At 37.4% G+C, this 72089-nt stretch overlaps 1 protein-coding gene across 1 annotated transcript; it reads right to left on the reverse strand.

Annotated features, from left to right (window-relative positions):
- Positions 1-11553: 11553 nt before the first annotated feature.
- Positions 11554-44662, reverse strand: LOC149154185 (uncharacterized). The gene is made up of 4 exons (XM_089444071.1): positions 44311-44662; positions 43982-44210; positions 43091-43724; positions 11554-11688 (listed from the first exon to the last, which is right to left on the reverse strand). The coding sequence occupies exons 1-4, from the start codon at positions 44660-44662 to the stop codon at positions 11554-11556; spliced, it is 1350 nt and encodes a 449-aa protein (XP_089300197.1).
- Positions 44663-72089: the final 27427 nt, after the last annotated feature.

Raw genomic sequence — 72089 nt, forward strand, 5'->3', positions numbered from 1 at the left:
CGAGAACAGTTTTCATTGTTTTTAGGGTGTGAGAGAGGGTGGAAAAGGTGGATTAAGGTTGGAATACGGTGTTAGGGTGCCTAGGGTCCACAAAGAATCACCAGGAGAGAGGAAGAAGTTCTAATGAAAATGCAGGAAACTAAGGTAGAATTGAGGTGAGACTTGGGCGACCTGTGGGGCATGGATTAGATGGAGGATGTGATGGCTGATAAGCTGGCCTACTGCAAGAAGATATCTACTGCAAAGGAACTAACAATCAACCATTAAGATCAAGCAAGCAATGAAATGAGTGCATCTAAAAAAATAGAGTTTTGCATCAAACTAGTCTAAACTATGATCTATGAAAGGAAATGCTGAGAAATGTTGCAAGCAAGGAAAGCATGAAAGAAGACTATTGCAAATCAGGAAATGAGCATGATGAAGAATATCTGAAACAAAGCAGAACTGGACTATTATCCTACCAAAATTTGTAAACACTAGAAGTCCTATGAATGAGGGAAATCTGTGTTTTTAGGGCAGCAAGAGGGTCTTTGCCTCAAATCATGGTCCCAAAGGGAGGAAGAGAGGCCAAGGCACTATTTCTATCCTTTTGAATCTTCTCTTTATCACTTCTTAACCTGCTATAGAAAGCATAGATGGAAGAAAACTACTGAATCATCAAAAGCAACCTATTCTTAACCATAGAAGAAATACATCTAACAACAACCTAATCTACAAACTAAAATAAAACATACAAATACAAGTAAAGATGAGCTTGGCTACTTGGATTGGGCCCTAACCCAAGAGCTTCAGCCCTCTGAGGTAACTCAGTGCTAGCTCAAAAAGGATTCAATATTTATTATCAAAACAATAACAAGATTACATTAAACTGTCACAAACTAATAAGCTCGAAATTGAAGCAGAGTTTACATAAGCAAAAAAACAACAAAAATCTGACCCTAGTGAGGCCCTAAGCTTCTCTACTTATACAAATGAAGCTACGAACAGCTTCCTTAAAATCAGGGAGGCTTGGATCCCGAAACTCGAGATAATCATCAGTCATCCTCCACTTGCTCGACTGCCTTCTAGTGCATGATTCGACTGCTTGTACTCCGAGATGAATGAAGGGGAATCCGAAGTGAGGAGTAATAAATGAGGGGGATTCCCTCCTATAAGTCCTCTCCTTTGTCCACTTCGAGTTATTGCTACCATTTGTCCACCAGATACTTGACTTTGACCTCGAAATTCATCAATAATCTGCATTAAACACATATTAGACCACACGACATCATAACTAACTCAACTCACTCTATAAGCATGAATATAATCAGAAAATCATATAATAAGCTAAGAGAATGGTTGATTTGACTAGGTTAGGAGGTAAAATGAGCCCATATAATTACCCATTTATGAGGCTCATCATCATCACCCCCTACTGAAGGTGTTGCTCATCCTCTGAGCAACTTAGTCAATCTCCTCATCTTTTATGGCCCTGGTGGCCTCCCTAGCATCCCAAGCTTCTGATGTGGTCTGCTCTTCTTTGTCATAGAATCCTGCGTTCTTTTCTATCTCTTCCCACTGCTCCTCATCTTCTTCTTCTCTTCTGCCTTCCAGCATGCCTAACAACAGTGGGGGACTTAGTTTGAGGCCAATCCAGTTGACCTTCACGTTGGGTCTTGAAATTGCCATTCACTTCCATTGCACTTTCACTATCATGTCCATTATATCACCTCCATTTCACCTTCATTCTACCATGTCACTACATTCATCTCGCTTTCATCATTATTGGGTCACATTTATGTTTTTCCAAACTTTATTAACTCTTAGCATTTTTAAGTGAATTTGTGGTTAAAAATTAGAAAATAATGTGCATATGTTTATACCTAACAAGTGGGATGAGATTGTTGACATGTGTAGGTCAAAAGGAAGCTTCTAGAAGACCTTTATGTGGCATCTTAAGGCCAAATTCGAATTTGAGTGGAGAGGATCATGGGATCATGAGGATATGTGTCACATTTCCTATTTGTATTGAAACTCTAAGAAGACACGTGTTTTATCATTTCCTATTTTGATTATAACTCTAGAGGTATAGGGAGAGATTCATGGACTCTCATTAATGAGATGACTTCTCATATTTTTGTATAAATAGGAGATCTCTCTCCTTCATTTAAAAAGCTTTGTAAACTTTGTTAGCTCAACTTGTCATTACTTTGTACTTTGTAATTTTGAAGAATTTGAATAAAGCTTTGAAGTTCCCAACATGGAAGGAGATGTGAAGTAGGAGATGTCATGGAGCATATTAGAATGTAAGATAGAGTAGATTTTATTTTGTAGTTTTGCTTTGATTTCATTCAAGTATGTCATTTTATTTTTGTGATTGTTTTCAAGTTTAATAGTTTAGATTTCCCATTCATGCAAGTTTAATTCATGCAAGTGTGTTCAACTGGTTGATTGTAGATCTATCTAATGGTGTAATCTATTCTTAACAAAATAGTCCAAGGAAGTAGTCCTCCTATTTTCCAATTGGTGCTTGGAGCATTAGAGCACACAGTAGATTTGATGTTAGTTTAATAACTCATGTTGTAAGTGAATATTTCCGAAAGCACTTTCAGTTGATGGTTCATCTGAAAACTAAGTGGTGAAGTATTTCATTTATGAATGAGAATATCTCTGCATTTTTATGTTTACTTTTTCTTAGAACAATGAAGTATTGGATCCCTCCAAATGCTATCACAAGGAGGTAGTTCTCCCAAAATTGTATAGTAGAGTGATAAAACACTTCATTTAGATGTTATAGTATATTAGTTGCAATTTCACTTTCAGTCTTAGTCTTTCATTTAAGTTTGTTGCAATTTCATTTTCAGTTTTAGAACAATGAAGTATGGAGTCCCTCAAAATGCTATCACAAGGAGGTAGTTCCCCCAAAATTGTATAGTAGAGTGATAAAACACTTCATTTAGCTATTATCATTTTTGCTTTCATTTCATAGACATTTTGCTGGCTTAGATTAATCTAACTATTCAAAGTTTTGATTTTTTTTTATCTAATGTTCATTTCCTTTTCTCCCTTCTTTAGAAATTAGATTTTAACATTAAAAGTCATTATATTTAGTTGACCATTAACATTTAGATATTTTCATCTAGAAGCATAACTTTTCTTTCTTAGATTAATTTCCTTAAGCATAAGAAACAAAACCCCCAAAAACAACATAAACTATAAAACAACGAAGTAAGAAAAAGGTTAACTAAGCACATATAGTGCACCACACTTCATCAGTTTATGATACCCGGATTGATAATTTATGTAGAGCAATTTAGGACACTAAATTGACTAGACACTTCAGCCTCTGCATGGAGCGCTTGTACATTGGCATTCTTCTTAATGCCTCCTTCATCCTCATGGGGGAATGATATTCCCTAATTTGCAGACTGTGTGGTAAGGTGTTCCATCTCCTCATGCATGCATGCACACAGTCATCCCCAAATAGCCTTTGCATATCCTCAAAATGTGCAATGGCTTGTGCCTGATCATTTCTATATCTAGGGGAAATCTGAGGATTATTTGCAAGTAGGTTGTCTGTGCTGATGAGGGCCATGGGATCTGATGGCTTATCTCTTATCATTAATGGCTCATTCTGCTCTTTTATCATTAAACACATATTTCATTAAATATGGAAGTATTCAGTGGATCTAGAATTTAGAACTTTAACTAGATTAAGATTTTTCAAAATGAGGAATTAGAAAGTCACTTAGTTCACTAATTTTAATGTAGATATTCACCATTTTTGTGTAAAAATTATTATGATAAACTTTATAAAACAAATTTATATAAACTTGCTAAAGCAAATCTTTCACATTTTAATCTTGGATTCCTTACATTGTCTATTTTAATGTTTTTTTATGGTTTATAGTAAAAGATAAGTTTGTTAAGGTTATTTTATGAAAATAATGATGTGTATGTTACTATTATTAACCCATTTAATTATAATCTGATATAGTAAATATCACGTATGTGTTAAGTCACGATTATTACTTAGGCAGTGTTGGCACAATTTAAAAGTCTATCACCTTTGCAACACTAGTTATATTATGGTTGAAGATTAAAACACTCTCATAGATCATCCAGTTTATACTCATATTGGAATTAAATTTCAAAATATTTGTGACGCTACCAACCTTCTTGATTGTTTAACTAAACAAAATTATGATGATCTTGAAACACTTCTTTTAATGCTTTTTGAGCATAACAATAAAATTCGAAATAACTTTTAATAATATCTTTTTATCTTCTTATTTACCATAGTTGGTCTTAGTGGATGATAATCATCATTATCACCATCATAATTACATACTATTGTAGGAAGTTTGCACCATTTTAGAGTTGAAGAGAAAAATAAATTTAGGATCAAATTAAATGTTGGATGTGAGTAGTAGCATAATTTATTTTTATTTATTATTTGTACGTTTATGTTAATAAAGAAGTTGATTGAGGCTCACTTTATGAATAATAGATTAATATGCAAGATATATATTAAGTATAAAGTTATTTAATGACAAATGAAATTTTTAGTAATGTGTCCAATATATACCATTATTTAGAACTTTAACTAGATTAAATTTTTTCTAAATGAGGAATTAGAAATTCACTTAGTTCACTAATTTTTATGTAGATATTCACCATTTTTTGTGTAAAAATTATCATGATAAACTTTATAAAACAAATTTATATAAACTTAAAAAAATATATTTCACATATTAATCTTGGATTCCTTTCATTATCTATTTTAATATTTTTTATGGTTTATATTAAAAAGATAAGTTTGTTAAGGTTATTTTATGAAAATAATGATGTGTATTGAACTATTATTAACCCATTTAATTATAATCCAATATAGTAAATATCATGTATATGTTAAGTTACGATTTTTTTTTTTTTTGACAAGTTCGGTTGCTATGTATTAATCTGAAAAAAGAAGAGAGAGGCAGTTTGCCGTACATATTGTGCTTCTTGAGCATTGTGGATCCAAGGAATTACAAAAAAGTTCCTTTCCTTGATCCTGATTCTAGTGTTCCTACCTATGAGGCATCTTCTACTACTATAGATCCTTACAAACTGCAAACACCAAAATTTACAACTGCAACACATGGCTAATCTATCTCTATGTGACTAATCTTCCTTGCTGTAGAATCTTCCGGGTTTGGGTCTGGCTCGTTCGGTTTTGCACTGGAGGAGGATGACGCTTCTTTGAACTTTTTATCCATCATGTACCTGAGGACGGTGATCGATTCTTCGGCATGACTACATCTGTTGTTCAGGCTACTGAACTTCTCATGCAAAGAGTGAACTCTATGCAGGAAGAGATTCATCTCGGCTCGATACTTTTCATGTAAAATTCTGCATTGTTCATCGAGTTTTGCTTCCAGATTCCGAACTTGGTCTGCATGCCTTGTTTCCATACTGCGGACATGGTCTTCCAGGGTCCTCTGTTGCGCGCGCACCTCCTCAAATTCTGCCTGCAGGTCACGGCAGTGGAAGCACTGTTCTGGACGCTCCATTGGCACTGGGGTATGCCTATTTGTTCTGGTCGTATCTCTGATGCGGGGGCGCTGGACTTGCTGCTTGCCACTAATGGCTCCCACTGAATACTCGGAAATCTTATGATCGGCACCTCTGACAGAAAGGGAGTAGACAGAGGTGTCTCTGAAGCAATGATCACAGTCACAAAAAGCTTCTCCGGAATGAAGGATCCTGAAGCTCAAAATAGGTATATATAACGCATACATGCTGTTGAGGCGGGAACGAACCCGTCTGCGACTTCCAAAAATGGTCCACACAGCCCAAAGAAAATCCTGATAGGCACAGGGGATCTGTCTGGCGGGACGATTTCCCCCTGCTATTCGCCTGATTCCCACGCTCTGAGCAGATCTCCCAATCTGAATTCTAATCAAATTCCTATCAACCATACTTGTTCTGTCCCTTGCACTGATTGTTTGCCGGTAGTCATTGATGCTGTCAACTGTGGTACAATGAGCGTTGACTGGATGCGTGTAATTCATGGGAGCGGTTGGAAAGAGGAGGTGTTATTGCAGTACAGGTTGCCCTTGGAGCACTCACATGCCTTGTTGGCAAACATGTCAGCCTCCTTATTCAGTCCACGGAGGATATGGTAGTAACGGACTTCTTGCATGGAATCGTGGAGGATTTGGTTCCTGTAGTTGATCTGTTGCAGGAGGATGTTTGGCGTGCTCTGTCGTTGCACCATGAGCCTGATGATGATTGCTGAATCCCCGAAGACTACTGCTGTTCTTATCCCAATCTTGATTAGCTGAAGGAGCCCTTGATACAAAGCCAATCCTTCTGCCTTGTTATTGGATAATTCTCCCAATCCCCATTCGAATTGAAGAATTTTTTCGCCATTCGCATTGCAGATTAGACCCCCTGCCCCTGCTTGGCCCGGATTAGATTTAGATGCGCCATCAAAGAACAGTAAGAACCTGTTGCAGTTTCTCAGCCAAGTTGCAAACTCCTCCTCCTTTAATCTCAGCTTCCATGTCCTGTGTGTCTCTTTCGTTTGCACCCTTCTTTGGCTTATCTCCTGAGCACTGATTATGTTTTCTTGTACATGGCTAATCAGACTTCTCTCTTCGACGCTGCAGTTGGTGACCTCTATCTTGCCTTTGGTATGGGCTGTGATTGTCTCTACCGCTAAGATCCTAGCCTTGTGGCACATAACTCTGATATTGCAATTTTTTTCTTGAAAGATCTTGCCGTTACGGGCTAACCAGATTCGCCATAGGAGGGTTATTGACATGGTGTTCCAAATCCTTTGTGTCAATTTACTCTGTTTTCCTTTCCAGGGACAGTTTTTCTTCCAGCTATAAAGAGTGTCTGCAATAGATGCCTTAGGCTCCCATGGAGTATTCCCGAGAGATGCCATCGTCCTCCAGCATTCCTCAGCTACATGGCAGTCTATGAACAGATGTTGTAGTGTCTCTTCTGATCTGCAGCAGTTTGGACATCGAGAGGGTCCCATTATGCCTCTTTTTTTTAAGTTTTCTGCTGTTAGAACCTTCCCTTTTAAAAGAAGCCAAATAAAGAATTTGATTTTGGGGGGTGCTTCTGCTCTCCATACCAGCTTCCATTGACTCCAAACATCCTGTGGGAAGATGTTATCGCATAAGTATTGGTGCCCAGCCTTGGTCGTGTACTGTGTTCCAGTTGGATCCCAACGGTAGCCATCTTGCTTGCCTTTTTGCGTCGGGGCTTTGCTGTGTAGGAGGTTCTTGAGAGCAGCAAGGCTGGTCTCTAGCTCTCTAGGGTATTCCGGAAATTCCCAACCTATCCATGCTTGTGAAGAATTTTCCCATTGTGATATTTGGGACAGGTATACTATTTCTTTACTGCTGAGCCAGTTTATTGCAGGGATTGCCTCCGTTTGTGATCCAATTGGGTGTTGTCCGAGAATTCTATCTGTAGAGAAGTTGACACTGTTCCCTCCTCCAGGGACCTTTGAAATATTTTGAGTCATGAAGGGTATGGCTTTCTTGCAGAGTTGCCATATTTTTGTGCTATCTCTGTTGGGAATATTTGTATCCAAAAGTTGTTGCCTCGTACTGTTCAGATATTTAGCCTCTAAGACCTTCTTCCACCAAGCTGTGGGACCAGTGATCATTCTCCAAATTATTTTAGCTCCAAGAGCTAAATTCAGTATTTTTGGTGATCTTATTCCTAGCCCGCCTTTTTCCTGAGATTGGATGACATTCTTCCAACTGACAAGGTTGAACTTTCTTTTTTCCGTTTTGCCTCCTTGCCAGAGGAAATGCCTGAGATTCTTTTCCATTTTCTGATGAAAGGTTGCAGGTGCTTGGTATAAAGAGAAACGGTAAATGGGCAGAGAGGCCAAGCCTGATTTCAGAAGAACAAGCCTTCCTGCTGGGTTCAGCCACATGGTGCCCCATTGTTGGATTTTTCTCTTTATTTTGTCGAGGATTTCACTCCAGGTGTCAGATTTCAATGGTCCCAAACTTACTGGCATCCCAAGGTAAGTGAAGTGGTTCCAATTGAGCTTGTAGGAGACTCCTAGAGTGCTTGCAATGCTGTGGATGGTATGGCTGGGAGTGTTCCAACCATATATACAACTTTTTAGCTGATTAACTTTTCCTCCTGAGTATTCCATGAATTGGTCTAAGATCTTCTTGAAGTGCCTTGCAATGGTGATGGACGCTCCTCCTATCAGGAGAGTATCACCTGAAAATTGGGAGTGATTAATATTTTTTGTGCCATGCTCAAATTTGATACCAGTGATAAGGCCTATTCTTCGATTGAAATCCAGGGTTTGGCTAAGGGACTCAGTCATGAGGATAAACAAGTAGGGAGACAGGGGACAGCCTTGCCTAAGGCCTCGAGAGGATTGGAAAGCAGCACACGGTCTTCCATTAATCAGAGGGGATATCCAAGGGTCCGAAATACAAGCTTTGATCATTGTGATAAAGGAGGAGTCAAAACCCATTCTATGAAGGACAGCAAACAGAAAGGAATGTCGAACCCTGTCAAAGGCATTGGCAAGGTCCAGCTTGAGGACAAACCCTTTCTCCTTTCTACTTAGGCTGGAGTGAATGGCCTCTTGTACAAGCAGGATAGAGTCAGAGATGTGCCTATTGGGGAGGAATCCCCCTTGGTTTTCGGAGATCAGAGATGAGAGATGAGGTTTGAGCCTGGATGACAGGATTTTTGTGATAATTTTGTAAGATGAGTTGCATAAAGAAATTGGCCGAAATCTTGAAAAGGAGGAAGGTCTGTTCTCTTTTGGTATTAAAGCAAGATGGGTAGAGTTGGTGAATCCCCCCATTTTGCCTTTCTTTAGAACCCAGCGTATCATCTTTAAGAGGTCTTTCTTGATCATTTGCCAATACTCTTTATAAAAACTGATTGGAAACCCATCAGGCCCAGGGGCCTTGTCTGGGTGTAGACTCCAAACTGCATTTTGAACTTCTTCCTCTTTGAATTCTTTCTTGAGACTGTTATTCATTTCGTGAGTAACTTCCTTATTCATGTGCTGTAAAAAACTTGAGTAATCCTCTTCACTTTTGTCCTCAGTCAAAAGATTTTTGAAGTGACTTGTGGCTGCTTCTTTTATCGCTTCTTGAATATAATAGTTGTTCCCCTCATTATCTTTAATTGTATTCACAGTGTTTCTGACCTTCCGTACTGTAGCCTGCTTATGAAAATAGGAAGTATTTTTATCTCCCTCCTGCAGCCAGAGCTGTCTTGACTTCAGTCTCCCTTTTATTTCTTCATCCTTTGTAATTTGCCTCAGCTGTGAGTATAATTTTGTTTCTCTCTCTTTGGCTTGTTGGGACAGCCCAATGGCTTCTATGTGTTGCTGCACATCCTCTAATTCTTGTTTGATTTTCTTCTTGTTCAACTCGGGCTCTTGATAGTTGTTCTTTGCCCATTATTTTAGAGCCTGTCTTGCTCTCTTTAATTTTGTTTCCCATATGAAAGTTGGGGAGCCTTCCACATGTTGAGACCAAGCCTGCCAAACCACCTCTTTTGCTGCTGGGATATGATTCCAAATGGAGCAATATTTGAAGGGAAGAGGTCCTAGCTGGCATTGACTATGCAGAGTAAGCGTGATTGGGTAATGATCAGAGGCGGAGACATTGAGGATGTTCGACTGGCCAATGGTGAAGGTAGATAAATAAGCAATACTTATGAGGAATCTATCAAGGCATTCCATAATATTGCCAACTCCTATTCGTCTATTGCTCCAGGTGTACCTTCGGTTCTTGGGTCTGATATCGACCAGATCTTGCTCCTGCATTATGTTTTCAAGTCGATTCCTGAAAGGATCGGGGTTGAAATTTCCCCCTCTTTTTTCGTTGGAATGCAACACCAAGTTTAGATCCCCTGCAAGTATGAGGTTGTTATCCTGCTCTTCTTCTATACTTGTTTCCAAAGTGTTCCAACACTCTTCTTTCTCTCTATAATGATTCGGGGCGTATATATTGTAAATTTTTACTGTTGTTCCATCTGTCTTGTTCTCTAGATTAACACAGATCCAATGCTGATGTATTCTGGAGGAATGGCAGTTCCATTTGTTGCAGTCCCACATTGTTAAAATGCCACCTGAGGCTCCTCTTGCTTCACTTGCACATCCACTGTAACGCTTTTGCTGGCTGATGAATTTATTAATTTCAGATTGGTCTTGCTTTGTTTCTTGAATGAGTACTATTTCAGGGTTTTCACTTTTGATTAGGTCCTTGAGGGCTACTATCTTGGAGGGGTGCCCTAATCCCCTGCTGTTCCAGGATAGTATTTTCATCATGTTTTACTGCTTACATGGAGAGGTGCCCGCCTCTCTTTGCCTTTGTTATTATTTTCTTTGTCCGAGAGCCCAAGAATAAAGGATTCTATAGGAGTCTGGGAGCCCATGGCGATATCTTTCTGGGTGCTTTCTTCTCTATGCTGTTTGGCCGATTTCCTGCCCGGCCCATGCTTTTTGGGGATATCACTGGGAGCTCCATGCTCCTTTGAGGAGCTTCTAGTAACCCGAGCGGAAGGGGTATCAGGGGAAGGATGAGAGATTTGGGGGGGGGAGGAATGAAGGGGAGGTTCAGAGAAGGGGATTTCAGGCTCAGTTCCTTCCTCAGAGAGGGAGGCAAAGGGATTAGAAGATGGAGGAATGGAAGGGTCGGAGGTCCGGAGGGGAGATGAAGGGTGCTGAATAGGGGATTGTTGGGAGGAAGAGGAGGGGTGGGGGGGGGGGGATGATGAAGGGGAGGGGGCTGATGGGATGGGCCAGGGACATCAGAATCCATAGATTTGAGAGGAAGGGATGATTTTTTCCTTTTAACAGTTTCCCATTGTCCTTCTTGCTCTTCAGATTCTACATTAACTATTTTAGGGCATCTATTTGCAAAATGTCCATATTCGTGACATACCTTGCATTTGAAGGGAATCTGCTCGTAGTCCAGCTGCTGAATATGGCACCAGTCATCCACTTTCAGTTTGATTGCTTTCGGCAGTCCACGGCCCAAATCAACCTCAACACAGACCCGCGCACAAGCCTGCATGTTGTCTTTGGGTTCGCTGCGATCTATATATTTTCCCACCGCGTTTCCTATTGCTTTAACCGAATCGTCCCCCCAGCAGTGAAGAGGAAGATGGGGCAATCTGACCCAGACAGGAACTGCATTCGGAATATCTAGCTCTAGATCGAAATCTGGGGTCCATTTGTTAAGATAGAGGCCCCTAGAATCCATAAAATAGGGCCCGTTTCTGAAAATAAGGTCTTTATCCTCCTTGGTTTCAAAGTGAAAGGTAAAATATCCTCTGCCACAGAATCTTATTGATATTTTGCCCTGGATCTTGTCCGACCAGTTTCGCTCGACCCATCGTTGCACAGTTTTGGGAGAAGGCCATAGTCCTGTAAATTGCCTGATTAACCCTTTCTCAGCAAGGGAGAGGGCTGCCATGCGAGGGATGGTCGGAGGTAGAAGAACTTCCTGTAAAACATCCAGCTTCTTTACAAACTTAGATGCTGCAGGTCTAGGTCTTTGCGGAGGGAGAGATTTAACCAGAGATGAAAATGCTCGTTGCAGCTCCGGATCCCCACCAGGCGGATCCGGAGGGTCCATGGCACGGGATCTTCAGACAGCGGTCGGCAGCGATGGCAGTCTCCAGGCGCACGCGCGCAACAGCTCTTACCTTTTCCAAAAAAGATTTCGAGTTGTTAAGTTACGATTATTACTAAGACAATGTTGGCACAATTTAAAATATTGGAATTAAATTTCAAAATATTTGTGACGCTACCAACCTTCTTGATTGTTTACCTAAACAAAACTATGATGATCTTGAAACACTTCTTTTAATGCTTTTTTAGCATAACAATAAAATTCGAAATAACTTTTAGTAATATCTTTTTACCTTCTTATATACCATATTTGGTCTTAGTGGATGATAATCATCATTATCACCATCATCATTACATACTATTGTAGGAAGTTTGCACCATTTTAGAGTTAAAGAGAAAATATTTTTTTAGGATCAAATTAAATGTTGAATATAATTTATTTTTATTTATTATTTGTACTTTTATGTAAAAAAAGAAGTTAGTTGAGGCTTACTTAATGAATAATAGATTAATATGCAAGCTATATATTAAGTATAAAGTTATTTAATGACAAATGATCACAGTAATGTGTCCAATATATACCATCATAGATCCATTTTAAGTGCAGATGTAGGGATCAAATTTCTTCAAGTGCAAACATTTTTAGAGTGAAAGATCGTATTTTTAAATGCTAAATAGAGTATATATACGAACAAATAATAATTTTAACCATAAAAAACTTTTTTTATATATATAGATATATATGAAGTTGATATTGACATAAATTAGTTAACATAAATCTTCAAATAGTTACTTTTGAAAAGTATAAGATTTAAGCATCTAATTCACACAATTTTTTTTTACTTCTAATTACTTTACAAAATATTCTTTTTTATATTTTTCTATTTAGAACATAATTTTTATTTTAAAGGGGCACAAACGGACAGACAAACTTACACATCCCCCCATATTGGGCTGTAAAATGAGCCTCTCATCTCAATTACTAATCATTTTAATGATCAAAATCAATCATGAATTAGAATAGTAACAAAGTAGTACAATTTGATTATTTTCAAATACAAGAAGAAGGAGAGAAAAATGACTAAGATATTTATTACAAATGTTTAGTTTTTATCCCTGTCATGTTTAAGGATATTATATTGAAAAGAACATATTAACATTCATCTAAAACTTAGATTCCTTACATTATTTCTATTATCATTAACATTTATATTTATGTATTAAATTTGACTCGTGAATACTAGATTGTGTAAAAAAAATCTTACCTATAAAGTTATTTAACAATATATTAATATTGTTTTTCTTACTATTATTGACCATTTTAAATTGACACTAACTACTTTTCCTAAGTTGAGTACAAATTAATTATACTAGTATAATGTTTGCACCACTTCAAAATCTATAAGAGGAAATATTTTATAATTCTAGTTGTGTTGTTCAATGATCAAAATATTTTTTTATAAATTAGAGTGCAACAAAATAGCGAATTTGATTTATATCAATTCTAATAAGGAAAATTAAGGAAAACTCACCTCAAACATTATATCAAGTGTCTAGCATTTATTCATTAAGTGTTTAAATGGTTTATATTAAATAGAATACTAATTAGGTACTCCACTGTTGTTTTAATATACCAAGTTTAGAAGATGTTTTTAGGTGCATTATTGAATTTGATTATGCATATTTGATATGGTGAGAAGTCATGTTGGTCAAATAAAGCTTTGAAAACTTAAATATTTTATGGCATTGTCATGTAATTTGTATAACACATGATTACATTGAAATATTAAATAATATAAAACTCCTTCAAAAAAAATATGAAGAGAATATTTATACAACAAATATGGAAAAGTGTGTCTGAATGTATATTAATAGATCCTTCAAAAAAAAATTACATTCATGAGTCATATTATAAACCTACTCTTAAGATATTCGCTCAAGTAGACCAAGAATGGCTTCTACACCATATTTATTTATCTTGGTCTTCTTGCAATGTTCTTTCTTTGGCATCCATGCCCACACTATGGTATCAATTGGAATAGAGTCAAGTTCTTTGTCATCAAGATTTGGTACCCAATATTGCTCTAACAATTTTCCATTATATTTCCCTGACATAGGCTTCCACCAGTCAACTTTTACATGAAGATTCTCACTTTCATTCTCCCTAAAGATATCTGAGGTGGATTTTTCCATCCAAATCATCTCGCCTGCATCCTCATTTCCTGATCTAACTAGCAACCTCTTTCCTTTCTCAACATCAATCATTGTATTGAATGTTGGCTTTGGCTTGTTGCATTTGGGTCCAACATATATTGGTTCATCTATCACATTATCAAAATCTCCATCCATAATACTTGAGATTACTTGGAGTGCATTACGATCAACATCAACAATGTGCCTTGTCTTGGGCTAGAAATCCTCAGAAGATGAATCACTTCCATCTATTATTCTATGATCATTATAGATTCCATCTAATGTATCAAGAACTTTTTCCCAATACACTACTTTATTTTTCCATTCCTCTGTAACAATTGGTGAATCCTCATTCCCAATAGTGTCTTTCCACATTTTTATGTATGATGTTATCCCTTCCTTTAGTTCTTTTAAATAGACATCATTCTATTTGGAAGCTAAGAAAGATGGCTTCCCTATGGGAATTATAGGTCGACCTTCATCATCTATATTCCATAACTCAACTGGTTCTGACCACTCAATATCTCTAATTGATTCTTTGTACCTTAGTACTAGAACATCATTGAGTATAAGAAATTGGAAGTATTGGACATTAAGATGTCCAACTAGTGCATTTTTTCCCTCCTTAATGTATCCATTAAGGAAACTTTTGAAGTCATAGACCTTGTCAATAAGTGTAGGTGGAAACACTCGATTTTCTTCAATTATGCGATATGTATCCATCATTTCAGGTAAAGAATAAATATCTTTACTTTTTAGGTTGGAAGACATTCTTTCATAGGTTCCATCTATGTCTTCATGGGTGTGCCCCACAGGCAAGAACCCAACCTCAATAGTGATGAAGACACCAAGTGCAGTTAAAAGTGATAGAAACATGAAAAGATAGTGATTCTTATTATCACTTGCTGCATTGTCCAACTGTAACAACAAATGTGGAGGAAGAGGTTTAAATCAACATTTTGACTTTTTGAACTTCCATGAGATATAAAATCATCCTTGTACCCTTGACATTTTGAGTAAATAGAGGTGTCAAGTAATGCATTTGTAAGTGGGTTTCTTGAAAATCCACTTTCATAAAGTAGATCACCATACATATCCATTTGTGGGTCTTCAATCTCCCTTAAGCACTTTGCAAGGGATGTAAAAGTAAATTGTGATCCCATATGGACAAATGGTAAGGAGAAATGACCAAAACCTCCAGCCTTATGCCCATGTGTAAGCATACCTGTCAATGACAAACCTAAATTTATTCCTACAATAGTTTTTGATTTGACACGTAGCCTTGGGATTGAAGTCTTTGTTTTGTCCATTTTATCATGGATAATGCTCAAATACTCCTTTGGAAACCACTCTGACATAATTCTATGGGCATAGTAGCAATATCTTCCACACATAACAATCTTGTTATGTTTCGTCAACCTACCTCGTGCCTTTTCTTCCAACTCTTTTGTAGTTGTTGACTTCATTTGTGCTTTCAACACAATACATTCACTGCATTTACTAAAGTTGGTGTTCTTTGAAAATGCCACATCTCGAAACTTAGTATTCCAGATCTTGCTCATTGTTGGCTGTGATATTGATGGGTGATTGAGCTTTCGAAGAGCCTCATTGATCTCTTTTAACAAAGAATTTTGTGTGTAAGTCGAAGGAAGCAGTCTTAAAGGAGCAGATGTTCCATCTTCTTCAACTTGACGTGTTTGGTTTGGTGAAAAATCTGAATTATCCATTACAATTTTGTGCAATATTTCTATGGCTGCCACTGTGTGAGCTTGTGCTTTGCATGTGTTGGTGTTACCATGAATAGCTTTGATCTGTCCATGTTGGAAATAATGCTGGTAGTTATAGAATGTGCTTTGAGGAATTTTATGTATCTTATACCATGCTTTCTTACAAATAATATTCCCATTAAATCTCATGTCCTTTACATTTCTAGCAATAGGTGGTAGGCCATGGCCCTTTGACATGACTGTGTTTGACATGAGTGAATTCAAGACAAATTCTCTAATACCATTTGTATTTATTTGTCTCATACCCCTTCTAGCACCTGCAATGGCCTTCCTATCCACATGTTGAAGACAATATTTTCTACAACATACATCTGCTGCCAAAAGTCGAATTTCTTTCTCTTCATCTATTTTTGTTTGACATTTTGCAATTTTTTTTGTAGCCATAACTCATTTAATCCTTTTATATGGCCTTGTTACATGCATATCAATTGAGTTTCTATATTTTTCATTACAAAGGTACCCATCCCATTTGTTTAAGGGATTTGTGTCCTCTATAACATCCCATATCACCATTTCTTTGGGTGGCTCCTTGAACTTTTCCTTGACCCTTAATATCACACCTTTGTTGTCGACCAACTTATTGGCCATCTAACCAAACTGTGTATAGACTTATCCCCAATTCTACATATCTCACAATTTCCATCTATCTCTTCTAGAAAAACACCAAAATCCATTTCACCTAGTGTTTCACCCTCAACAATGTCATCCTCACGGACATTAACTAGCATTCCTTTGGCAATGCACATGCTTGTTCCCATGCATTCATGTGTAAGAGAAACATTTGCACATATGAATTTAACCCTATATTGGGGAATATTTATGGCATGATCATGACAGTGAGGCTCCAAATCTGATTCTGGCCAAATTTCATAAGATTCTAATGCACCCCCAAGTGTATGCTCAAATCCTGTTGGATGTGGTAGAGGAGCATTATGTTTTAACGCCTTTTCAATTTTAACCACTATGCATCCTTTCTTTACCATCTTTCCATGCACTTTATGCCCAAGCTCTGTATTGAATATGGATCCCTCGCCCACCTTCACTCCATGTTGCAGAAGATTTACCTTGTCTCCAATAGAAAATGTAGAAGAAACATTTGTACCTATAAACGAATGTAAATAATGTTAGTATTTACTCAAAAAAAAAAACATTTATTATAGTATCAATAATATATAACACATGCTTCAATATTTTGATTTACCTATGTGGTGTCTCAAATCCACAATCTTCCATGGATGTATGTCCCCTTCATTAACATCATCATCAAAAATGTGGTTGAATGACATCAATTATCAAAATTGCAACATAACCAGCATTAACCCTTTCTCCAACATAATAAGTTCCAGACTCTGCAGATTCAACCCTTCCTAATCCATTGACTTGATCGTTAATAAGGAGATCAACATAGTCCCCTTTTGCCAAAATTATACTTTCCATTGTAGCTTGTATCAATTCTGTAACAACAATTAAATCGTAACTTGTAATTAACTGTGTAAAGTGTGACTTTATATTTTCCCAAAAACACACAACTTACGAAAAAGTAATATAGATACAAAAATAAAAATAGTATGGTAGTCATTGTATGTAATGAAACATTGTTTCCTCAAATGAAAGCTAATAATCAATATAATTCCTTCTACTACAAACATAAGCATATTGCTAGAAGCAACATTACATGGTCAAATAAATCTAGCACATGCTAGATTTCCTTCTAGCACAAACACAAACACATTACCAATAACAATATTCTAAGGCGAAGGAAATCCACCACATGCTAAATTTTCTTCTAACGTAAATAGAAGCATATTACTCACAAAAACATTTCAAAGTAAAAGAAATCTTACACATTCTAGAGTTTATTGTAGCACAAACACAATCACATTGCCAAAAATAACATTGCAGTGTAGAAGATATCTAGCATACGCTTGATTTACTTCTAGCACAAACAAAAGCACATTGCCAACAATAACATTGTAGGGCAAACAAAAGCCAACAAAATCCAACAACTTCTATCACAAACACAATCACATTTCCAATAACAACGTCGCAAGGTAAAATAAATTTAACGCATGCTAGCTTTACATGTAGCATAAATACAAGCATACTACCAATAACAACATTTCATGCCAGAAGAAATCTAGTGCATGCTATATTTCCTTCTAACACAAACAAAAGCACATTACCAAGGTGAAGGAGATCTAACACGTGTTAGATTTCCTTCTATAATAAACAACCAAATTGAAAACAACAATATTGCATAGCAAAAGAAATCTAGCACAACTTCTAGCCCAAACACAAGCACAACATTTCCAATAACATTGCCAAGGTGATGGAAATCTAACACTTGCTAGATTTCCTTTTATCATAAACAACCAAATTGACAACAACAATATTGCAAAGCAAAAGAAATCTAGCATAGTTTCTAGCCCAAACACAAGCATATTTCCAATAAAAATATTACAAGGTGAAAGAAATTTAATGCATATTAGCTTTACATGTGGCACAAATACAATCATACTACCAACAACAACATTGCATCCCAAAAGAAATCTATTGTGTGTTATGTTTATTTTTAAAACAAATCAACAAAGTGTAATGGTGATTCTCTGTTGTGAAGACCCATATGAAAAGTGGCGTAATGCTAATAAGACCAATGCAGCTACTGCCAGATACCCACTCACCTTTCCCTTTATCCTACAAAAAACTCCTAGGTGTGAAATCCTTTTTTCGTTGAGTGTTTGCTTGTAAGAGGGGAAAGTAATGAATAATTTTTCCTATTAGAATAAATTTCTTTGGGGAAAACAGGGTGGAAAACATGAAGCCTCATCTCCTTACCAAGAAAGTAAGGCTAACTAGGCTTGATTGATATCCATGCCCAATTGTTAAAATTGGCAACTAGGGCCAAAATCCATGTGGGTCATTTTTTTTTTTTTTTTTTTAACTACATGGTGAATCGATAACTGCCAGTCCTAATCTATGGGAGACCCAGGATCAATCCTCGTAGCTACCTCTATAACACCAGGAGTACATCCAACTACCTGCAAGTCGATATACTAAGATCCTATGATTTTAGCAAGAACAAGACTCTCGTGCCACCAAGGCAGGGGTGGGGAATCTGCTCCTCGAGCCGCCACCACAGCAGGTCAGTCTACTCAATGAGATTTGAACTGCAGTCTCTTGGGCTTCGCCCAAGTAGACTTACTGTCAAACCACACATCACAGTACCCATGTGGGTCATCTTATTAATGGAAGTTGATATTTTTCTTGGATCCCTCTCAAATAGAGGTGTAGGATTGATCTAAAGATCATCCGATTCCGATAAGTATTCATGGAGATATGAATTTATTTGTGTTATGGGACAATTCGTCAAGGTTAGCCAGCAACCAAATAAACCCCACTTGTGCTCAACGTTTTAGTATAAATAGAGGTGGCCTTAAATTCATTTTAACACACTTGGGATCTCTTCCTCTCCACTTGTCTTTGGGTTTTAGTAGGAAGAGAGATCCTAATGGATAACGTTGCCCTAATTGAGAGGGGATATCGTTGCCCTAATTGAGAGGGCAGAAGCCAAAACTATCGGGAACTGCCGGAACAGCCAGGAATAGCTGAAAAAGCCGGAATTTTCGGGAATAGCCGGAATTGCTGGAACTACCGGGAATAGTCGGAAGTATCGGGAACATCTAGAACTGTTGGAACACCCGGGAAGCTGAAGCAGAGAGTAGAAGCCGGAACTGCCGAAACTGTCGGGAAAAGTCAAAACTGGCTGAACTGCCGAAACTATCGGGAAAAGTCGGAACTGGCTAAACTGCTGGAATTGCCGGAATAGCCGAAAAAGCCACAAAATTTGGAACTGTCGGGAATAGCCGAAATTGCCGGAACTGTCGAGAATAGCCGGAATTGCCAGAATTGCCGGGAACTTCCAGAACTGCCGGAAAAGCCAGAACTACCGATAATAGCCAGAACTGTCAGAACTGCCGGGAATAGTTGGAACTGTCAGGAACAATGGGAAGTTGGAACTGCTAGAACAGTCGGGAAGCTGACACAGAGGGCAGAAGCCGGAACTGTCGAAACTGTTAGGAAAAGCCGGAATTGTCGGAATTCCCGGAACTGCTGGGAATAGCCGAAATTGCCGAGGGCAGAAGCTAGAATTTCCAAAACTGCTGGGAACAACCAAAATTGCTAGAACTTTCGGGAATAGCCAGAATTGCCAGAACTGTCGGGAACTGTCGAAATTACCGGAACTGTTGGAACTGTTGGGAACTGCCGAAACTGCCGGGAGCTGATACTTTTCTTGGATACCTCTCGTCGAGAGGTGTAGGATTGAACTAAAGATCATCCGATTCCGATAAGTATTCATGGAGATGTGAATTTATTTGTGTTATGGGACAATTCATCAAGGTTGGCCAGCAACCAAATAAACCCCACTTGTGCTCTACGTTTTAGTATAAATAGAGGTGGCCTTCAAGTCATTTTAACACACTTGGGATCTTTTCCTCTCTACTTTTCTTTGGGTTTTAGTAGGAGGAGAGATCCCAAGGGATAACGTTGCCCTAATCTATAGGGCAGAAGCCAGAACTACCGGGAACTACTAGAACTGCCGGGAATAGCCGGAAAAGCCGTAACTGTTGGGAATAGCTAGAATTGTCGAAACTATCGGAACTGCCTGGAATAGTCGGAACTGTTGAGAACAGTCGGAACTGTCAGAACAGCCGAGTAGCTGACGTAGAGGACAAAAGCCGAAACTGTCGGGAAAAGCCAGAACTAGCGGAACTGCCGGGAAAAGCTGGAAAAGCCGGAAAATTCGGAACTGTCGGGAATAGCCGAAATTGCCGGAACTGCTGGGAATAGCCGGAATTGCCGGGAATTGCCGAAACTTCCAGGAATAGCTGGAATTTCCGGAACTGCCAGGAATAGCCAGAAAAGCCAGAACTGTCGGGAATAGCCAGAACTGCCGGAACTGCCGTGAATAGTCTGAACTGTTGGGAACAGCCGAAACTGCCGAAATAGCTGGGAAGCTAACGCAGAGGGCAGAAGCCGGAACTGCCAGGAAAAGCTAGAAATGTCAGAACTGTCGGGAATAGCCAGAATTTCCGAAATTGCCGAGAACAACCGAAATTGCTGAAACTGCCACGAATAGCCGGAATTGTCGGAACTGCCGAGAACAGCCGAAATTGCCGAAACTGTTGGGAACAACCAGAATTTTCGAAACTGCTGGGACTGCTAAGAATAGCCGGAATTGTTGGAACTGTCAGGAACAGTCGGAACTACCAAGAACTGCTGGAACTGTCGGGAACTGCCGGAACAACCAGAGCATCTGTCTCCGAAGGAGAGCAGTATGCAAGGGACAACTAACTAACATTGGGACAATTGTATGGTACTTAGTAGCAAATACACCAAACATACAATGTTACAACTAGCATGCAAGGGATAGCTAGCATGCAACAACAAGCAAGCAAGATGCAGCCAACACATAGGTCAGTATGGAAACATGGTGCAACAATGGCACATAATGCAGTGTAGTGATGGGTACAGTCATGATTAATGAAGCATGATGAGATGCAGCGTTGTGATGATGGGTGCAGCATGGTGCAGCACGGTGAGGTGCAGCATGATGACGAAATGCGGCATAATGATAGGTGAAGGAGTCACCTTGGAGAATCAGTTGAAGCAACATGTCTTCAACTGATCTCATGTATCATCTTCTTAGAGATGATCTATGCACTTGCCTAGATAAGTCAAAATGTTGACTTTTGTTGTAAACGTACTATCTCTCTCTCTCTCTCTACTGAACTATTGGAGAACATATAAGAAGAATTGATCAAGGGTTTCCCCACATTGGGGTTTGTCGCTGGCTAGCACCACATCTTGTGTCCTCTTGTCTTGGCTTGTCTTCCGCGATTTATTTTTATGTTCTATCTATAGTTTACTTTAATGTTGATGTGATTGCTAACCTGGAAAAGATATTGAGCTAACTGTGAAAATTGAAATAAATATCTCTAAGCATAGAACATACCTAAATTAACACCGATGAACTATATTAGTGGTAAAATTTGTTGTTTGCACTATGATTGGTAATGTACCTTGAAAGACACACGTGCTATCATCTTCATAATGTTAATAGTTACACATCCATGACATCTCTTGTTCTTCCAACTTCTATGACATAATCAATGTAGTTGAAGGCTTTGAGATTTCTGGATCCAATGTTCTTAGAAGAATGTGGCAGGCTCAAAAGTTAGTGTCCAAGCAGTTACTCACCTTTATCACAAGTTGACCAACTAGTTTTCCTATTCTAGATTACTCTCAAGATCTCCTTACATGCCACAAACAAAAGAAGGTATTGTAAAGACAATCTCTCTCTGTTTCTAAAGGAAAACAATCTCTGTTTAATGAAAAAAGATATTTTTTTGTTATTTTTGGAACAGTTGCCTTGAGAACATTGCCAGAGAAATCATAATACATCAAGAGTTTATATACTCTCAAAATCTTCCAAGATCACGTAATCACAATTGAGCCTCAGCAACTATACAGTTATGAGGTAGCCTAACCCATATTCATGTAATCAGTTTTCCTTTAGATGATTATGTAATAAACAACTATATAGACAAATATGCATTCTATTGACAAGAATCTATATACCCCTATGAAGGTCTTACAAGGAAAGGAACATTTGTACCAGGAAGATCCACCTGAAGAAATCAATTCCTGTTGGCTCAACCAACAGAGGTCATTGTGCAATCTACAAGTACCAAGCAATAATCCCACATAGCAGTGTCCAGGTTTTGCTAGCATCTTATTAAAAAAAGTTTCATTTCTCCCCATGTAGGTTGACCATACCAATGTAAAGTTTCATTGTTCAAAAGTTTAGGGCCTCCTTGGTAAAACCATGCATGTCATATTCAGTGACTATGGGATACTCTGAGGTAGATTCAGTAATAAATTTTGTTCATCAATAGAGTTTTGGCATTTTCTGGCTAAGTTAAGGCACCAACACCACAACTGTTATGAATGACCTAGTCAAGTCTCAAGAGAGAGCCTCTTTTGTCTCATCTCTATATCAATCCATGAAATGGTGGAGAGCCTAACAACCTTCTCTTTTAATCACTCAAGCTAGACCAAATTGACAAGCTATATTGCTACCTAACCAAACATTTCCCATGCTTTTTCTTCCTCATAAAAAGATATCAGTATAGGGGATATCATGATGCAAAATGTACGTCTCAGCAGACTATTTTAACACCTTGTTTTAGGAGATTAACCCACTAGCCTTTGTTCTGTGGTGAATTTCCAAACCCAATAGCTCCTCCATAAGATTACTCTCGTATTGAATCTAAAACCATTTAACTATGATTAATTGGTAGCACATACAATTCGCAAGGAAGGGTCACAGTTTCAAGTTTGGACCATTTAGTAAGGTTTACAGCTTAAATGGCAGTTTCATTCTTTGAGTTAAACTATCTTTGACATATATGATATAACTGACCTCGTCTATTTTTATGTCACTACTACAACAATCCATGAAATGTGCATGCAAGGTCTAAAATCAATGCTTAACTTGGATTCCATAGAAGGTCTAAAATCAATGCTTAACTCGGATTCCATAGTAATGTTCCACATTTGAATGGACTTCCCAAAAGATTGCATTGTGTTTATATAATGCTTCATGCATCTCTAGTAAAAACTAAAGGCTAGATGCCAAATGTGTTTGTCAGATGTTGCTTATGAATGCATAGATAAGATTGGTGTATTTCATATATTCTTAAGAGAGAGCCTCCTTTGTCTCATCTCTATATCAATCCATGAAATGGTGGAGAGCCTAACAACCTTCTCTTTTAATCACTCAAGCTAGACCAAATTGACAAGCTATATTCCTACCTAACCAAACATTTTCCATGTTTTTGCTTCCCTGTAAAAAGATATCAGTCTAGGGGATATCCTGATGCAAAATGTACATCTCAGCAGACTATTTTAACACCTTGTTTTAGGAGATTAACCCACTGGCCTTTGTTCTATGGTGACTTTCCAAACCCAATAGCTCCTCCATAAGATTACTCTCATATTGAATCTAAAACCATTTAACTATCATTAATTGGTAGCACATACAATTTGCAAGGAAGGGTCACGGTTTCAGGTTTGGACCATTTAGTATGGTTTATAGCTTAAATGGCAGTTTCATTCTTTGAGTTAAACTACCTTTGACATATATGATATAACTAACGTAGTCTATTTTTATGTCACTACTACAACAATCCATGAAATGTGCATGCAAGGTCTAAAATCAATGCTTAACTTGGCTTCCATAGTAATGTTCCACATTTGAATGGACTTCCCAAAAGATTGCATTGTGTTTATATAATGCTTCATGCATATCTAGTAAAAACTAAAGGCTAGATGCCAAATGTGTTTGTCAGATGTTGCTTATGAATGCATAGATAAGATTGGTGTATTTCATATATTCTCAAGAGAGAGCCTCCTTTGTCTCATCTCTATATCAATCCATGAAATGGTGGAGAGCCTAACAACCTTCTCTTTTAATCACTCAAGCTAGACCAAATTGACAAGCTGTATTCCTACCTAACCAAACATTTTCCATGTTTTTGCTTCCTCATAAAAAGATATCAGTCTAGGGGATATCCTGATGCAAAATGTACATCTCAGCAGACTATTTTAACACCTTGTTTTAGGAGATTAACCCACTAGCCTTTGTTCTGTGGTGACTTTCCAAACCCAATAGCTCCTCCATAAGATTACTCTCGTATTGAATCTAAAACCATTTAACTATGATTAATTGGTAGCACATACAATTTGCAAGGAAGGGTCACAGTTTCAGGTTTGGACCATTTAGTCAGGTTTATAGCTTAAATGGCAGTTTCATTCTTTGAGTTAAACTATCTTTGACATATATGATATAACTGACCTAGTCTATTTTTATGTCACTACTACAACAATCCATGAAATGTGCATGCAAGGTCTAAAATCAATGCTTAACTTGGCTTCCATAGTAATGTTCCACATTTGAATGGACTTCCCAAAAGATTGCATTGTGTTTATATAATGCTTCATGCATCTCTAGTAAAAACTAAAGGCTAGATATGGGAAAACTCGCTTTAAACTTTACAAAATACATTAAGGCAATTTCTGTTTGAACTATCTGTCTATCTAGTTATATGTGTATGTCTTTATGAGAAGCAAGAAAACCTTTTGGCCAGGAGGTAGAGGGGAGATAGGAGAATGTCTATGATAACTTACAGTCTAGAAAATAGATAGCACATGTTGTTAATGATGTCAAGAAGAGTCTACCTCTTCTGCATTTGGTAGTCTCAATAAAGGAACCATGTCATCTCTCAAAGGCCTCCAAGAAAAAAATGAGAATGGCAAGGAAGTAATTCCACTACCTGGGTTTGGTATTTTGTTTCTTCCACCTTGCAGAAATTAAATGATCAGCATCGTTGTTTCATGGACTATCAATAGGGAGTAGATCAAAGAGGAAGAGGAATTCTTTAACTATTCATGCAACTACTGCATGGGCACCTAGAATTAGCTATGATAGGAATCCATAGACTGTGCCCTTACAAGCTTGGGTGAAGATGGCTCAACTTAGTTGTCAGAAGAACAATTATTTTCTCGGCCAATGAGGTAAATTGGATTCACCTTTATGATAGCATGAATACTAGTATTATTTCAGTGATTTCTGAGGCATTTCCATTCACATCTTATGATAAATAAATGTCTTTCAACTATTTGAATCACGGTACAATCACTACCTTGACTGCTTTAAAGGAAATTCACTACTCAAATGGATTTGGTTAGCCCTCCCTAAATACGATTGTGGGAAGATTTGCTTGGCATGAAATAATGTTAATTAATAATTCTTACATCTAGCCATAATCATCACAGAACATGCCAAATTGCTATTGGCATAGCATATCCAATCAAGGAAGTCGAAGCCATCAATTCTCCAAACTAGTACTGAATTGCACATAGCAGTAGTGCCATGCTGAAAACTAAATTATAACTGAAAACTACCACAAACATATTAAACGGGTCCTATTTTTCTGTATTTCTATATACGATGTTCATATAATAGAGATAAATATCGAAATAAATAGATTTCTAATTGCTTCCGAAGACAACAAAAATAATTCAGAGACCCCAATTCACCAGCCTAATTAGTTCATTGGTCCAACTTCAGGGTTTTACCAAGTTGCAGACTGTCATTCTGGGAATATAAATGATAAATTATAATTAAGCAAATGCTGGCACACATCCGGCCATACTACATCAGTCCCTTTTTCTGTTCCTCCATAAATAATGCTGATATACTAGAGATAAAAATGAATATCAATAGGGTATTTATTACTTCCAAAGGTGGTGAAAAAACTTTTTAATGGTTTATTGATTCCAAATGGAAATGGATATAATAAATCTGTACATGGATATTCAACTCTTTTCAAAGCAAAATAGCCTCCGAGCATGACCTGTACAAATATGAAATAGCCATCACTTCTCCAAACTAGTACTGAATTGCACAAGGATTATAACAATATAAACTCTGTTCAAGGAACACTGAGCAGCATTGTTCATAAAATGCCATTTCTCACCTCAGCACAAGCACAAAACTGAATCATCTCTATGGTGTACGCTTGTGCTGAAGAAGCCACAAATGCACATAAAGATGCATCCTAAATAGATGTGCTAATACCTTTCCATTCATCCAATGAAGGTGGGTTGAACCTCAGAGTTGCTTTGAGATTGCATGAAGAGAAGGCTGGTACTTTGCCACTGAATTTAGGATCATTCAGCCTATTTGGAAAGGAGAAAAATTAAAGAGGTATAGGAATGAGTTTGTCTATTGTGTTTTGTTGTTTAGAACGATCAGGTGATATGTGTTCTCCAAAACATAAGTAGAAGAAGGCCTGGCATTTAAACTTGTATTCTTGTAACTCTATTTTTTCTTCATATGATTAGATAATAAGTAACTATACAAAGTCAAACAACCTCTGCATTCCAATAAGAAGACTCTATATCCCCCTCTCCAAGTCATGCAAGGAAAGGACATACATTGAGAAGAGTTTATATACTCTCAAAACCTTCCAAGATCACATAATCACAATTGAGACTCAGCAACTTTACAGTTACGAGTCAAACTAACCCATATTCCTGTACTGTGTTTTCTGACATGACAAAGTGATAAACAGAGGAAATGAAGATTTTTTGAATATTTCCACCATTGATACAACCCATATGCAGTTCTAGGCAGGTAGAAACCATGTTTCTACCCCAAAAGATCAACCATATGAAAAGGATGATGAAGATCATGCTTTCCTTTCTGATAATTTAAATCCTGAATACACTTTTGAGGTCACAGAAATACAGTTCAATAAACTAATCCTATTTTTACAGACACTGAAAGTAAGGGAGCTGTAGACTTTCATGGTAATACACTTGGCACCTCAACATTTCATTGTGAGTTTGAGTAGGAGTAATGTAACCCCCATGTTGCACTTTGATGTTGATCATAATCGTGTAAGAAATAAAGGGAAGTAATCATGGTTTCCTAGAGTTTGAGATCAATATACTTTTTCAAAGCCAACAAAGCAATAATGTGACCATTATGATTATATGAGTGAAGAAACAATTAATTTTATAGTTCAATCCTAAAAGATCCTATATCATGGAATCCGACAGTCCTGCTATTTTTTATGCCTACGATCTAAATTTATTCCTCAAGCCAGATGGGATAGGGAAGTCTCATCCTTTTACTGTCAATACTCATCTGGAAGACAAAGTTATTGACATATGTGATGGATATTCCTTGGTAGACAAACAAAGGATATGTTATAAACACACAATTATTTAAGCTTTAAGTCATACAAATCCATTTCCACCTATAGATAGCTCTATTGTTGACAATAACAAAGTTGGACAACCCCAGAAGATTAATTAAACATGTAATGAAACCCTCGATGGCATATACAACTACAGTGCTGAGAATGAAAACGACGTCAAGAAAATCATTGATGAAGAATACAGGCTTGACCAAATAAAAAATTTCTCTCTGGACCATATCAAATGCAAATATGTTCTCTTCTCCATGAACATGTGGACAATCATTCATGCACTAGATTTTTAAAGGAAATGTAGACAACAAACCTCTAACAAATCCACATGAAGTAAATGCTAAGGGACAATTTTGGGGCCTGGAAAAGGTGCACTCACAGGGATTAAATCACAGTGAAGAGAGGCTCCTTCGCTGTCCCAAAAGAAGGTTCTTCATCACAGCAAGGAGGCTTCCATACGCTATCAAAGGAAGCTCCAAAAGAGCCCTAGTTGCAATCTTCTATTCACAGCTAAGATGCAATCAAAGGGAGCCTAAATGAACCCCTAATCCACAATAAGAAAGAGACTCAACACACAGTCCTAAAGGATGTGTTTTAGGTGTTGTTCAAGTAAGGAGACCTAGCACGTCTTAGCCGCAGTTTTGAAGCCCAGCTGCGTTGAAGGGAGAAGTCTCTACAGTTGTCTTATGAGGAGGACCTATACGCTGTCAAAAGAGGTTCTAACCAGTAGTTAAGGAGGGCTCTACTACGCTGGCTAGAGGAACTATATACCACTATAAAGGAAGGCTTCACAGTTATGATGAGGTCCTAAGCCACATCAATGAGAGACCCCAATCTGCTGATGGGAAGAAGCCCTAACAGCATATCGAGACTTGAAGGATCAACATAGTATTTCAGTGGCAACATGATGATGACAGCATTGTGATTGAAACTATTCCTGAGGACTTTTTATAAGGTTGGTAACCTATAGTCATATTATATTAATAAAATCTTTCCTAGACCAAAGTTCAAATCAGTACACTCATATTGAGTCAAGTCCTTGTACGACTTATACTACTGCATTGATATTATTTGTTGACTGAATATCAGAGGCCAGACTTGCTGCTGGGCTAGACCACAGGCCATAGCTAGTAGCAAAGGTATTGACTTGAAAGCGTGACAATGGTGGAGCTACACCTCGAAGTCATGGATTGGTAACTGTGTGAAGGAAGAGGATTGAATGTTGACGCCATATCTCATAAAGCAGTTACAGATAGTGCAGCAAGCAGTTATTAGTGTTTTTGGGAGTTGTATTGGGTCAAGGTTTGACCATGTTCAACTCAGTTTGATGAGCATCCTATTGGTTCCATATGGATGAACTTACATTGATGCCAGAGTGTCAGCAAGGAAATTTGCAAATATCTTAAAACAAAGAAACAAGCAATCAAATTCCGTTAAAATACACTTAACTTTACATATGCCCAAAAGTAGAGGAAATAACTAAGCTGGAATCCTATCTAAGAAAATGCCCCGTATTATCATCATATGCTTAGTAAAGCTTACAAGGAAATGGGTTGGATATGTGTTTAAAGTCTGTAGAATCAAAAAGATAGAATCTAAAGGTAGCCCCAGCAATCTGAACAGGAAACAGGATATGATAATAATTTATTCAAAGAGCTATTTTTTAATAAAACAAATAGAAAGCCTAAACAAATACCTGTTTTAGGCAAAAACTATGGAAGATCGGCCTCACAGAAAAAAAATGGTAGTAAATGCAGAGCTTATAAAACTGTCTTGGCGGTCCGGAAGGGTTGTTGACAGATACGCCTCACCTGTTAATGCTACAGGATACTCCCTAACCATATTGGAGATAATGTGTGCATCCGCTCCTCAAAGCACACGGATCACAGATTATCAAAGCACACGGATCACTGATTATCTGTCTGTTCAAAAGTTTCCCAAATCGTTGAATCACGGATTATCATGTGTTTCATGTGAATTTGGGCAAGCTTAGAAGTCGGGTTGCAAACTGCTAGAAGTGTCCTTATTTTTCTACAAGAAACAGTCTAATGTGAAGGTGAATATGCTAAATGTGATATTGGATGGCAATGATGCTAATGAGAAGTTGGAAAATTGAAAAGTGCACATATCCAATGCATTAAAACAACTTGTGGTAGGGTTAATCTACCAAAATGCAAGGTTGTAGTGTTTCTTGTAGTTGTAAAATAGAGTATAGTGTTGTGAGAAACCTGCTGATGGTTTGCTTGGCTAGAACCAGGTCTCGATAGGGCTGACCCCCTCCACCCTCCAATTACATCACGATACTTAATTTATTCGATCTCACATCCATTTTTGAGACCTTATAAAAGCTTCTACACTCCCAAGAGCTATATGTCTAAGTGTCATCCAAACCAGGCTTGGATATACTGTCATGTCAAGATGAATTGGCTTGCCACTATATTTTCTATTAATTTTTGTTACAGTAGCTCTGCATTCAAATACTTGCCAGTGAAAGTAATGTGGGTTGACTGCAATTTTAACTCAGACTAGGAAAATGGCTGTGAAGCTGCATTTATTTTCCATATTCGAGTACATGGAGGCAAGGCTTGAACCTACCCTCCTCCTTCAGGGCTCCTGATATTTCTCAACAAAATATGGCAGTGAAAGTTTGCTACCTGTGAACAATGAATGAAACCAATATCTAGTGGTAACAACAACCTCCAAACACGTTAGAAGGCAGTGAAGTTACGGGGCTAACCTGGTCATGACAAGGGTCTCTAAGATGTGTTTGGTATGGTGAGACTCCCACAACACGTGGAGATATTTCCTTAACAAAGGCTGATCATGATGCTAGCTTGGTTCAAGGTTCATATACTTACTCTGTTTGTTCTGCTGCTAGTTATGCATATATATGCTCTTAGGTATACTACTAGATATACTACTGGAACTAGAACAGCTAGTGCTGCTTCAAAAAAAATTAGTGAATTAGAAATAACATAGTAGTGATCTTGAGTGGACCCTCAGGGGGACTCTACACCAACTAGGATCTGTCCAAGTTAGATATCAAGCACACTTTCACAACCCAACATTGGATACTCTACACCAGCTAGGATCCATCCAAGCTAGATATCAAGCACACTTTCACAGCCCAACACTAGATATTCACTAAGTTTGGAAGGAAATAAACTTTAAATAGATTGCAGAACTATTTGATTGAGAAATCTTCGGAACAACATGCATATTTAATTACACTACAACACATTCCTTGCTGAAAAATGATTCTTTAAATAGAATGCAGATCTATCTTATTCCCCACTATTTTCACCATCTTCCCATACACTATCAACAACTAGCAAAACAACAAGGAGATCAATACTTTTCATTTCTAGAGAAATACCACCTACCACATTATCAATAGTTTCAAAAGGGAATCAGTTTCTTTATACCACAGATGGAAAAGTTCCTTTTAGGGGTACTCCTTTGGGGATCCTATTATTAGACTTTGTGGGTGGTCCATTTATTGGAAACACCAAATGAACTCTATCAAACTTGCAATCTGTGCCTCCTCCTTGTAGAGTTATATAAAGTGTTGTAGAACCTTTCTCATAATTCAACCAAGCTAGTTGTCTGCCACTGCATTTTTACCTCAAGATATCACTTCTTTGTAAATGGCTCTAAGGTTTGCATAAAATTATGAACCCATAGTTAAATAGGAACCTCCTATATCTCCTAATGACTTCACAGTAATACATGTATCCCATTGGATTGGAAGTACCACCGAATTGTAGGGGCTGGTTGACAGAACTGGATTCCAAAATGTCATTACCTAGTGGAGCCCCAATTTATGGTAGGCCTTTATCATTAAGTACCTCTATCATATCATGCCATGAGTGAAACTTGATTTGATGTGCTTACCAACCATTACATGGGGGTCTTTTCCAAATTCATATACATTGTTGCAACCCTTTGCTCAGGCACAATCTACTCCACCACTTGTTCCAAAGATTCTTTCATGGTGTCAGTTGTGCCATTAAACTCAATATCTTCTTAAGCTCTGCACTAATCCACCTAACTATTTTCAACATCATGCAATGCCAAAAAAAAAATTATAGTCTATTCAAGAGTGATTAAAATCTATATTTATCTTTTTCCATAGATCAGACACTGACACACAAGACATAGTTCCGAGTCATCATTGTGCTCATACAAAATAAAAATTCAACCTTTCTTAGACAAAGGCACAAAAAGAGTTGACAATCGTAGGCATAGTAGAAAACATATTCAAATTTAGGATCACTTTTGACAAATGAGGTCCATTTGCAGAGTTTAGTTACTATCCATAAAGGAGTACACTGGTGATAAAGCTCGGTATAAGGTCATATTGAGTCATTAGCAAAAGCCTTATGGCTATCTCTATGGAAGGAAGTACTTTTGACTGCATCCTTACCAGCACTGGAAACTTCTGCATCATATGTAGGTCCATATTTTATAAGTGCCTTTGTACTTTTTCTAGATGGAAAGAAACAATTTGAAAGTCAAGGTTATGTGCTAGTTTGTGCATTTTTTGTGGAAAAGGTATTAGGATCCTTGTCACAGCGACACGGGCATTACAAACAACACTAGTTAGTTTCACGGGCTAAAGCAACATTAACAACTATTATATACAAGAAGGGATTGTTGCTCTCCAGTCAGTCAAGACAAAAGCATACACACGGACATATTATCAACTACAAGAGTACAAATGTTGAAAATTTTGGAGTTTTTTGTTGGCATATGCATGGTATTTGGATTTTACCTCTTCAAGTTGTTATGACCTTCATTATTCTACATCAGAACCTAGGCTTGACAACATTTTCAGGGTTGGCGGCCTCATTGGCAGTTATGTTGCCAAATTTCCCAGTTACAATATTGCAACAAAAATTTCAAAACAGAATCATGGAATAAAAAGACAAAAGTACGAAGGCCACATCAGAGACATTAAAAATTAGGAGGATCTTAAAATTGCAGGCTTGGGAGACAAGATTTCTTTGGAATCTAGAAATTTTGAGGTAGGCATAATGTAGTTGGCTATAAAAATACGTTTACACATCAACTATCACAACATTTCTTTTCTTTGTTACACCCACATTTGTCTCTGTTTCAACTTTTGGTACATGTATGCTTATAGGAGTGCCTTTGATAGCAGGGATAATTCTTTCTGCACTTCAAACCTTTGAGAATTTTTGAGTTGACTGATATGTATACGAGATATAATTAGATATGTATACTTCAGAAAACTACAAAAATAAATATACTTCCAAAAGCTATAGAAGGAATTCTCCCTGCTGAATTGACTGATATGTATACTAGATCTACTCTCCACAATGTTGGTGCCTATGAGTGGCTTGGTATTTGGATGGATTTTCTACAAATCTACAAGTCAGGAGCATTCATGTTCTGAATGTTAATAAACTTAATAGCATGGAAGGGGCTAGTGAACCAGGCAGAGAGTAAACCCCGCAAGTCGAATGTTAAATTTTTGGTATGTTCTATGCTTAAGAGCAATTTACTTCAATTTTCTTGTTAGCCCAATATCAATATCCAGTTTAGCAATCACATCAGCATGATAGTAAAATGCAGATAGAACATAAACACAAACATTAGAATACAAGCCAAGATAAGAGGACACAAGATGTGGCACCAGCCAGGGACAAACCCCAATGTGGGGAAACCCTTGATCAATTTTTCTTATATTCTTCAATAGTTCAGCACAGAGAGAGATAGTACTAATATACAAATCTGATATTTTATGACAACAGCAGTAAAGCCTTGACCAGAGAAGTCAATGTTGGTCAAACAGGACAGAATCTTCCTCTGAAGATCATTCATATGGCACCAACAGGATTCTCATTAAATTGAGCCAAACATGGTCAAACCTTGACCCAATACATCTCCCAGAACGTTGTTGTCTTCGTGATGCACTTGCTGTCACTTCTTCAAGAGTTAGGGAATCAACCTTCAGCCCTCATTCTCCACACAATCAATAATGCAGGCCTTCTTAGGCTACGGTGTATCAAGGTGAAACTCCACCACTGCCACGCTGTCCAAGTATGGTTTGATTACCCTTAATGCAACCCTTAGAACAAGATTTGTTGTTGTCTATGGCCTGCGGCCTAGCCCAACAGTAAGTTAGGCCTACGGTTTTCCATCAAACAACTTACAAACACCATCAATGCAGTATTATCTAGCCTATAAGAACTCGACTTGCTGTCAGCACATTCTAGCACCCAATCCGCATATGCATCTAGCCCTACGCTGATATGTTCTGAACCTATAGGGAAGATCTCTTCAACGTACTACCTCACCTTATTCCTGCAGCTCCCCTACCTTGCAAACAATCCTGAAAGCATGCCTAAGAACAACCTATATCACTGCGCGATAACCCAAAATTCTCATGCTTCTTTCAGGCTTCTTCTTGCTGCGACTAGGGTCTCTCCTTTTGTTACGGCTAGGGCTCCTTTTGTTGTGGCTTAGGGCTCCTCCTTTAGCTTCGTATTAGGGCTCCTTAGATCTGTGGCTAGGGCTTATCTTCAACTGCGACTAGATCTCCTTCATGATTGAGGTTAGGGCTCTCTTAGATGACTCTTTCCACTACGTTCTCCTTGATAGAAGACAAACCCAAACAAGTGGAGAGAGATCATGAGATGATGTGTGCCTCAGATGACTCGAGGTCTCCTCTATTTAAATGCAACGTTGAGGTTGAGCTGGGGGTAATTTGTTTGCTGGCTGACCTTGACAAATTGTCAATAATACAAATAAATTCATATCTCCATAAATACATGTCGAAATTGGATGATCTTTAGATCAATCATACACCTCTCGGAGAGACAAATCCAAGAAAAAATATCAGCTGCCATAAATGAGGTGACCCACATGGAGTTTGGCCCTAGTTTCCAATTTTAACACTCCCTCTCAACTAGGGAGAACTCCATTTGCTAATCCATCTCTCAGTCGGTACTATCTTTGCCATCAATGCACTCCTCTACACTGCTCTGCTCTTCTCTGCTCTGTTGAACTATGAAGAAGAAGTAGTGATCGAGAATGTATCATTCCATTCTCTACTAACCCGAAGTCGGTCCCATATAAAGAGAGTGTATCATACCACTCTTACTGACCCAAAGTCAGTCCCAAATAAAAGAGAGTGTCTCATACCACTATTATTGACCTGAAGTCAGTTCCAATTGATCACAGATCAATATAGGTCATCCTAGCATAGGGAGTATGGTAGTACACGATGCGTCCATCGATAGTACTGTGGTCCCTATCCTCATTTCCCTACTCCTTGGCTAGATGAGAGGTACTTCCCATCAGTCCTAGACTGCATGGGTAGGATGTCTCAGCAGGAGAAGGATGAACCACTCATCCTGCCTACATGTCGCCATGGGGTATCACAGGGGAAGGTTGAACCACTCACCCTGTACACAAAAAATCACTAGGCACTACAACAAAACCAGCGATTTGCGCCAGATTTAGCGCCAGATTTTAGTGCATTTTTTTTTGTAATTGTGATGAGCAACCTGGCGCTAAATCTGGCTCTATTGTACAATTTTTAAAGCGTCCTTTTTTGCACCTGATTTTGCATCCTTTTTCACGCTAGATTTTGCATCATTTTTTACACCAAACTATGCATCATTTTTTGCGTCAAATTTTGAACCAAGATTTGCATCTTATTTTATGACAGGTTTTGCTTCTAGTTTTGTGTCATTTTTTGCATCTATTTTTCATTCTCTTTTGCTTCCTATTTTGTGTCATTCTTTGCTTCCATTTTTGCACCATCATTTGCATCAAGTTTACACTGTATTTTGAATCCAATTTAACGTCTTTTTATGCATCCATTTTGTGTCAGTTTTTGCATCTAGTCTTACGCCAGGTTTTGTATCTAGTCTTACACTAGTTTTTGCTTCTATTTTTGCACCAGCTTTGGTGCCTATCTTTGCACCATGTGTTGAATTTGATTTAGCACCAAATTTTGCATCCATTTTTGTGCCCATTTTTGCATCTTTTTTTGGACCATTTTTTAAATCCACACTTACGTTTGATTTGTCTCCATTTTTCCCATCTCATTTTGCACCATATTTTGCGTCATTTGTTTCATCCAATTTTGCATCATTTTTAACACCATCTCTTGCATCTAATGTTACATCATTTTGAGCATCCAAATTTGCATTTATATTTGCATCTTATGTTGAGTCATGTGTTGTGTCCACCTTTGCATCTTATTTTGTGTCTAATGGTACATTCAATTTAGAGCCATTTTTTACGTCTACTTTTGTATTTGTTTTTGCACCAAGTTTTGCATCCAATTTTAAGCTATTTTATGCCCCTTTTTGCACCATTTTTTGTGTCTACTTGTGTCCAATGTTGCACCATTATTTACACCAACTTTTTCATCCAATTTTGCATTTTTTTGGTGTCTAGTTTTACATCGTTTTCACCATCCAAATTTGCATATTTTTTTGCCTCATTTTGTGTCCACATTTGCATATAATTTTGTGTCTGAGTTCGAGCCTCAATTTGCATGTGATTAGGAATCATTTTTTACATCCAATATGGCATCCTTGGTTTCACCTTTTTTCAGCCCCATTTTGCATCTTGTTTTATGTCTTTCTTACATCTTTTTTTTTTCCTTTTTTGCACCCAAGTTTGCATCCCAAATTTACACCATTATTTGCATCATCATTTGGCATATTAATTTGTAACGTTTTTTGCTTCTTTTTAACGCTCAACTTTGCATCTTATTTTACATCTAGTTGTTGTCTTTTTTTGCATCTAATTTGGTGCCCATTTATGTGTCCTTGTTATTGCCCAATTTGATATCCTTTTGTATGCCATGTTTTGTTCCCTTCTTTGTGTCAACTATTGCACAATTTTTCACTTCTAATTTAAAACACTTTGTATGTCAATTGTTTGCATTTTGTATTAATTCCTAGTTTAACATCCAATTTTACTTTCAATTTTGCATCCATGGTTACATCCGCATTTGACTTCTTATATAGAGTATATTTTTCTTTACATATATGACCCCCTTTATAGATTCATAGTGAAATATATGATAGTTTCTAAATATCATTAAAGCAGATATCACAATTCAAAATCATTTGTAAAGAAATTTAAGAGAAATTGACAACATCCATCCAAAAAAATAACAATGTGTCATTAACAATTTTCAAAACATGTATAAAATAGCAACATAATACTAATAAAATCAGTATTATTTTTAATCAAAACAAGTAAAATTCAAATATGATTAACAAATCAAAATATTTCATGAATATCGTTATTCTACGATAAATTAACAACATACATAAATCAAACTCATCGTATGATTACAAAATCAAAATGTCTCATTGATATAGGGTAAATTCACAACACCCATCTAAACATAACAATGTCATTCTACACAATAATTTCTTCATAAAAAGCAATGCATGTGCATGCCTAGCTACCACCACCAAGATCATCCTCATGATCATCTTGAACATCCTCATTACTCTGATCCACATCATCACCAACACCGCAACTATCATCATCATCTCCTCCTTCACCACCATCATCCTCATCCTCATCCTCATCATCTCCTGATATATGTTGAACATAATTTGGATCATTCTTGGCAATCATTACCTATAGCATTCTGACAAAAAAAACCAATATTACATGTTAGTATTAATTACATAACACAACGCATGTTTTTGTTATACAATGTTAACCATAAAATGAGGTAAGATATACTAGCATTTGCACCAGATGTTGCAAAGGAAACGCCGTAAGGCATAAATTGAAAAATACAAATACAACAAAAGAATACTTTGATAAAGAATAAAAATATATTGAATGGTCAAATCAATGCCCCATTAACTGGAAGCATTTAGTAGACATATCTAATGCAGAGACAAGCAAAAATATATAATTCTTCAAATTCTAGATGGATGCAATCACTTAGTAATGCCATGTTGAGAACCTTCCTCTACTTGTAATATCCTCTATCAGGGGCAACCTTCACGCCTCTACCTTATATCAACACTGACGAAGTTAGCAATCCCATTGGCCCATCCTATTTATTTGTCAAGTTTGAAGCATAAGGCAAGTGACTGGACACTGGTATTATACAATAAGCTGAAACCTAAACTGAAATTCCCCCATGGGCATGACGGACAAGAGATGGGGCTTTTCTTAAATAGAAGAGATAGGGCAATCTTTACATCCCTACCTCATCAACACTGATGAAGTTAGCAATCCCATTGGCCTATCCTATTTACCTGTCAAGTTTGAAACATACGGCAAGAGACTGGACACTGGCCAATCCTATCAGATATCCCTCTATCAAAGCAACATTCTAATGGCCCCTGCTACAATTATACAATATCTAGAGAGAATCATTAGAAACATCCTTTGGAGAGATAAAAATGAAAACAAGTGGCCTCTACTCCATTGGAAATGGGTGGCATTTCTTAAATAAGGTACGAGGGACAGAATGCAAGATCTTTTTAGCAAGGTCCCCTATATGAAAATCTATTGATACTATTGATGGAAACACACTTTGGAATAAATCAATTAGAAGTATCTGGTGTGAGGCAAAAAATAGAAGAGATAATCAAGAAAATATGTATTCCTAAAGAAAAATAGAAGAGATAATCAAGAAAATATGTATGCCTAAAGGTTGTATAATCTACAACGATGTGCTTCAAAGTAAAATTTTATCTAAGGTAGACACAGAAGTTTCAATTCATACAAAATTAACTATCAAATTGTTTTGTTTAGACTCTTAAAGCTAACTTTAAGTTTTAACAGCAGAAGATCAGACAGACCAGTAGTTTAGGAACTCTGCACTCCTCACCATTTTTGTATACTTATGGAGAAATTATAGATTTGTCAGATGGATGAAGATGTTTATGAAAGCATCATTTTGAAAACATGCAAATTCTCCTCTGCGTAAACAAATAAAAGCTGAAAAAAGAGAAGAAACCAAAAAAGGGGTAGAAGTATAGGTCAACCCAATGTGAAATTTCAATATAACCTTCTCTAACCTTGTCTAATTTCTAAACAACACATTTAACTAGTCATTGATGTCATGTTTCCTCTTTGATGCTTTACATCAAATTAACTTCATCTAACCCCAGCAAGGTAGATGTGCCCACCACACCACTTCATGAGAATGTGTACACAGTTGTACGTCCCTTCATTATCTCAGATGATGCTTTTACTCTCCACCAAACTCCTCGCATGAGAAAAGCAATCTTTGCAAGGTCTCAGTTCAGATTTGGGAAGCTTTGCAAAGGCACATTGTGTTGTTTCATGATGGTAAATTTTATTCATGAATGGCAATTTCTATCTGATTATGCTGAATCCAGGGCATCCTCTGTTATTCCTTGCTGCTTTATGGTTTTTCTGGTTTTGTTTATGGTGGTGTGAGGCTTTGTCGAGGTGTGGTGTGAGAGAGGGACTAGACCATCTCGGGCTACCCTCCTCTTGGGATCAGCTCCTACTCAGGTCTCTTTATTTTCTTCCTCTCGTCAAGTCCTTACTCCTCAGTTGGCTGGGGCACGCACTTCTGAGGTGGATTCTATCTGCAGCGGGGCCTCCTCAGGGCATACATAACCCCGAAAGCTCATCAATTGCCGTGTGAGTTGGAACTAGCATTTGAGGGTGGGAAAATGGCAATGGAAATTTGAGAGGTATCACTGCTTCATTGCTGAAAGGTCATCTATCAAGAGTAGATGTACCAGTCCCATTACAACTAGACAGCTGCAGGGAAGGGTACTCCTTTCCAAAAATGACACTGAAAACAAAATTCTGATGATGATGAATATGATGCAGTTGGAATTTAAAGCCATGGACAAGCATTTGACAAGGATAAAAGCAGTCTTACTGCATGGCAAAGGCCCAACTCATCTAGACAGTCCAGGTGATCAAGCACCCATAGATGTGGAGGTTTCCACCTTCTAGTCTCCTCATGAAAATTTATGTTTTCTATCTTTACTATTATAGTAGGATTATGTGTTATATTTTATGGCTGTTAAGCCAAGGCACTGTAGGCTTTTTTAGAACTCAGTATATTTTTTTAAAATGTATATTTTTGGACAACAGACCTCCTGTATTGCCAATGGTCCGGTTTCCCTAGTGGCAGACCAGAGGCATACAGAAGGTTGGATCATATGTGATCATCAACAGTTAATAAAAGGCCTTTAAATTACCTCCCCACCGCCTCCCAAAAATAAAAAATAAAAATCATCTATAAAGTTTAGAAACTCAATTATTGAGAAGATTTTTCGGCATAAATCACATCATAAATCATTTGTCGACGCGTTCCAAACCAACAAGTGTGGTTCATCGTCAGGACAAGTTGAAGATCCAGACCATGGCAGATTATTTTCCAACTAGCAAAATTAAATCACAACTAGGTTATTATCCAGCTAAGATTAATCAGAAATCAATTTTTTAAAAGTATGTTCTTATCAAGCCCAAATTTAATCAAACTTCAATTATACCCTAAAGATGAGCTCTGCAGTGTGGTCAAAAAATTGAGGAATAATCTACTCCAACACAGCTCTCCTCTTGAATAAAATAATGTCCAGCTACCTGAGCTTTAAAGTCATTCTAACCTTTTGTATGGAAGATTTATAGAATTCATTTCCATTTTAGTTATAGAAAATCCCAATAAAGATAGTGATTGATTTCATGTTTGTACATATGTAATGAACACTTAGCACAATATTATAGCTCAGTTTGCCCAACTTAGCACAATAGTATAGCTCAGTTTGCCCAACCCTTTCTACAGAAGGCATAATACCCAGGGAGGTTACAGGATCTATTCCCAAGTAGTTCTGTCCAGTTACCAGCTGGTATTTCAACTAGAAGTCAATTCCATTCCTCACCCAGAAAAAAAAATACAGGGAAAGGAGGGAGAAAGGGGGATTCCATCACTCTGACAATGTACCAACTTCCTCACTTGGAACAGTTAATATGTGGGCAAGTTAAGGGAACATCTTTCTCTGGGAAAATTAATATAAACAATTACTGATGCAGTTACCTCCTTATAATGGCATAAATAAAAATTTTGTTGAATTAATGTTTGTAAGGAATTATCTTTGTAAGGTTCCAATTTTGATGTACGGGCAGAATAAATTATAAACCTATCCATCAACCAAATGTGTCTTGCAAAAAGAAAGAGATAAAGAGAAACTATTCACAAAACTTACCTTTAGCATTTGATGGCATCCACTATCACTGGTGCTGAAAAGTTGCAACATCGGTGTTTCTTTTTGCGAAGGAGAGTGAGTAACACTGCAAAGGACACGTTCAGAAAAAGATGTTATTGCCATTACATATCTCAGTTCTAATGATACAATGAAATACGCATGGAAATTCAACTGTGAATAACCACAGTCCACCCTTTTGAATCCCATTTGATATACTTGTCAGAAAATACATTAACAAACAAAATTATACATGTACTATGAACTCCAGTATAAACTGACATAAATCTCAGCCAAATACCAAACCTGTTGAAAATTAAAGTGATCATGAATATACAACGAAAATGCACGAATGTAAATTGGATTTCAAGTATTGTTTCTATCTGGATAAAAGAAACAAATTAGAAATAATAACCACCAACTGCTACCGTTATCAAAGAAGTGAACTTGTTAGAAGATCAAGCTAAAACAGTGAAATATTGAAATCCAGGAACATTTTCAATAAGACATTAAAAAACAATCATCAAACTTGGCAGGAAACGCAAGGTTTCAGGCAAGACCACTGCCCACCCAACCATGATCCACCTAAGTAACATTGAGTTGCACTCGCTTCTTATGTGACTTGAGAATGGATTACGAATGCCGACTATTGGCATATCAACATTATCCAGACAGTTATAGGGAAAGATTTGAGAAACTTAGGACTTCAATTTTCTTTGAAAGCAACAGACTTACTACACACATTCAGGACATTTTTTGGTCAGAAAATCATTATGATTTACCAGCATGGATCCATCTTAAGCACAGATTCACATAAGTTGATATTCACATAAGTTATTGATATAGATCTTCAAGTCTTACTACACACATTCAGGACATTTTTTGGTCAGAAAAGCATTATGATTTACCAGCATGGATCCATCTTAAGCACGGATTCACATAAGTTGATATTCACACAAGTTATTAATGTAGATCTTCAAGTAATTTATTTATATAAAGTGTTAACTTATTTTTTGAAAAGTATAAGGTTTAAACATCTTACTCGCATAATTTTTTTTACTTCTAATTACTTTACATGAAATTATATTATAGGTCAAATGGATAACTAATTAAACATGTATAGCATATTCTTTTTTTCTTTTTTATTATAGCCAACATTACTTTTCTATTTAGAGAATATTTTATTTTTATTTTAAGAGGGACACATGTCAACTCTAGAGTCCAAGTTGAGCACGGACATACTTACACATCACGTTCACACTGGGCTGTAAAATGAGCCTCCTAGCCCAATTATACTATAAAGACAGCAAACATGATCACTCCCAATTTGTGTTGAGAACCCTTGACAGTGCATAAGAATATACCAAAAAACATTTTCTTCAAAATTGCATAGTCAAACCAGGTTTGGGTTGGGATCACAAGTTTGTCCATATCCATTCAATATCTATGCCCATTATACAAAGTTAGCGAAGTACCTATCAGATGTAAAATGCAAAACTCAATCCTTCTTTGCAGAACTCGTCCAAAACATGAAGCATATAAATTGCTCGCTGAATTATCAAATAGAAGTAACTTCAGTGCAATGACATCAGGCTGAATTTACCCATTGTTTCTCGAGCAATAGACATGATAATTTATGGAAATGACCCTCCACAAAAGACTGTAAATAGATGGTGTGCTTAGCTATTTGATTGGAAATCTTGTCTACAACTATTTAAACTACAATGAATTTGTCAACATAAAATAATAAGTTGGATAGGTATTTTTCAGACACAAAGCATTTGAGATCCAAAAAATAGACGCTAATCTAAATGTCTCTAATTTAAACCACAGACAATTATTTGTTTGTTGAATTAACAACCAAATTAAGTTTCAATAACACGACGTAATTTTCACATACAAAGCATTTGAGTGCAAAATAAGAAAGATAGTTTAAACGCCTATAAAATAAACCAAGGACATTTTTTGTCTGTTAAACTAATAAACAATTATATCAAATTCAAGCCTACATTTACATGCATGAAGACTGCTCATAACTTAATCTATCAGGAATGGATAATTTGTTGTTAATGTTGAATTTTTCTGTTAATATAGCACTGACAGCAAGGCAAATTCAATATTTAAAAGGCATCAATCTACATTCGGATCTGGACAACACTTTTTCTCCTTTCCTGCTATGTGATTATTCCCATGCAAGAGGAAGTTCCAACTAATTGATTTTCACACTTCCAAAAGTAAATTCCTCATGTCTGAATTTTCTAGATACAAAACCTAGGTATAATAATCCTAATTGTTGATCCTACCTTGAAATAAGTACCTTTAATCCACCATTGGATCTTGCTTTAAATAAACATGGGGTCTTGCTTGAAGTGTCAAAGTTTATTCATCTATTCCTTGCTATTATCAATAAGACATAATAGAATAAAGGAAAGAGCAATGCACCTTGTGAGTCATCTGAAGAACTGCCTTGGTATTGATGTGCATGAACTTGTGGGCAAATACAAGAAACTGAACAACAAGAGAGCTATAAAAAGGATAATTAGCCAGAACATAGTTTTGCCAATGATCATTATATCCATAACAACTTTCTTTCGTGCTTCTTTTTACTAATGATCCCACAGAATCAATACCAGGCTTTTGCTTTTGAAGCAAGCTAACTGAAAGTGGAGACAATCGTTGATCCCTATCCCTAAGCATCGTATTCTCTGCCTCCAAATAATGATCCTCTTCGAGAGCGGGCATCATTTCGCCTTCTTCACCAATATTCCAAGGCTGTAAATAATCCAACCATAGATCAATAATGTGTGTAGCCTTCTTCAGACAAGCACCTACTGGCCAATAACTGAAAGCTCGTAATATAAACCTGTACAAAGGCCTCTGTAACAGAAGGGACCATGTAGCAGGCACAACCAAACTACTCCGTGGCAAGGAAAATGGCCTCAATCTCAAGGTATCCATTTGTGATGCAGCTCTCCATCCAGAATTCAACTCTTCTTGAGGACAACACAAAGTACTGCTTACATAATTGACCAGTATTTTCACAGCCTCTGTGATTTCTACACTGGGGAGACCATACCTATGATATCGATTATTAACAGGTAACAAAATACCAAAAGACTGGCAAACCCGTGAAGGTAAGGGCGAAAAATCGTCATTCACTAACCAAAACTGTACAAAGGTATGAACAACAAACTTGGCGCGAGAAAATATCGATGGATTCTCCTCCAAAAAATGATGTACAAACACACTGGGAGCACAAAAATCAGATATAGGAACAAATTTGTGTAGATACAAATTCAGAAGATGCAAATAAGGGCTAGAATTGAACTTCACGGGCCTTCCATTGTCATGGCTACCTGCAAACTATGCAGAGAAGACGCCCATTTCTCGAAACGAGACCGGGAAGCCTTCTTAAACCCCAATTTCATTTCATCCGAATCCGAACGATGCATAATATCATTATCTTTGCATACATCGTAATAAGCAAACCAAAACATAAAATACTCAAATGCATTCAACTGCACCTGAAATCCTCCTCCATGGCCGTCCTCCTTCAATCGGTCTTTAAATAAAGCAGGGTAGACTTCAGATAAGATATACAAACCCCTCTCCGACTGAAGCATGTGACGAATCCACGCCGGAAGGCGCTCGGATGGAAACACAGCGAACCACATTTTCCTCGTCTGCGGCAAAGATTGACAAAAACAAAGCTCCAGACGGCGAGAGAAGATTTACGACCGCATTCGCGGAATGCTCAGAGGTCTGCGCGATCCATCCGCCAATGCCGGACGGATGTAAGACCTCCTCGAAGCCGAAGATATTGTGGAGCAGAACGGGGAAGCATGTTATGTAAAAATGCCTGGTCTGATCCCAGCTGTGCCTATCGATGAAGGATTCCACGACCTGGCATGAATTCAAAATATCAGACGATGATGAGGAAGCATTCAATAACAGCGAACTTAATTCTTGGGCTTCGAAAGAGAAATCTGTCGAAGGTGAAGAAGACACAGCCATTGCACCTCAATTTTACAGTCTCTCTACTGATCCGGTCGGAGGCTTAAATCCCGAGATAAACCCCTTGAATCTTCCTGAACCCTCATGCAGAACCACTAAACCCTACACTACATCGGATCGCAGCACTCACTGATCTAGTATTATAGGCATTCGAAGGTGGGGATACTCTTCTCTTTATTTCAAAATATTTGCACCGCCTTAAGTAGCTTTTCAACTTTTGCCATTTCCCTTGAAAGACGTTAGTGTGGGGTGGGGAAATTATGTTGTTTTTGAGGAGTTTTTTGGTTTGTGGGGACAGGGCCACTCTTTATGTGACCATCCGGGCAAGCGAGGTGGTAATCTTAAGTTCTTGCAGGGATATCTTATCTCTTATGGATTAATATGATTATTGATACTTTCTTATGAATTACTTACATTAGTGATAAGGATAGGGGATTCAAAATTTAAATATAATAATAAATTATATAAAAATAAATAAAAATTTGATGGGGTGTTGAGATGTGTGTTAGGTTACTGAGCGGATTTGTTATTCCGTTGTCACCCCAAACATTAAAGAGAGGGATAGTGTCGCCCACATTTAATGATAATGCATTGTTTTAATTTGGAAATCTTTGAAACTTCCTCAATTTCCTACAATTGTTGGGGTCAAATTGATGATATTTGGTGTCAATGTCGTGTTGTCGGGTTATCTATGGGATATTTCCTCTGCGGCTTCTATAGTAGTTCCTTAAGCAATGTGGAAGGTCCAAGTTGTTCTTCCATGTTGGTTTGGCCTTCCATCCTTCACTCCATTTCATGAGCTAGACTATCTACATTTTCCAAGTATTGGCAAGGTTGCATGTGGCCCGCATACCCACTGGTGGGAGTACCTGCACTTAAACTCTTCTAGGTTTATGGGAGCTCAACTCCAACAAGTATACTAGTATTGTCTTTGCTCTTAATTTTTTCCACTGGGTCAGCTACATTTATATTACTTTGGTTTGCTTGGTTTAGGATTCTTTGGGGAAGGTTCAACGTGTTATCTAGGGGTGAGGTAGCCTTGTCCTCCTCCTGCCTACGACAATCTTCCTCACATTGTGTCTTGGTTTTACCATTCCTTTGCAACTCCTTTAGCCTTTGGTTTACCTTCCACCTTTATCCCTAAAATCCTTCATTTTGTACATTGTGCATTGGCCTCACTTTGGTTTTCAATCCCCTAAAATCCTTTTGTCTTTCGAGACTTCACCAATTAGGTTCACTCACCTCATTATCACCGTGCCTCAACAATGGATGTGGTCGAGACGTGGCTCTGATGGTTAAGGCCCTTTTGGCAAACCCTGTGCTCAGTTGCAAGCCCTAATTGTTGTTTACCTCTTCAATGCAACTACCCCCCCCGCCTTCCCACGAGAAGTCCAGGATGAAATTGTTAGAAAATCGATAATGGCAGCTTATTGTACTTATTTTCCTTTAACTTGATATTTGCTTGTGAATCTTATTTATCTTCTTTGTGTTCTTTAGTTAGATCTATTCATCAAACAATTTCAAGAACAATAATAACAACAATAGACACATATATTGGCTTTCTTCTTAAAATATGCTTCAAATGATATACAAAGACCCAAACCCTAGACCAATCCTTCTCCTAGTACCAAGTCATCCCTTCCTTAAATCCTTCCTTGATTCTACACCAAAATGTTAGACACTGCAACTTTGACCTGCCAGCTTCAATACTGCTACCCAACCTGCAACTTCGACCCTGCAATTTCGACCTTAAAGCTTCCAAGGAAACCCTAGAGCAGCCTCCTCTTGGGACCTTCCTAATAGCAAGACAACTCCTTATGAGTTCTAGATCAAGTATCCTTCCTTCTAGTTACAAGATGTTGCACTTCATCTTCCTACAACTCAGACCTGTAACTTCACTTCTTCCTGCAGCCCAGAAACTCTAGAATTTCGCATGTGTGAGAGAGATAGAGCCCAAAACAAAATATTTATGTCCTTCTTGTGCTTTCTTGGCCTTCACTCTTCTTTTCCTGCTCTTCCCAGCTATAGATCGAACTCTTTCTTGTAGATTGAACTTGTTGAGTGAGTTTTTCCAAATGAGGTTGAATTGCTTCCTTTTATATCCTTCTCAAGGGGTCGAATTCTCTCCTTTAGGCCGACTTGATTTTCCCAGGGTCGACTTGTACTTTAGGAGCTTCCAGGATTTTCTAAACTCAAAAATAATTATTTTTACAAATATATTTTTGCCCATAAGGGTCTTATAAACATGATGTTGACTCCTTTGACTCGAGACAGTAAATCCTAAGACCTAAAAAACCCTATAAGCATGAAGAACATGCTTTACCTAAAACACAATCAATAATGAGCATGAAACCCATGCTTTAATAATAATATATTTTCTTTTCTTTTCTTGTTTGTTACATAGGATACATATTGAAATGAGTACAACAATTATGAAGACCGAAACTAGTTACATTTTCAATAATCCCTCTTAACTAGGGAGGTATTCATAATTGTACACTCAGTACAACATCATATCTCAAATTGAAGAGTTATCACAAAAAGAGTCGGATTGATAAGCCATATTGTAAGCATCATCATCATGACCAGCATTGTCTCTTATGCCTAACTAGACAATCTCTTCTTTAATCAAGAGCATTATGTTGGGAGGCTTTATGTGTGATACCGCACTACCTCTACAAGGCACATACCCCATCTGGATGTCTATAAGATATGTCCTATTAGGACTATTCTTATCTTGGATCTCGAATCTTGAGTCATCAAAGAATATCAGTCCTCTTCGACCACTCTTCACTTGGATACTTATCACATCCTCAAACAGTGTTGGTCCCTTTCCTTTCTTGAATGTAATATCATCAAGGAAACCGCAAATTCTTATCCAATTCTCTGCCATTCTCTCTTCATCACTTGAAGAGGATAATGTACAAGTGATGTCCCACATCACTCCCTCTCAACCAAAGACAACATCCCTATTCTCCTTTAATCTTGAGAATAACCCCCTCTAAAAAATAGAGGAGATCTAGACTTCCCTTTTATTTGAGAAGTCATCATCACAAGCCTTACAATTTGCCTTCATAAGAGTATTAGCTACCAGTTCTTCATAGTTTTCTGGCTCCCTCTTTCCTCTACATCATCGAGCTTTCTTTCTTTCAAGATATCATGGAGCCACCTTCTCTCTTCAATCTTGTGACAAGTTTCAGGGTACCTTTCTTGCTTATCACTTTCATATTCAACATGAAGGCATTGCATTGAGCTTTCCCAAACTTGAAGCTTGATCATGGCTTCCTTATAAATGTGATATTCTTTAACCTTCAGGTTATCTTATCATACTTCTACCATCCCTTTCCAAATTAACATTTCTTGAACTTACAGCTTTCCAGTACCAAATATTGAGCTTCCCTCAATATTCTTCATCCATACAATTGCACTTGCCTCAACTGCCATCATATATTCCTACGACATTCTTCCAGGTAGCAAAATAATATGTTAACCAAATAACCAACAATAATGAAAATTAGACTTGCCTCGTTATGATGACCTTCTCATTCCATCAACATCCTCATGATCCATCTCCATATGAATCTTCCTTCATGCATCAAAGTGCCGAAGGATCGAACTTTATTACCAAGTTACAATTTTTCTTCTAGGGACTAGACTAGATGTTAATCATCGTTATACATATATTTTAGAGAAAGTCTTAAATTATTTACACATCCTTAAGTAAGCCAAATCATATTCCTTTCAAGCATCATATATCCATATACATAAGCATATTTTATGACCAACTTTCTTTCACACGATTCTATACACAAGAATCTTATCTAGAGTTTTAGATCCAACATGCATTCCTATGCTTTCATCCAATCATTTAGATATTCATATATCTCACAAAGAGCCTACATCCTGACCATTGCATTCTTTCATCCCTTTACTAGTATTGGTTCCACATTACATGGAATGTCTACTTAACCTTGCCATGATGATTTTTCCAAAGACCTTCAAAAAACGATGGTCTTTCCTGAATCATGATGATTCAACTAAGCAGGATGATATCTTCTAATATAATGTTAGATAATGCTTGGATGGTCAATATGCAAAATGGTTTATCTATCCATCTATCTAGATGATCTCTACAAATAAACTTAATCATGTAAATTCTATACATGCTACTATCATATGCTTCTTTCTAAGATGTTAAACAAAACATATTATCCTAAAATAAATATTAAACTTCACAGAGAGCCGGATAGTCACTGAACCTTCTTTAGTAGTAAAGATCCTTCACTTCTTCCTTCTTTGCCTTCTTCTCAGGTTCTCCCATTGCTTCAGCCACATGAGCTTCATTCCTTTCCTTTATCTTATTGTTATGCTAGTTTGGAAAGTCCCTCCTAGAGTGTCCAAATTTGTTACATCCAAAACATTGCGCTTTGGATATGTCTTTCTTCTTGGCCTTGCCAAACTTTCCCTTCTTCAACTTCTTAACTCGGGCTAGAAAGGCTTGAGATTGCCCATCTGATCCAATATCATCCTTGACCTTGATCCTTGATTCTTCCAATATGCATTGCACCCACAACTTATCAAAGGGATTTGAATCCTTCTTGGAGTAGATGCTTGTTGCAAAGTTGCTCCATTATGGTGGCAATGCATTTAGTATACAGATGGCTACTTCAGAATCAATGATTGGTTCCCCAAGTCCTTACAGATGGCCTCTTAGTTGAGAGATTGTCATGAGGAAGGATGCCACATCCTAATCCTTTGATTTCCTCATTATGTACAACTTGTTCCTTAACAACATATTTTGACCTGTTGTACTGATGTCATCGACGACCATATGGTAAACCTCTACTCTAGAGGTTCTATTATTGTAAAATTTCACAACTATGGAAGTTGTGGCAAGGTCTCAAAGGAGGGACTTTCTTTTTGGGGCAAAACTAACCTTTTTTAAAAAGATAGTTTCTATAATTGAATCCATCTTCAATATCCATTTCTTCAACCCCACTCTGCCGGATTTGAATATTGAATCCCCCCTACTTATTTTGGGATGAGATGATCTTTCAAAAGCCAACATAAATATATTGGGGACTTACAACAATATACAAACTAACAAGGAAGGGTATACACACATGTGTTAGAATTTGAATTGAAGTTGACTTGAGCAAAGGTATAACAATGCATATTTAATTAAATATTGGTGATTTTAACAACCACGTCCATTAGATTAAAATAATGATACTTTATGTGTATCTATATGCAAAGACAAAATACTTGAAAGGCACCTTCCCAACAACAAAGGTCATTATAAGAAAAATGGAAAAATAACAAGTTGATGGGTGGTATGATTGAATGAAGAATCAAAGGGCAAGAAAGAAGAGACATCCAAGTTTAGTCCTAATAAAAGATTTTATGGCCCCTTCCAAGGAGTGCGTTATTAAGAGGGACACAAACATGATCATGGAGTCTGTGCTAAAGTCTTATGGGAGAAATAGGAAGCATGTGAATGAGATATTATGGATTTCAAAAGAGAAATCATGTTATTCAATCCAATACAAGCAAGTGGATTGGTGCTACTTGAGACTCCATAAGCTCTAAATCAATTGGTGAAAGCAAGAAGTCTAAAAGATAAATGCAAAGAAAGGAATATCCATCTATGTACAAATCTACAATAAATAAATTCAAAACTATACAGTGTTTCCATATAGACAATGTTAGGTCCCTATAACACTAGTGATTCCCCCATTACTAGTGTCATTGTGGCCCTTACTGTTATTGTTGTGCCCTTATTGTCCCCATATTGTTATTATTGTGCCCCATAGAAGCCCACTATTGTTATTTTTGTGCCCTTATATTATTATTGTTATGTTGACTTTGATTATATTGTGACCCCTTAGACTCCTATATATATAAATGAGGCTTTGTCATTTGTATCATCCAATAATTGTTCTTTTGTGTAATGTAAAGGAGGTTGCCCCCTCGAAGTGGCTGATTTCTAAGTTGTTGATCTATCTTTTCTATCTTTTTATGAGTTGGTTTCATAACAGACAACCTAGGTTCGAACCCTAAAAAGTGTAGGGTCTTTGTGAGTGTTTGTGAGGGAATGTGTTTGACATCACATAATTGGATTCCCTTCATCATTAAAGAGACATGTGTCCCAAAAGTCAATTTGGTTTAAGTGGATGTTAATATGATACATTGTATATTTTCTTAGGGTAGTAGCACAATTGGAAAAAAGCATGTTGGCAAGCCCTTGTGTATCCAAGTGATCGAAAGTTCAATCCCCCAGACATATCTCACCAATTGAACTTAAAAAAAATATGATACATTGTATATTGCAAAGCCATTAAGTTAAGTAATGACCTTGGCTAACCCAAATATTTAATTAGAATTTAAGCTCAAACACAACATTAGAAATGAAACCTTCACTCTAGATCTAAGGATATAGGGGTCAACATTGGATATTGGATACAAGACAAGGTGATCAAATGTATCTCTTGGACTAGCATTTTTTACAAAGGAATACAAATTTTAATGCTTATATTAACATGTATGTATAATATAATAATGAAATAGTCACTCTTTAGTTCATGGATAAAAGTGTTGGTGTGGAAGGAAATCTCGAGGGATGTGTCACTATAGTCATAAAATTTGCATTTATTGTGGCACATGGAGAACTTATTAATTGGGTGTAGCTTTAAAAATGGATAGGAGTGTTATCCTCCCCACCTAACTGCAATTCCTACAAATGACATATTTAGTGATTAATGAGTATATTGTTGTAATAATTTTGAACCCTGTGTTAAGAAATTGCCCACTTTTTCTAAGAGATCTAGATGGGTAAAGTGAATGAGAAAACTGGGAATCTTACCCATACTAGAGTAGTCATCGGCAACATAGTGAGAGGATTGAAGTTGGGAAACCATGGCTTCACTAGAAGACCAACTCATCCCCAAAACCATGGACCTTGGTCAAGGATTTTTTTCTTATCCTCAAGACATTTGAAGATCACCACAAAAAAACATGGGTCTACATCCACCCAAACCGGCGTTCATCCAATCCTATCATAATCGAACAGAAAAATGCTACTTTTTCTATAGAAAATGGGGAATAAAAGTATCACCCAAGGATAATGACCATCGCATCAAGCGCTCAATCATAAGGGAGGAGCAATAATTTGACAATCACACGTCCTTGATTTCTGTTGATTTAACTCTGAACACTCACGTAATATTCTCTTGCTTGGCGAATTAAACACCACTGCATGGAATGGATGAGGATTGAGCCGAACCCTGGATGAAGCCCACTTCATTCTCATCTAAACACAAAACTATATATACGTCAAAGCTATTACAATAGATTCTGACTGTCAACACCTCGAGGTTCTGTTTATATGTGGCTACCTTTTATGGTTACTATTGAATGTGTGATTGGAAATAGTAATGGCAACTTAGGGCTGCCAAATTTCCTTCGATTCCCTCACTACATCCTAACGCAAATAGTTGTTCAATTCCTTGGGTGTCTTTCAAAACTGGTAGGCAGCGTCTTCTTTGATATTTCTCGATGGTTTTAATTCCACTACAATCACAACTTTCATTTACATAAACTTCGTGTTTTCGCATGAGCGATGATTGTTCCAAGGTGAAATGTCACTTGGATGGTTTCAATGTTGTTGACCCATCATAACTAACTAACGGATATGCCCATTACAATTTTATACCACCCCATTATCAATATCAATTATGCATGGGAACCAATTAAATCAACTTTTCACATTAATTTTATATGAGCATGAGAACATGTGTTAACAAGCAGCCCATAAAGCCTCATTTTGAATGCCATAGTCACTTAGAAGGAATTCCTCTTGTAGTAGCATCCTCCCTACTAAACTTTGCTAGTGCTAACATTAGAACCACCATTACAACAAGATATCTTTCTAGTGTTGACAACACCATTATAGTAAGATACCTCAAGAGAGACAGAAAATTTAAAAAGTATGATAGTAATACTTATCCAGAAGATGGTATTGAAACTAGTAATTGTTCACGAATCCATAAGATTGTAAGGTCATTCTCATTATCATAATCATTGTCATCATCATCACCATCATCCTTGTCATTGTTATTGCCATCATTACATTATCATCATAATCACCATTCATGCCATCATCATCATCATTATGGACATTGTTTGCAATTGTTCATAATTGTAGATGTTGTAAGAAATATCATCAACCCAAAAAATGTGATCAGTGCTAGAAAAGGGTTGTTTAGGACACATTGATATACGTAAGAGAAATAACAACTCTATTTTTGACAGATGATCGATGATCATCATCATCACCACCATTATCATCGTCATTGTCATTTTTATCATCCCCATCATCATCATTAATGTAATTTCTATCGACATTGTTGTAATCATGCATCATCATCATTCATGCCATTATTGTTTTTGATGATGACCTAGATGAAAATGATGATCATGACACCAAAGATAATGCTTATGATTATGACAATGACAACATCTAAAATTGGGAAGATTTGCCAACGTCATTAGCATCGTCATCATCATAATCATTGCCATCATCATCATTGTCATTGTAACCACTATCGTCTTTATCATCATAATCACAATTCATGTCATCGCCATCATCTTCATTTTCATCATTGTCAATATTATTGACATTGTCATCAATTGTTCATAATTGTCAATGCCATAAGGAATATCATCAATGCAGAAAATATGATGAGTGTTGGAAAAGGGATGCAAAAGCGAACATAGAAATGGGGGCAACAATAGAAGTAAAATTGGATGAAAAGTGGATACAACATAAGTAGATGCACAACAACATGAAAAACCTGACACAAAAGTAGATGCATTTGTCAATGCAAACTTGGATGCAAACATGAAGGCAAAAGTGGAAGCAAACATGGGTCCAATGGTAGGTGTAAAACTTGGCACAAATTGTGGTGAAACAAATGTGGATGCAACAACGGAAACAAAAGTATATGCAAAAATGGATGAAACAAAAGTGGATGCAATAGGGGATGCAAACGTGGAAGCAAATGTGGTTGCAATGGTAGGTGCAAGATATGGTGCAACAAAAGTGGATGTAACAATACACAAAAAATATGCAAAATAAGATGCAAAAATGGATGTAAAAGTGGAAGCAAACATTGATGCAACAGGCAAAACAAAATTGGATGCAAAAAATGGATATAATGTAAGTAGATGCAAAAGTAGATACAAAACGAGATGCAAAACCCAATGCATAAACCTGACATAAAAGTGGATGCAAAAATAGATGCAATATTTGACGCAAAAGAGGATGTGAACATGGATGCAAAATTGGAAGCAAACGTGGATACAACAGTGAGTGCAAAACATGGTGCAAATTGTGGCATAACAAAAGTGGATGTAATGATAGATGCAAAAAAAGAATCAAAGTATGATGCAAATGAAGATGTAAAAAGGGATGCAAAAAGTGAAATTTAAAATGGGTGCAACAGTGGATGCAAAATTGTGTGCAAAACTGGATGCAATAGAAGTCGATGCAAAAGTAGATGCAAAATGAGACACAAAACCCGATGCAAATCCCGGTCCAAAATTGGATACAAAAAGGGATGCAAAAATAGATGTAGTAGTTGATGAAAACCTAGACGCAAATGAGGATGTAAACGTGGATGCAAAATTATAATCAAAAGTGGGTGCAAAAGGAGGTGCCAAACTAGGCGCTAATTGTGGCACAAAAATATTAGATGCAATAGTGGGTACAATAATAGATGCAAAAGAGGATGTAAATATGGATGCCGAACAAGAGGGAAAAGTGGATGCAACAAAAGTAGATGCAAAATTTTATGCAAAACTAGACACAAAACACGATGTAAAACTTGGCACAAAAGGGATGCACAAATGGATGAAAAAATGGATGCAAAAAATGATTTAAAAAAGGATGCAAAAGTTGATGCAAGTGTAGGTGCAAAAAGTGGATGCAAATGAGGATGCAAAAGTATGTCAAACAAAATTAGGTGCCAAACTTGATGCAAAGCCTAGAACAAAACCTGGTGTAAAGGATGACACAAAACTTGGCATAAAATTTGGTGCAAAACGTGGTGCAAAACCTATTGCAATACCTGGTGCTAAACTTGGTGTAAGATTTGGTGCAAAACTTGATGCAAATTTTGTGTCAAGTTTTGCACCATATTTGATAAATGGATGCAAATAGCACCAAAAATGGGCTCTAGATGCAAAAAAAGAAGTAAAAAGGGACGCTAATCGCTGGTTTTGTTGTAGTGAGGGGAAGGCTGGACCACTCACCCTATGATTGTGTCCCAACAAGAGAAGGATGAACCACTAATATACAAATCTAATATTTTATGACAACAATAGTAAAGCCTTGACCAGAGAAGTCCATTTTGGTCAAACAGGACAGAATCTTTCTCTGAAGATCATTCATATGGAACCAACAGGATGCTCATTAAACTGAGCCAAACATGGTCAAACCTTGACCTAATACATCTCCCAGAACGTTGGTGTCTTCTTGTTGCACTTGTTGTCATTGCTTCAAGAGTTAGGGCATCAACCTTCAGCCCTCATTCTCCACACAGTCAATAATGCACTCCTTCTTAGGTTGCGGTTGATGAACACCAGTATTGCAGCAAGAATGTTGCAACTCCTAGGGCTACCAACTTTACTTTATCAACCCAAGGTTTGTACAAAATTGGAGGTGACAGTGCTGTATACACAAGTAGATGCGATGGGTCCACTCTTTGTCACTGTTGAGCTGGCAATAGACCACTATGCTCTCTCAAACTAGCCTTCTATTGATTCAGAAGGAGTTTGATTACTAATGAAGAAAAGGGAAATTTGCACTAATTGGGAGAATTGAAATATTGTCTACTGCAGTAAGGAAAGACTGAAATCAATGCTTTAAACACACCACTCATCTAACTAATTGCTAAGAGATCTTGCTTGAGAAGAATTCTAAGCTAATATGTGTGTAATCCTAATTGTCCTAGGCATGCAATTTGAAATAACCAAACATTCTACTGTTGTGCATATGAATGAACACAATAACTCTTTTTTTCCTTTTTGTCCTTTTTTGTGAAAATGTCAATGCTGAATCTTCTTGGTGATGTGGCAGGTAGGTTAGAGATGGTGATGGAAGGTCAGATGGCTTGGGAGGCAAGTAGGGGTCTTTTCCTATCTTCCTGGATGTTTTTCCCACAAATCGGCCTCAAAACAAGCCACTACAAGTCGTCCTACAGGATGTCCTAATGCTTCCTACAGGATGTCCTAATGCTCCTACAGGATCCCTTGTATTCCTACAGGATCCAGCCGAGAGAAATAGGGGTGACTTGGAAGGTGGTATAGGGCTTAGGGAAGGTGAACGATGGAAGAAACAAGGCAAGGGAGTGGCTAGGACTTCCTCAGAGCTCAACCCAAAGTTTGTAAGATGGTTGGATTTGCTCAACAAACTTGGGAAGTTGTTCTTATGGAATGATGAATTGGTTGAGGGACTTGGTGGCTTTTGGTGATCATGGATGGATGAGGTTAGGCTGGGGTTGCTGGCATGAGATCTTCCTGCACTATTGAAACTCTTGCAATACATACATTATTGGCATTTATCCATAAATCATATCAAACAAGGAAGATTTCTAATCAACTTAAGAAAACATAATTCATTATTTAGTTGCCTAATTCATGCATGGAAATACTTGCAGAATATTTTGAAACGCCGTGATATCTAATACAAAGCTGAAGATATCAAAAATGACAATTGAAACCTATTCTTGAAAACTGAAAAGATGTTGGCCTAAGTAGCAGAAAACCCTAAATTCCATAAGAAATCAGAATTCTGTCTTTTTGGGGCTGAATAGGAGTTTTTCCTCAAACCATGGTCCCTGAAGGGAGGAGTGAGGAAAAATCCACCTGTTATCATTATTTTTGGTATTCCTTTATCTCTCTAAAGCTACTGCTAAAGCAATGCACAAATGGAAGCAAACTAATCAAATTCACCACTACTTGCAATGAAACAATGCTAAAACCAATTCAACACTTGATCTATGAAATAACCTAAACATACAAGTAGAAGAAGAGGAGCCTTTGTTGCTAGGGTTGGGCCCTAACCCAAGAGCTTCAGCCCTCAGAGTCAACTCAGAGTTGGATCAAGGAAATGCTCATTCTCATTATCATATCAGAAAAATTACATAACAATGTTTTTCCACAAAGTTTGAGCTCGAAAATGCTTAATGCTCTTACATAAAAAATCTGAATCCCAATGAGGCTTTAGGCCTCCTTATTTATACAACTGAAGTCTCCAACAACTTCCTTAAATCTATGGCATCTTGGCTCCCAAACTTAAGATGAACTGGCTCTTAACTGTCACTGGCTTGGCTGCCCATGATCTCCATGACTTGATTGCTTGCAACTTCGACCTAGTGTGATTTGATTGAGGAATATTCGAATGAGTGAGGATTTAATGAGCAGGATCTATCTCCTATAATCTCTCCTCCTTGTCTCATTCGAGTTTCTGCCCTTAATTAGCCAAAATTGCCATGATTTTCTCTCAAAAACCTGCAATCAACGAACATTAAACCACTAGACATACATCTTACTTTTACTCATCTCATTAAGAAAAATATAATTAAAACATGTAAGGAATTATGAGAAGATTTGATTTTAATAAGCTTGGAGGTGTATTAAGGCCCACATCGTTACCCAATGATGAGGCTCATTAGTGGTGTACCAAGGTGCGACTCCACCACTGCCACGCTGTCCAAGTTTGGTTTGGTTATCCTTAATGGAACCCTTAGAACAACCTTTGTTGCTAGCTATGGCCTGCGACCTAGCTAAGCAGCAAGTTAGGCCTACGGTCCTCCATCAAACAACTTACAAACACCATCAATGGAGTAATATCTAGCCTACAAGAACTCGCCTTGCTGTCAACACTTTCTAGCACCCAATCCACATATGTATCTAGCCCTACGTTGATTTGTTCTGAGCCTATAGGACAGATCTATTCAATGTACTACCTCACCTTATTGTTGCGGCTCCCCCGCCTTTCAAACAGTCCTTAACCCATTCCTAGGAACAACCTCTATCGCTGCATTGTAACCTGAAATTCTCATGCTTATTTCAGGCTTCTTCTTATTGTGTTAGGGCTCCCTTTGCTGCAACTCGGGTCTCTCCTTTAGTCGCGGCTAGGGCTCCTTCTCTTGCTGCGGCTAGGGCTCCTTTTGATGTGGCTTAGGGCTCCTCCTCTAGCTGCGCATTAGGGCTCCTTAGATCTATGGCTAGGGCTTCTCTTCAACTATGACTAGATCTCCTTCATGACTGAGGTTAGGACTCTCTTAGATGACTATTTCCAATATCAATTCCAGAATAGCAATCACATGTAGCATGATAGTAAAATGCAGATAGAACATAAACATAAATCGCAGAAGACAAGCCAAGACAAGAGGACACAAGATGTGGCGCCAGCCAGGGACAAACCCCAATGTCGGGAAACCCTTTATCAATTCTTCTTATATGTTCTTCAATAGTTCACCAGAGAGAGAGATAGTACATATACATCAGAAGTCAACATTTTGACTTATCAAAATAAGAGCAGAGATCTTCTCAAAGAAGATGTCACATGAGGTAGCTGATCTGGACTCAGGTGAAGGCATACTGCTTCAACTGATCCTCCAAGGTGACTCCATCACCATGTTGCAACTCACTGTGATGACCTCACCTCATCATCATGTTGCACCCGTCACTGTGCTGCACCCATTCACTAAGTTGCTCTTATCACTGAGCTACACCGAATCACGGCTGTACCTATCACCAATGTCACATGGTTCGGGTTCGAGTTCGGGTTCGACAATGATTGGGTTCGGTTTGAGTTCAAATTTTTTGATGAGGTTCGCTATTAGGTTCGTCTATATATATAAACATATATTAATTTAAAATGAATTATAGGATAAAATAGTAACAAATCAACATCAATAAACATAAAATAGGCTATCACAAACTTGGAAACTGCAAGGGTAAAATACAAGCTTGAGTTGTGACATGAAGTTATGAGTTTTGATCTATTGACTTGGTCATTGGCTATGAGGTTCTCCAAAATTCGAACCTCAAGGTTAAAGTTCGACGAACCTTGTGACATAGCCCATCACTGTGCACTATGCTGCACCACTTCATCATTGTTGTACCCATCACTGTGCACTATGTTGCACCACTCCATCATTGTTGTACCCATCACTGTGCACTATGTTGCACCATTCCATCACTGTGCACTATGATGCACCACTCCATCACTGTTGTACCCATCACTGTGCACTATGATGCACCATTCTATCACTGTGCACTATGCTACACCACTCCATCACTGTTGTACCCATCAATGTGCACTATGTTGCACCATTCCATCACTGTGCACTATGTTGCACCACTCCATCACTGTTGTACCCATCAGTGTGCACTATGTTGCACCATTCCATCACTGTGCACTGTGTTGCACCACTCCATCACTGTGCACTATGTTGCACCATTTACACTCACCAGCCTTATCTATTTGCTATGGCTTGCAGCATAGCAGAGCAGCTAGGCTATAATTGCAAATCCCTTCAACTGGTCTTCAATGCAGTGATTACTTTCATTGTTTATTGCCTTTACCCCTTTCTCTATCCATCTAAATCAAAGTCTGCAACATACAACAATTTGTGCACTTGCATTTATGTCAACACAGTCCTAATCATATGTTGTCCAATCTTGTTGAACACACATCTTTCAGCACTCTACTTCATGTCATATGCTTGAAGCTGGACACTGTCCCTGTCCAAAACAACGTTCAGATTAGGCATCATATGGCTCTCCTCTTTCCAGCTTATAGGAATCCTCTTCTTGCGGTGGATTATATCTCTTTGGTTAGGGCAACATGGAGCCCTTCTTTTGCTGCGGAATACGACCAGCATTTAGAGTGCATTCGGACTGTGACTAGGGCATACACAAAAATGTTGTGAGGTCTCTTTTAGGCCAGCGTGTAGACTTCTCTTTAACTGTGTTAGGGTTGTCCTCCTTCATGATTGCATTAGACCTTAAGGTCATCTCCATAGGGAATTTAGGCAGCATCTTAGTATCTCTGTGATTAGGGTATGACATCATTTATGGTAGCGTACTTAAGCTTCTTATTGTTGTGTAGAAAGGTCCCATTTAGGACAACGTAGAACCTTGTGTAGATCCACCATAAGAGTTGTCCTCCATGTTATGCTTCTACCATATTAGGACAACGTAGAGCCTTCTCTCCCTTGGCTGCATCTAGATCTAGGGCATGTCTTCTCCATGACAGCGTAGAGCTAGGGCATCTTCTTCTTAGGGCTGCATAGTCTCTTAGGATCTCTCCTCCCACCAAAACCCAAAGACAAGTGGAGAGGAAGAGATCACAAGAAGAGTGTGTGTCCAAATGACTAGCAAGCCACCTCTTTTTATTCTAAAACGTTGAGCACAAGTGGGGGAAATTTGGTTGTTGGTCAACCTTGACGAATTGTCCCATAACACAAATAAATTCATATCTCCATGAATACATGTCAGAATTGGATGATCTTTAGATCAATCCAATAAAAATATCATCTGTCATTAATAAGATGACCCATATGGAGTTTGGCCTAGTTGCCAATTTTAACAAAATCGGATGATCTTTAGATCAATCCTACACCTCTCGGAGAGAGGAATCCAAGAAAAATATCAGCTACCATAAATAAGGTGACCCACCTGGGGTTTGGCCCTCGTTGCCAATTTTAACATAGACCCTCATCTCCTAGATAGCCCTGAGATGATAAACATGGAAGCATTTACCTGCCTTCCACATTTTGTTTCCTCCCTCATTTTTGCCTGCCTGGCTAAGCTCTCTTTAGCCTGTGAAATCATGCGAGTTGCCCCTTGTCTCTCTGATTTTTTTCTTGTTAGTTTTTGTTTTGTCATTCTTAGTTTATTTTGTGTCTACCTACCAGAATATGCCACACAAGTCCACATTCCAAGCAGTTTTCCCCTTCCACCTCATCTCTGGAATCTGTGTACCCCAACTCAGCCCATTTAATTTACTTAAATTTTTAATGCTTAAAATAAGCAGGGAAATGCAACTAGGGTTATTACACCTTGCTAAGAAATATCTCCTAGTGATGGCCCCTTTACATAAAGTAATTACAACACTTAATAGCAATATTACTTTATCAACCACATATGCTTTTTATTACAAATACAAGTAAAACCATGATAATAGACTAAAAAACAAAATATAATTATGAAAAAACATGATCTCACATAAAATCAAAAGTGATACCGTATACCATTAGATGTTCATATAAATTTCCAATTAATGCATAATATGAACATTGTGTCAATATTTCATAAAGCTAAAACCTCAAAAGTTATAAACAAGCATAATTAACAATATCTAAAATAAACAAGATGGCCATACCCCGTATAATAATTTTTGGGAAGATAAACATCTTTTACTAGTCCAAACCTTTCAAATGGGATGCAAAGATCCTCATGCCTGTGAAACAAAAACAAACATTGTTACCCAAAACAAATTACTAGTAAGATAAAATGATCTAAAAAAACATTGATATCAAGTACGATACTGAAATATAAGGCAATAGATTTTCATAAAAATTCATAAATAGTTGTATAACATCTGGTTAAGTACAACTGAATTTTCAATTAGGTTGTACGAAAAACTCTAACAAAACTCCTTAGCCATGTAAATACCTGACCTCATTTCCTCCTTTTCTCTTGTCAATTTTGCTTATGACGTTGAGATTTAGTATATTTCTACTTAAACATATCTTTTTATACTTTTTCACATACTTTCACATTTTTAGATTGTGATACTTATATGTTTCCTTATGTTCAATGCATCTTTTTTCTTAATAGACACAATATCTATGTTTTTAACTATAATAAATCATGTCGGTGTAGGTCACTACCATCGTGAGCATAGGTTTCTCCTCTAGAAGGAGATAATTTTTTCAGATGGCATTAGAAACCATTGATGAGTTAGTAGAATATTCACTAGATCATCTAGAGGAAGATGACAAAACCCAAACTATTTATGATCCCTCTAATTCCATTGTCGTCTTAAATGTATCTTGCTATATATTTTCACATACTTTCACATTTTTAGATTGTGATACTTGTATGTTTCCTTGTTTTAAATGCATCTTTTTTCTTAATAGACACAATGTCTATGTTTTTAACTATAATAAATCATGTTGATGTAGGTCACTACAATTGTGATCATAGGTTTCTCCTCTAGAATGAGATAATTTTTTCAGATGGCGTTAGAAATCATTGGTGAGTGTTAAAATTGGCAACTAGGGCCAAACTCCATATGGGTCACCTTATTTATGACAGCTGATATTTTTCTTGGATTCCTCTCTCTGAGAGGTGTAGGATTGATCTAAAGATCATTCGATTTCGACATGTAAAAATGAAGATATGAATTTATTTGTATTATTGACAAGTTGCCAAGGTCGGCAAGCAAACAAAACAAGAATTTTTACCCCAATTTCATCCTCAACGTTGCATATAAAAGGAGGAGACCTCAAGGAATTATTTCATCATCTCATCTCATCTCATCACATCTCTCTCTCCTCACTTGTCTAGGTACGCTAATCTAGGCAGCGATCTCTCACACGTGCAAAGGAAGGACACTTTTTGTTTGACTCCGTTGACCGAATTTCAGAAGGTTGTTTTTTGGGCTGCATTGAACAACATTGACCTCCCTTTGGTGAGGCATCTCCTCCTTCGCAGGCCGCAGATCTGGGCACGAAAACCAGGGTGATCTGACCTCTGGTTTGACTTGCGTTGACTACCCTAGTTGCTGGCTGCAGTTTGACTTCAGTTGACCAGACTTTGACTAAGTTTTCCAGACTGTCTTGGAATGTTTGGGTTTGTTTTTGGAGGCCGAAGTTGACTGGTTTTGACTGAGCTGCTTAGAGGAAGAATTCTGCATTGTTTAACTAGTGTTGACTTTTCTGGTTAGGGCTTTTCTGTTGCTGTCATAAAATATCAAATTTATAAATTTGTACTATCTCTCTCTGTTGAACTATTGAAGAATATAAGAAGAATTGATCAAGGGTTTCCCCACATTAGGGTTTGTCCTTGGTTGGTGCCACATCTTGTGTCCTCTTATCTTGGCTTGTCTTCTACTATTTATGTTTATGTTCTATCTGCAATTCACTATCATGATGATATGATTGCTAAATTGGATATTGATATTGGGCTAATAAAAAATTGTAGTAAATTGCTCTTAAGCATAGAACATACCAAAAATTAACATGATACTAGAGTTGAGGTGAAGACAAAGCCCAAGCAAGAGTGAAAGAGCAATCACCAAAGACAGCTGGACAAGGACAAAAGGCTCAATGGGTTCCTTGTCCCACTTCCCGGCTAAAGACAAGCTCTGTGAAAAGTCTGACTATCATGGATGGAAGATGTCTCTTGATTTGACATTGGAAGAACAAGAAGTGTTGGATTATGTGAAGGGGAAAATCCCTAAGCCTTCTTCAAATGCATCATTTGCTACGAAGAAAAATTACAATAAGGCTGAAGTCAAAGCGAAGAAGATTATCAGAGATTCCATTGATAAGCGTTTGGTTGCCTACATATCCGATTTGAACACCTCCAAGGAGATCTACGACAGGTTGGTCAACATGTTCAAGGTTAGTGATGCAAATCAAATTTTATTTCTCAAGAATAAGTTGAAGGATATTAAGAAGGTCAAGGACGAGGATATTCAATCCTACTTCTTAAGGATCACTGAGAGCAAGAATGATCTTCTGTCGATTGGAGAGGTCATTCCTGGCAGGGAACTTACTATCACTACCCTTGGAGGACTCCCACCCGAGTGGTATATATTTAGAACCACTATTCTCAATAATGATCGAATTCCAGGGTTTGAAGAATTAATGTCGAGATGCATTCAAGAAGAAACAAGAACTGTGGAGCAAGAAATTCCTTCTAATAGAGGCAACCCCACTACTTTCTCTTCTCATGCCAAAAGGATAAATAATGTAGGGTCTAAAGGTCATTTCAATGGAAAGCCTAGATCTAAGGGTGGAAGGAAGGGTAGGTGCCTTGTTTGTAATAAGTTTGGCCACTATGCAAGGGAGTGTCGAAATGGAAGGGACACATCACATGATGATGATCACAACCATTCCAGGGGAAACTTCAACAACAACAATCAAAGGAATGGCAGGTTCAATGGCAAAAGCAATGCAGGACATCAAGGAAATAGTCAACCCTCCAAGAAAGCAAGGAACTCCAGGTATGAAGAATCAAATGTTGTTAACAATAAGGAAAAGGAATACTATCTTATATCGGCCCTATCCACTACTTGTCCTCCGAACTCTTTGGGGAATTGGCTAATTGATAGTGGTGCCTCAAGGCACTTCACCGGATACAAGGAAGCTCTCTCTAATCTGATAGAGAAGGAGACAAACTTGGAAATTATTCTTGGAGACGATGCCACCTATCCCATGAAGGGAGTAGGAAATGTTACCCTTCAATTGAATCAAGGTAACATGATTCATTTACAAGAAGTTCTATATGTACCTGATCTCAAGAAGAACCTTGTGTCCATTTCGACAATGGAAGACAAAGGATACAAGGTGGCATTCATCGATGGAAAGGTACACATTTGGAAAATGAATTTTAAAGATGCTTTTACTCTTGGGTTCTAGGTTGACACTTCGTATCAAGTTGGAGGAATTCCATTGGGAGCCATGTCTTGCGACACATCTCTACAATCTGAACTATGGCACTAGAGGTTTGCCCATCTTCATTATAAGGCTCTACCCGATGTGAGATAGATGGTGACAAGTATGCTCGAGTTCAAAGTAGAGCATGAAGGATGCTTGACATAAATCTAGATGAGGTTTTAGCACTCAACTTTTCATTCCAACTGCATCACATGTCCGATGAAAGTGTGTCTACAAAGAACCCACGTGACCGACTTCTTAGGATGGCGAAGTCTCTCAACCATAAAGAACAAGAGATTAACACTAATACTACACCTTTCTTGGTAATAGTAGTAGAACAACAAATTAACACTAATGCTACACCTTTCTTGTTCTGGTTCATGGAAGCATTAAACTGTTACTCATCAGTGTTTGAGTCTCTAGATGCTACACTTAAAAGGAATATCATAGATCGTATGAATATTGAAAAATAATGCCTTGCCCGAGACATAGTGAACATAATTTCTTGTGAGGGGGAAGAAAGTATTGAGAGGTATGAAGCCGCACGAAAACGGGGCGCTAGAATGACTATGGCAGGCTTTAGTGTGTATCCTCTTAGTGCTAATGTTAAGGACAGTTAAATCTTTGCTCCATCAATCATACTGCAATAGCTAAAAGACTAAGGAAGAAGGAACCATGTATTTTGGATGGTTGGACATCTTCTTGGAATTGAGACGTAAGGACTGTAAGAAGGTTCTTATACAATAATTTCTTACAATTTGTCAATACCATTGCAGAAACTGCATATGACTTTCATGTGTGTCAGGGAAGAGTTCAGAAATTTGCTTCCTTATGAAGGTAGAGAGGAAAATGCTAAGGCTTGCTAAAATCAGTGATATGCCTGTCTGCACAGTGGGAAACAGGATAGAGACAGTTACTATTTAACTTTTAGGAATTTATGCTTGACTAGCTAAAAATTACTGGATTTTTTTTCTCATGATCTTGAGTATAGAGTCTCATAATCAACTAGATGAAAAATCAAGTCTATCTTTCAAATGTTTGAACCAAGACTGTATCACTGATATTACAGCAATAAAATAAATAATTTCAGTTTATAGAAAGGTAGCACAGTGGCAACATACTTGAATTTTTGGGGTGCTTCAAACAATCTTGTCTTGAAGATATGATTCCAGGTTGTTTGCAATTTTTAATTGGCGCGGTTAGCTCTAATTTTGAAACTTTGTTGGCTCTGTTGCAGGTATCATTTTGCATCAATTCTTCGCCAGGCATTTTTCTTGGACTCGCTAAAGGAGTCTCATTTTCCGCATCCTTCATATGAGTAAACCTTTGATCCAGCACTGGTTTTCCATACAAACTTTCAAAGAGAGAAACTGGAAGTTCAAAGCAGGTTACAAGACCTCCGCATATAACAGAGACAGGTGATCCCGGAATGTGGCGAAAGTTCTCAACTTCAACTGACACTAAATAAAACAAAGAGCTTATGTTTGAAATCTCTAACGACGTGCTTGGATAGCCTATTCCTCTACGTTGCTATCTTGTGAAGGATAGTGTTTCTCTCCATTACTGACCGTTTCGATAGCCCTTGCCTCCTAATCCACTGGTTTTGGCTTCTCCAGACACTAAAGAGCATTAGAGATTGTATTCCATTGCACAAAGATGCGTTGAAAGGGAAAATCTGCCAGAGCATAGTATTTCATGTTGAGGTCTCAAATTCTTGGTTCCATACAAATAGAAACCGCCAAAAGATATCTACGAACCAGCTGAACATTACAAATTTTCAGTCTCAGAACGTTGAAGTAAATCTGTAAAGAATGTGGCATTAGATTTCTTAGCTTAGTGAAAGCCCTAATGTTCTATCCTATTTGTCAGTCATAAAAATCTCACAAAAACCTGTAAAGTTTGTGCCATTGTGTATGCTTAGCCTCTAAAAGCCCTAGCTTTCTATCTTCTTCTGTGTAATTTGAACATAACACCATCAAATACTAGAATAATCAATGTCCATTCTCAAATAACTTTGAAATGTGGAGAACCGAGACATAAATCATTCAATCAAATTACAAAATCATGATCCTTAACTCAATGCACTTCTTCCCAAACTCTGCTGTTTTTTTCAAACAAAATTGAGCACAACCTCCTCTAGTCCATTTATAGAGAGCCTTAATTTATGAAATCTTGCCTGTAAGCCAAAATAGAGTCAAACATTTCCATTGAAAGCTCAGAATAACTGAACTGGAAAGAACCCTTGAATATATATTAATGATATTTTTTAATCTCTGATTCTTCTGCGTAAAACACTGTTTTGAGCATGGCCTCTTTAGATAGATTTAGTTCAGAGAATACAATGGATTATTTAATGAAATATTTCCAGAAATCCGAAATATAGCCAATTTTTCCAATCAAGAACTCAAAATAACTGCATCAGGAGAAAGCTTATACGATTCATGACGACGACAGGAAAAATAATGTCGCTTTGCAATTTTAGCACCCTTTTGCAGAAAATTACCTTTTCTGAACTCGTTTTGACGGTGAAGAAACACAAATGAATTGCTGGAAGCCATGCACGAAGAGATCTAGTGGCTCAGGGATCGATTCTGGGCAATGCTTATGCGATTGCAAACCAATATTGTTCAGATGCGGGCTTGCGAGGTCGAGGGATACATGCAATGGTGGCAAACTACCAAGAGGCTTTGAATCTAAGGGCAGGATAGGATGTTTACTATCCGATCATGTCATCGATGACCATAGATTTGTCTTTTAATCAAATGGATTTTCAAAGAATTTGGAATGTTAAATCCAAAGAATTTGGAATATTTTACAAATTTTATTATTTAAGCGGAATAATTTGTTTAGTTGGATGTTTTTGGTTGGGGCATTGGACATTGCACATTATCTAAGGAGAAAGACCATTGCCATCCTAGAGTTTACAAGTGGTTTTTAAGGCTCAGTAATAATATAGACTATGAAAATGTACAAAACCACTACCAAGTGTTTCTAAGGTGAATAGTTGGCCTAGTGATGCTCATGAAGACCATTTAAGGGATGGTTTTTAGGGCCTTAAGCATTGTTCAAGGATGAAAACTGGTTCATGAGGGCCCAAAAGAAGTGTAACATAATGTTCATGGTCCATGTATAAGTTCCCAAGCCACTTCAATACAACCCCTAAAAAGAAAATATTTTTCCTAGATATGTTGTATGGAAAATGTTTAATATTTTCCTTTAGTGACTAATTCATATTGACTAGTACTACAGATTTTAGAATATCTAGCATGAAAAAGTGTTCAAAATTTTTCATGTTATATGTTGATGCCTATTGCTACACTTGTTATCTTGCAACCTTTATTCTTCTAGAAATATATAGTTGTCTCATATAAAACCTCAAGCCATAGGCTTGGTAACACCCTTCAAATAATCTTTACTCTCATTTATTAAATATTTTGTATTTCCACTTTTCAACTTCACTCACAAAGAAATAAAAATCTAGTTAACAATGAGTAAAATCGATCAAAAGTGCTACCTAAAGTTGTGGTTATTTTATCTATTAGATATGATGAAACTATTTATGAAATAAAAGATATCAATATGTGACATAGTAATCATGACCATTTATGGGAATTATTACCTATAATTATTCATCTCATACATCAGTTTGTTTCAATTACAAGAGATATTGAATAATCAACCCATTTTCATTTACCAATGATATAAAAAATAAGATGAGATTCTAGTTTCTTCTTTAGATAAAAACTCCCAATGAAGGAGAGAATTCTATAGTAATTGGATCCCCTTTTCCCCACTCGCCATTGATTCTTGTATAATGACAATATGAGGGTAGTGAACTTGATTAAACTGTTTATAGCTAAGTTTTTTATAGGGTTGGCTAATGCCTTGCAATTCAAGGGTAAGATTTTCAGTTTGAAAGAGATTCAACGCTTGAAGCTCTAAGGGGAAATTTAGGGCCATGGTTAAAATCATTTAAATCACTTGAAGCCATTTTGTAGGTTAATCCTACCCCCTCAATCACTAAACCCTAATTTAACTTTTCTACCATAGTTCAAAGATTTTAGACAATTATTTCCCATTATTTTATGTTAGCTCTATGATACACTCAAGGTTAATGGAATGTTTCCAAACATGGCCTATTATTGTCTAATTTCCTAAAATATTCCATCTTCTAGGAGCAAGAAGGTCTCACTTGAGGCACATATAATAATTCCCATTAATTAATGCGCAAAATGTCAAATATTTTAGCGGGGATCACATTCATTATGATATTATTGGTGCCAATTTAAACCATTAGAACTAACATCATTCAAATGAATAAAAACATGCATATATCACCCAAATATAGTACAAATACAAACACATCAGTAGAATAGTATTTCGTTATACTAATAGCGTGCATGGTATTACATAACTCTAATGTAGAGTGAACACCAAAAATTGATAAAAAAATGTAACCCCTCTTACAAATCATCCCTAATATTGAATCTATTTAAGTACCTTACAAACCTTGTAGATATAGGAAACTAAATTAGCTGCAAAAGATTCAAAATTATAATAGAGAATCAACCAACCATAAGCCACTTAACAAAAGAAAAAGAGTACAAAAGAGTTTATTTCTTTAGAGAGATACACAAATTATCCATAAAAGTAGGTGCAAAGAATATATGAGATGACTCGTTAGCCTTGTGTACTTAGCCTTATATAAATCCACATATTCAACCTTCTACATGTTTACTTCTACAAATTCATATTTTTTCATGTTTTGTTGAGCTTCTCTTGTGCCAAAACTTAGTAAAAGATGATACACAAAAATGCCTCGATCATGCCTTCCAACTCATCCTTGAGTTGGGTTCTATGCTTCATATATGTCCTTCTCTTATGACCAATATTTGAATTGCGTGGCACATATCAAACTTTCACCGAGTAAGTATGGCTTGTATCTATGATAACTCCCCTTATCTAGATATTGGATTATGATGATCACAAGTAGGTAGCTTTCTTTATGAAGCCTTTACATGTGTAACTTTGTTATGGTAGGACTAGCATACATAGGTAGATCTCTAATATCACTGTGGATTTTTTATTATAATTGCACATGATGATAACTAGAATAACCATGGGGAAATATATACACGTGCAACATACCTACTTTAGGCAATCATAACCCTCATCTTAGCCACATTACTAGATACTCTTCCCAAAATCTGTTTGATATCTCCTCCCAATTGTAGTTTTCAACTAAAAGGATCCATCAAAGCTTATCTCAGTTTCACGTTGGCCTTCTCAATTCTAAATGTACAACTACCTTAAAAATGGCGATGTTGAAAAATTGGACCAAAATTATAGGAAAGACTAGTGGCCAAATCCTTCACTTACTTTACCTTCATTGTCCATACCTAACTAATGAGAGCACAAGAACACCTACTTCTCTAGAAGCACCTATAATAATTTTGTGGGTTTAGTTAAATACCCTTTGGTTAGTGTTTACACATCAGTCTAGATACTAAAGTGATGTGCCTACAATCATAATCCACTAGGTATATTTTCTCTTAAAAAACTATGCAAATATAGATGTCCCTTTTATGGCCAAGTTCCACCAAAATGGTTCCTCCTTGGTCTGGTTGCGTGAAGATGAGTGCAAACCAACCTCTTGTCATGGTAATAATCGCCAGCAACTGGTCCAATAAATGTCCCCAAATTTCCACAGTCCAATGCTTCAATCGCCCAGGGGTATAATTTCGACCACAAACCCTTCCAACAAGCACAATACTCTCAGTAAATGCATCTTGGGCCATACTGATACCTTCTCTGAATACCAACAGACGCCCCTTCTCATGCACCTTGGTCCATTTTGTTTTTTTCTTCCCCCCCGTTCTCTATGCGTGGTTTATCGGGTGTTGTTCGTCCTCTGCTGACTCATACTCATCCAAATCTGATGCTCTAGTATCCTCAATACCAGGTTCCTGACGAGTGATGCCATCAAAACGTCCTAAAGTGTGAGTCGTAGGAGTAGGTCGCTAGCCTTGGGGGTCTGCTCCTGATGAGCATGGTACATTATTCCCAGTATTTACAATGCCATATGTATCAGTCCCATGAATGCTCATGCCCCTAATCGCCACATAAGACGCCCCTTGTACATTTGTCGCGAGACCCTGTTGTTCGAGTTCCCAGTACTGTAACTCCGATGGTGATGGGATATTCAGGACCGGTTGAGCCTGGTCCTCCTGTAGTTGAAGAAAGTTCGGATTTACCGTCAAGCCCGGGTGGGAAAACCCTAGGGCATTTAGGGAAACCTTCACATCATCCATCTCTGAGGTAAATGCATTGACCTGGACTTCCGGTTCATGGTGTATCGCCGGTGAAACCCCAGTTTGGTGTTGATGTGGCCCCTCAACCCAAATTTGGGAAGCCTCCATAGAATGAGAAGAATAATCCACAAGTTCCTCGTCGATACAAAATGATGTTCACATGTACTCCGTTATACTATCCCTATGTGATGTTGTGCACGACACCCTCTGAGAGACATTGGCCCAACTGAACAAAACGTTCACCTCCACCATTCGATCCCCTTACTAGTTGACCGAGAAAACCCGTGAGACCATAAGCTTCCAAACCGCCGCAGATAAATATAAACCATGTGCACTGACCTTTGTTGGCTAGCGTTGTGACCATTCCCTCACGCTGTTATCGCTCTCGGGTGCAGGTGAAAACCCATCTTCGCACCAGAAAAAACCCTAGGGTTACACTGCCATGGAAATTCCTCTTGGATTCTTCCATATGATCTTCTCTAGACAAATTCCTTATTTCCATTTGATTTTTGTTCTATTTACAATTTCTTATCTAATATTGGAGCATCTCCATAGATTAGTTAACTTTACTAAACCAAACATTTTATTAGAAATAATCATTAATATTATAACATTACGACTTCACCGCACTTTCTAACTACACACAACTTATTTTTATGTCACCATAATTCACCTTTCATGTAACATGATTACATTGAAAAATCAACCAAAATCCCCTCAAATAATTTTTCCTACATAGAAACAAGCGTCATATGATTAATAATTCTTTACCATAAGCAATACCTCGCTATTAAGCCAAAGAAAACACTTACACATTTCATTTAATGGAATTTAATTCCAATTGAAAAACACAAAATCATTTCATTTAAGTTCCATTCAAGGTTTCACAACATTTCTGCTTTTCAAATATCAAATTTGTTCATTTCCCTCGCGTTCCAAGGTTTTTCAAATATCAAAGTTTATTCATTTCCCTCGCATTCCAGGGAGGAAGGTTGCCATATCATCCCATTCTGTTTCTCAAATATCAAAATTTATTCATTTCCCTCACGTTGCAGGGTTTTTCCAGGGAAGAAAGAGGAAGGTCGTGGCCATGTTGTCGCAGGTTTGATTTGATACATTTGGTTGAATACAATAAATTGGATTCTAGGTGCCTCCAATCGTGGTGGTTTCATTCTACTAAGGGATCTGCACAAGGTTCCTCACGCTCCTGTGCGATGGCCCATCCCCAAGCCTCCATCAATCTTTGCAACTTTAAAACACTTCTAGACAAGTGCAAGAGGCACTCAAGAGACTGTATGTACAAGATTCCGCAGAGGAAGATGGAGCCGAAGGTATGTGTTATGTGCCAAAGAAGACGACAGGTGTCTTTCCAAC

Source organism: Pinus tabuliformis, chromosome 9 (assembly GCF_031772625.1).
Source record: "Pinus tabuliformis cultivar Carrire ecotype Pingquan chromosome 9, CPIR1, whole genome shotgun sequence".
Taxonomy (NCBI): Eukaryota; Viridiplantae; Streptophyta; class Pinopsida; order Pinales; family Pinaceae; genus Pinus; species Pinus tabuliformis.

Excerpts from the sequence above, each read along its gene's own strand:
- LOC149154185 (XM_089444071.1), bottom strand. The coding sequence starts at position 44,662 with ATGGCTGTGTCTTCTTCACCTTCGACAGATTTCTCTTTCGAAGCCCAA. Across the intron at positions 44,211-44,310 it reads CGAGGAAAATGTGGTTCGCT|ACCGATTGAAGGAGGACGGC; the intron begins GTGTTTCCATCC and ends CTTTATTTAAAG. Across the intron at positions 11,689-43,090 it reads TTCTTCAGATGACTCACAAG|GTAAGAGCTGTTGCGCGCGT; the intron begins GTGCATTGCTCT and ends TTTTTGGAAAAG.